Here is a 72,089-nt window from a genome sequence, read left to right on the forward strand (position 1 = left end):
TTGACTTTCCTCCATGGTTAGAGGTTAAATAAGTGGGAGTAATGGACAATTGTGGTCACAATTGAGGAGGATAACTAGGATAGGACTTCCAATTCTCATACCTTGCCAAGAGCTTTGTTAGTTGTTAGTTTACTTCCTTTGCCATTTATATTTCTTGTCTATTATCTCAAAAACCCCAAACATACTTCATAGCCAATAACAAGAACATTTTATTGCAATTCCTAGGGAGAACGACCCGAGGTTTAAATATTTCAGTTTATAATATTAGGGTTTGTACTTGTGACAAACAATCTTTTGTATGAAGGGATTAGTGTTGGTTTAGAAACTATACTTTGGCGAGATTTTATTTGTGAAATTCTAAACCGTCAAAAATCCATTCATTAGCCACCCTCGAAAAAGCGTGGCCATTGACCACTTTTGGGCACACTTTAAAGCGTGGCAAGAAAAAAGTGTCGACAGACCTTTTTTCTTGTAGTGCTAGCTAGTGATAGATTTAATCCATTTAGAACTATGATCATTTCCCATAGTACATGGCCGGTAGTTTTAGTCGCGTACAATCTTCCTCCATGGTGTTACATGAAACTAGAGTATGTCATGATGTCCTTGCTCATCCCTAGACCATGTTCGCCTGGAAAAAGTATTGATGTGTATCTTCAGCCATTAGTTGAAGAATTGAAGGTTTTATGGGAGGTTGGAGTGGAAACATATGATGCTTCAAAGAATAAAACTTTTCAACTACATGCAGCACTTTTATGGACCATCAGTGACTTTCCAGCTTATGCTATATTATCGGGTTGGAGCACAAAGGGAAAGCTAGCATGTCCTTGCTATAATCATGACACCTCCTCTTGTTATTTAAAACATAGTCATAAATTTTTTGCTATGGATCATCCATATAGGATGGATAAAAGATCTTTCAATGGCGATGTTGAATTAAGGTATTCACCGGCTTTATTAGATGAGGAACAAATTTTTGAAGACTTGAAAGATTTTGACAATACATTTAGAAAGAAGCAAAAAAAATTGATGGTCCATGGAAGAAAAGGTCCATTTTCTTTAAGTTGCCATATTGGAAGAAAAATACATTACGCCATTGTCTTGATGTTATGCACATCGAGAAAAATATATGTGATAACATTATCGGGACTTTATTAGACATTCCAGGAAAGTCCAAAGATAATGCAAATGCTCGTTACGATCTCAAAGATATGGGCATAAGGAAAAAACTTCAACCAAAGGAGATAGATAGAGGCAAGAAAGCAAAAATTGCTAAGGCATATTTTAACCTTACTACTAAAGAAAAGACCATTTTTTGTGATATTTTGAAGTCAGTAAAATTACCATCTGGTAGTGCCTCAAATATTTCTTGGTGTGTTCATGTTGCTGAGAAAAAAACATCAGGCTACAAAAGTTATGATGCTCATTTTATGTTGCATTATTTGTTGCAAGTAGCTATAAAATGCACAATGCAGAATGAAGTAGCTGGTCCTTTAATTTATCTAGGTTCATTCTTTCACTTCTTGTGCCAAAAAGTTGTTGAAAATGATACCTTAGATTCTTTGGATGTAGATGTTAGAGAAATTTTGTGCCAATTGGAAAGAATTTTTCCTTCTAGTTTCTTCGATATAATGGTATATTTGCCTATTCATCTGGTAAATGTGTTAAGGTTGGGTGGTCTAGTTTAATTTAGGTGGATGTATCCCATCGAGAGATATTTGTGTAGGTTAAAGTCCTATGTTCGCAATAAGAGTTGCCCTGAAGGTTCAATTGCTGAAGGATATTTGACCGAGGAATGCTTGACATTTTGCTCAAGGTATTTAAGTCTTGATGTGGATACAAGGCTGAGTAGGAGGACATAAAAGTATGATAATTGCAATGAAGACGAAGTAAGAGCTGATAGCTATTTTGCATGCTTGGGGCAACCAATTGGCGGAAAGAGGAAAGGGCAACCTTTTTCTCTAGATACCAACTCAAAAATGCAAGCTCATCGGTACATCTTATTCAATTGTGATAAAGTTAAAGACTACATTAGGTATTTTTCCTATATATTTTCCAACTACCAATTCTCTATTAAAAAATATAACTAACATACTTTTTATTTACTTTAGAGAGTATGAGGAACATGTCAATGGTCAAACTAAAGGTAGAAAACGGAAGAAGGCAAAAACTCTAAGCCAAGATTTTAGTGAATGGTTCAAGGAGCGTGCTTTCTCATGAAGATGTTCTAAAGCAACTTAAAGATTTGTCTAGAGGCCCAAACACAGTTGCAAAAAGATTTTCTAGTTATGTAATCAATGGCTACAAATTTCAAACTCAATAACATGATGCTAGCCACACAACTCAAAACAGTAGTGTGACTTTGGTTAGCGAAACACCAAGCTTTGCTAGTGCCAAGGATAATAACCCAATGACAAAAGCCGTAACATATTTTGGTGCAATAAATGATATAATTGAGTTAGACTATTATGCATGTTTCAAATTTGTTCTCTTCAATTGTGATTGGTTTGAGGTTGAAGAAGAGAATTTTGGTTTAACTTCAGTTCACTTTAATAAAAGATGTTATCGGGATGATCATTTTGTATTAGCTTCACAAGTCCACTAATGTTTTTATATTCAATACCCTTTTAACAAAGACAAGCATTGTGTGATGGAAACAGTGCCAAAGAATTTATTCAATATGTATGATGGGTATGATGTTGAAGCCGAAGAGTCTAATCAAAAGGACCCCTTTGATCAAGCATATAATTTGTTCGTGCCAAAGGATGACTGTGAAGTTTAATGGAGTAGAGAAGACATGCCAAATACAATCATTGAGAATCCTTCAATTGCTCTACAACAAGCTGAATATGATGATAATTCTGATTTTTAATGAAATTTCTCTTCTCAACATAGAATAATCTTTTATTCTTTTATTTTTAGTTTAATTTACCTTGAATAGGTGCATTTCTTATAGATTTTTGGTTCTTTTAATATGTGATTTTGTTTTTTACTATTATGTTAACAACACTTTTATGTATACTAATCTCATTATTTATTTCCTTTTCAGAAAATGCTCAAAAAATTTGTTGAACCTGAGATAGATTCAAAGTCAAGTGCTGAATTGCGTGCAAAGTTCTTGAAAAATATGGAAGTTAAGCGAGAAAAGTTGGCTTCTGGTCAACAACAACAACAACTACCACCACCACCACTTAAGAGGATAAAAACCCTTGGTGATAAGGAAAGGGAGCAGAATTTTGTAGAAAAACTAAAAACTCTTGCAAAAGAAAAAGGTTAGAATTTGAAGAAAAGTCAGGTAGAGATGGAAGCAACTATGACTCACTCTCAAGGATCTACATGTCGACAAGAAAAAGAACTTCCTTCTAAATCTGCTGTTATGGCTCACAAGAATACTAGAGAAGGAGATTCTAGAATTATATAAGATTTGAAGAGAAAAGAGACAACCTCAATTATAAATGATGTTGAAGAGTGTGACAGCTTGCAAGAAAGGTCAACTAAGAAGAAAAAAACGCGTCAATTTACTTCAATACCGATTGATACATTTCTTCAACTTAATAATGAGTTTAATGGAGAAGAACAATTGGATGAGAATGAAGGAGATAATATAAAAGAGCAGGAGAAGGATTATATTAATCCAACTAAGGCTGAGGAGATAGATAATACTTTAAAAGGTAAATTTTTACTCTCTTTAAATATGTTGTAGTACTTTATTTTCTTTGAATATATTATATAGATCGGAATGGGACAAGATGTCATGTGAAGGAAAAATATGTAATGCAATACAATAAAAAAATAACGCATGGTTTAAAGAATCCACTATACGGTGCAAATGTGTACATCTGTTGCTTAGTTAGAAAAGCACTATATATATAATGCAAATGTGTACATATATGTTGCTTAGTTAGAATGCACTATACGGTGCACATGTGTACATATATAAAAGCACTATGTATATACATGATTTAAAGAATACACTATATATATATATACATGGTTTTTGCGCACACACGGTGCAAATGTGTACGTACATAGCATATATGAAGTATGTTTTAGTTCTTGTTTATACTTTTTTGAAAGGTAAATTTTTTGTCTCTTTAAATATGTTGTGGTATTTTAGTCTCTTTAAATATACTTTTGTAATTTTATTAGTCTATTTATATAGAGACAATTGTGAGAAAAACATGAGGATCTACACAGTACTTGAAGATTCATGTAAGATAGTTGGAAGATAGAGAAAAAATTACTCTAGATATTGAAGGAGAGGCAATTGGTCCTACTGATGAAGCTGTAAATAACTTGAGCAAATTTTCGGACACGGTGGCGAGAAATTCAGATTTTTGTCCATTAATTTACATAAATTGAAAGGGGATTAAAGATAAAGAAACTATTTGGGAATATGTTCAAATGAGAATATTAATCTTTTTTTTAGAAACTTAAGTAAACATACATATATATTTTATCCTTGCTATCAAATAATATTTGTGTTTTGTAGGCTAAATTTATTATTCTAATTCAAGGAAAAAAGATGGTGCTTGCTCGTGTCAATGACAATTGGAGACGGTATAAGACCACAATCAAGCAAACTCACTTTTTGCCATACAAATGTATTAATGAGATTCTGAAAAATCGTCCTAAAAGTATACTTGGGAGTCACTTTCGAAAGTTGATTGTTTATTGTTTATTGGAGAACTGAGAAAGTTAAGGTAAGCTATGTGAAACCTAGTTTAATTGTTTATGAAATTATATTATATACATTTATGACCGGAAAATAATGACTTTTTTTATAATATTTGTCTCTTGCTATGTAGAAAATGTCTACGCAGAATAAGAAAAATAGGGCACAACAGAAATTTGTGCATCGAAAGGGACCAATAAATTTTGCAAGAATACGTACAAGATTGGTACAATTTTTAAACCTTGTTGTATATTTGTGTCTCTATGTGCGGTGTGTGTCTTTGAGTATCAAGTATGTGTTGATTTTAGAAAATAAACTTATTTTAACTCTATGTAAATGCTATTGGAACTGAACTTACAGGCTACTTTTAAGGAAAATAATGAATCACCTACTCAAGCAGAAATATTTATTGAGACTCGCCAAAGCACAAAGGGCAAATCATTGGATGAAGATAATTTGGATGTTATTATAAGTATTAGGAGTTAATTTTGGTAAAATAGGTTATGGTTTCTTGTGTCTTGATAATATTCTTAATTTGTAGTATTTGCTTGGATATTGTCAATATATATTTTTAGTCCAATTGTTTAGTTACTCTATTTTTTTATTATTCTTATTTTTCTTTAAATTAACATAGGTACATCTGCAAGCTGAGAATAAAAAGTCTAAAGAATCGGCAATTAGAGCTTTCCAATCCATATTTGGGAAAGAGAAGGCTGGACGAGTGTAATGTCACGGAAGAGTTACCACACTAACTTTGTTGAAGAAAAATGAAGAAATTGCCACCCTTAAGCAGCAACATGCAGCTGAGAAAGAAACATTAGAGGGTAAGGTTAATGTGATGCAAAAATAAGTAGATGAACTAAAATCTCTTATTAAGATAATGCTGCAACAAAAAAGCTTAGGAGTGGACCTTGAGATGTTAGCTGCTCAACTAGGAAGCACTTCAGGCAATCCGAACAATGATGCTAATGAGGATGTATTATTTGTTATAAAACTTGCTATAAGTTATCATATTTTAAATAATGGTTGATTTATGTTGAAATTGATTCAATTGTTTTGTGTATCCAAATAGAAGAATGTTTTATATACCTCTATCTTCTCTCTCTCAAATATTTTCTTAGTAAACATTATTATTATTAGAAATGTGTAGTTTTATATTTGATTTACTATCTTTTGTTTTGTTTACAGGAAATTCATGTTGAAGGAGAAATCGAACTTAATTAAGGTCACAAATTTTGAAGTGCAAATGTTAGAGAGTAAAAGTCATGAACTTGTGGACATGATAATGATAAACCTACTTGTTAATTAGCTATTTCAACTCTCTTTTGTTATTGTATTTTTTGCAAAATTAGATGATATAGTTTGAGGTTATTATGATTTAGGCTAGTATTATGGTATTTTGAAAAATGATGATGATATAATTAAAAGTAGTTATGACTTAGACTAGTATTATGGTATTTTGCAATGATGATATAATGTGAGATTTTTTATTTTACATAATACTTTATATATCATATTTGATGGTAAATATTCAATTAGTTTTTTCTAGTAATTTGATTCAAATAGTTATGGTCATTTATTGACACTAAATTAAAAAAAAATAGTTAGAACTAATTTCACTACAACATGAGAAAATTGTTGTAAATAAAGAATTAAATAATTACAAAATCATTGTCAAAAGTTACAAAAGGCAATGGTGTTAAAACTGTTGCCAAAGGCAGACATACAACGACAATGGTATTAAAACCGTTGCAAAAAAAAAATGAAGGAAACAACTTAAAACCGTTGTCTTTGTGAATAACAAAGCTACAACAGTTTAAAACCGTTGCCTATTCAGCTATGGTATTAAATGTTGACTTTATCAAAGACAACGTTTCTAAACCATTGTCTATATAATAACGGTTATAAACCGCTGTCTATATACTAATGGTTCTAAACTATTCCTTAAAAATGATTGTCAAAACCGTTGTCTATGCTAGTCACTATGGCAACGGTTTTTTAGTTGCTGTTGCCTTAGGTAAAAAACCGTTGCCTATGAGTATTGGTAACGGCCGCATATACCACAGGTCAAAAACCGTTGCCTAAAATTTTAGGAATGGTTTTCTTATTTATGGCAACAGTTTTTGAGCGTTGCGAAAACCCTTATTTGTTGTAGTGCGTTTAACACCATGTTTGGGCATTCCACACGCCATTATGAGAAGCTGGGCATTTTCCACACCCAAGGGTGGCGTTGCACGCCAAAAAAGGCCAGCTCCAGGAAAGCATACCACTTCTTCATGCAAAGCGTGGTTTTTCATATGAAAAGCGTGGTTCGTGGCCAGTCTCCACAAACATTGTTTGCAACACTCCAAGCTCACAATTGGACCAATGAAGCCTTGAACCGGAAGACACAAGGCTGAAGATTTAATGCGGAAGATTTGATTTGATTTTGAATTGGTTTGAATTTAATGATTAGGTTTTATTTTAAAGTTTAGTATAAAAAGTCCTTAAGGAACTTGGAACAGAGAACCTGGGGGGGATCCGGGGATCAACCCGTTGCCGTTTTCTCATATTCTATTTTTTTTTTTTAGTTTGAAGCATGAGCCATTAATCTCCTTTGTTAAGGTTAGAAGCTATGTTCATCTTTTTATGGATTATTAATCTAAGTGTTTTATTTTATATGAGGTTTATGCTTTGATTTATTTCATGATTGAGTTTTGTTCTTTATCCCTAAAGATTTAGAATTGTTGGAAAACATTCTAACTCCGTCTTGGATTCTAAATGTTGTTTTGAAAAAAATTAATATTTGAATTAGCTTGAAATCTCTTTCACACTACTTTTTGATATCACTAGGAATAGATTCAAAGAGTGTGCTATACTTTGTGAATTTCAATTGTTAGGACTAGCTTGAATACGTGACATATAATTCAACCTAAGGACTATTTTTGAATCTTACTTGAAATTGAATCAGAATTGTGCTTTACCTCTTTTTCTTAAGCAATTGAATAAGGAATTAGCTGTTAATTAAGTTAAAGAGAAATTAAATTACCAAGGAATTGAAATTTGATTATTTATGATTTGTTGTGATTGATTTTTGCTTACCTCATCTAAATAGACACAAGGATGGTCTTCCTAAGGAGTGAATGATAAACCACTATTTTATGGTTTATCTTGTGCTCAATTGAGTGGATTTTGTCAACTCTTTACCCACTTATTCATACTATTTGCATGAGTTTACATTCTCCTTCCTGATTTTGTGCTATGATTGAAAACATGCTTATTTGGCCTTATATTCGCTAATATTAATCCTCTCTCATTACCATTAGATGCCTTGATATGTGCGTTAAGTGATTTCAGAGATTACAGGACAGGAATGGCTTGGAGGATGGAAAGGAAGCATGCAAAAGTGGAAGAAATACAAGAAGTTGAAGGAACTGCAAAGCCCAGCCTGACCTCTTCGCACTAAAACAGTCATAACTTGAGCTACAGAGGTCCAAACGACGCGGTTCCAGTTGCGTTGGAAAGCTAACGTCCGGGGCTTCGATTTGATATATAATTTGCTATAGTTACCCTGACGCTAGGCAATGCGAATGCGTGCTCTACGCGAACGCATCGCAGTGACAAAAATTAGCGTGGCAGATTTCTTCTCCAGCGAATTCTGGGCTGTTTTCGACCCAGTTTGCGGCCCAGAAAACACATATTAGAGGCTATAAAGTGGGAAAATCTATTCATTCACAATCATCAGCTCATAACACACAATTTCATAATTTAGATGTAGTTTTTAGAGAGAGAGGTTCTCTCCTCTCTCTTAGGATTTAGTTTTAGGATTTAGGATTATTTCTTCTTCATCATAGTTTCAACGTTCCTTTTATTTATTTTATCAATTTAGTTTATGAACTCTTTATGTTTAGATTGATTTTCTTTTATTAATGCAATTAAGGTATTTCAGATTTATCACTTCTTCTATTGTTTGTTATTAATTGATGTTCTAAGTTAGATCCTAACTTAATTTTGGAGTTGATTAATATTTGGAGACCCTTGAGTTGAATTACTCAAGAGTTAAATTGTAATTGGGTTTATTGTTGGCTGGCTCTCTAGTCACTAACGCTAATCCTTCCCAAGGGAGAGGATTAGAATTGTGAATAGAAGTAGACTTCCAACTTACTTGACTTTCTTTTACTTTACTTGGTAAAGGATAACTAAGTAGAAGCAACCTTCAATTATCAATTGATCTTGAGAAAAATCCAACAAGGATAGAACTTCCGATTAATCTCTCCTAATCAAGGCTTTTTATTTAATTACGTAAAATCTCTTATTTATTTTTATTACTTTAATTTATAATTATATCTGTGCCCATTGCCCAAACTCCAAAACTCCAATTTACAAGACTCATAACTAATAATAAGAACACCTCCCTGCAATTCCTTGAGAAGACGACCCGAGGTTTAAATACTTCGGTTATCAATTTTAAAGGGGTTTGTTACTTGTGACAACCAAAACTTTTGTAAGAAAGGTTGATTGCTTGGTTTAGAAACTATACTTGCAACGGGAATTTATTCTAAATTCTAAACCGTCAATCTTCCGCTCTTCAAAATGGCGCCGTTGCCGGGGAATTGCAAACGTGTGCCTTATTACTGGTTATTGTAAATATTTGCTTTTTACTTGTTTATTTGTTTTTATTTTTGTTTTTATTTTTACTTTTTATAAATTAAGAGGTTATTGGTTTTTATTTAGTTATTAAAAATTTTTTCAAAAATTTGTTCTTCGTGTTCATCTTGACCTTCAAGTTATTCTTAGTTGTTTTCTTCGTTTTGATCTAAAAAATTTTAAGTTTAGTGTCATTTTATTGTTTTTCTCTTTCCTCATTAAATTCAAAAATTCAAAATTTAAAACTCAAATTTAAAATTTCAAATTTCAATTTTCAAAATTCAAATAAAAAAAATTTAAAATTCAAATTTCAAAATTTCAAATTTCAATTTTCAAAATTCAAATTTAAAAATTTAAAATTCAAATTTCAATTTCAAAATTTAAAATTTTAAAATTTAAATTTCAAAATTCAAATTTTTTTCAAAAAAAAAAAGTCATATCTTTTTCAAAATCTTATCTTATCTTATTTCAAAAATAAAATTTCAAAATTCAATATTTAAATTTTAAATTTCAAAATTCAAATTTCAAATTTTAAATTTCAATAACATTTTAATTTAAATTTGTTTTTATTTTCGTTTTTAATTTTTAATTACTATTATGAGTTCTCACCCCTCTCGCTTTGAGTTTGGTTCCAATGTTGTTGCAAGGAATGGAAATTATAACAGGAACATGCATCAAGGTCAAAACAATCAGAGATGGAAGGAGCCACGAGGATCTGATCAACCCTTCCGGTAACAACACCTTCCACAGTACCACAGACAAAGACCATTCCACGATGCATACCAAGACAATAGTTATGGTGGACCCTTCCGTGACAACCAACATCCACCAAATTACTATAGTCAAGAGCCATTTCAGGTGGCATACCAAGATGATAGATATGATGGACCCCATCATATGCCTATGAACCTCCTCAACACAACTTTGAACCACCACACTCACAAGCTAACTACCACCATTCACCTTCATATGATCCTAACCCTCATCCACCACACCAATCACCTTATGAACCATATGAACCATATATAGAACCACCCCAATTCCAACCCAATTACTCCCAAGAACCACCACCTCCATATGCACCATATCCATATCCATCAATCCAAGAGCCTTATGGTCCTATTTATGATACCCAAGCGGAACAAGAATCAACAGATCATCTCAAGGAAACAGTGGATCAATTTCATGCAACCCTTCATCAATTGGAGCAAGCGATACATCAATTAGCTTCCCGACGTTCGGACACTCAAGGAACCCCCATGGCTTCATGTGGACAATCTAATGAAGAACGTAGCATGAAGGAGACATTAGAAACTCCGGTGGACAGTAAGGAGCATGAATTTGTACTGGAACAAGTAGAGGAAGCCAGAATTATTAAAGAAGAAGAAGCACAGCCTCCCATGCCCTTGGTGAGCAATGAAGAAGAGATCAAATTGGAAGAAAGCTACCAAGAAGAAGAAGTTAATATTGAAGAAACTTGCAAAGAGGTGGAAGTTGTCAGAAAAGAGCACAAGGGAGTGGACCCTGCAAATTCGTTAGAAATACCTCCCCCTAAGTTGCCATCATCCTTCACAACATTCAAGTGGGTAAAATTCATACCCCCTAGCTTTCTAATTCCACTTGAATATGGGCTACTGGAGACGGATGGTCAATTTAGAGCTCTTTGTGACATTAAGAGTAAGAGGAAGATGGTTAGTGGTTAGAGTTGCCCTGCAAGGTTCATTATGGTTGAAAGCTTTAAGTTTAAACGCAAAGGTTGGTGCAGAGCTCAATTGAATGGGTCTGGGAAGTTGTTTGGACGCTTTAGTGAGAATTCTAAAGCTGAACCACCCGGATGGAATCATAAAGATCAAATAGAAGACAGGTGCAAAAGCAAGGTTTGGGACCCCAGAATTCATTCCAACCATCAACACTCTTGGGGCCTTGTCACTTGCTTTAACTTACTTAAAGGCTTTTTGCGCCTAGTTTGGGATCCCGGAGGCTGTTGGCATTCCAAACACTGGTGGAGATTTCTAGATGAATTCAAGCACAAGCCACCATAACAGGAAGCTCACCAAATGTCCAACTTAAGGACTTTAACTAAAAGTGCTAGGTGGGATACAACCCACCATGGTATGATCGTTCCATTTTCATTTTTTATTTAGTTTTATTTGTTTTCAAGTTTTATTTTATTTTATTGTATTGAACTTGGAGTTTTGCATAACATTCATATTAGCATTGCATTCTACATACTGCATTATTAAAAAAAAAAACACGCACGCGACGCGGCAGCGTCGCTGACGCGTCCGCGTCACCAGTGCGTTGTGAAGAAAAGAAAGTAAATAGAAAGTCACACAAAAGCGTGGCTGGAGGCACGCTTTAGGCACACACATGCCCACGCGTCCGCGTCACCCATGCGGACGCGTGACCTGTAAAATCGACGTAAACGGGTGTATGGCAGAGAGTTATGATGGAGTGGGGCTGGAATGGTGCTAGCAGCATAAGCCCCACCATGCGAACGCGTCACCCACGCGTCCGCGTCCTTTTGGAAGTGTAGCCATTCACGCGATCGCGTCAATCACGCGATCGCGTCAATCACGCGACCGCGTCACCCGAAAATTTGGCAAAAAGAGTTTTGAAACAGAGAGTTGTGCGAACGCGAGGCTGCACTCGCGCCAATCGCACAAATCAGGTCACGCGATCGCGTGACTTACGCGTCCGCGTCACCTGACCTTATCACGCACTACGCGACCGCATCACTCACGCGTCTGCGTCACATGCAGCGCACAGCTTATCCAGATCAGCCAAATATCTTATCTTTTCTTCCCCAAATTTTTCTTATCTTTTCTTACTTTCTTCTTCTTCATCTCTTTCTATTTCATTTAATTTATTTGCATACTTTCATTCATTGCATTATTTTCATTGGTGTTAGAAATTTATTTGGGTCATTATTTTCTATATTTTGCTTGTGGATTACTAAAGGAATTGTTTGACAATTATATATTACTTTTTAAAGGGTTGCTTGCATGTTCAATTTAATACATTCAATAACTTATTTACCATGCATGCTATGTGTTCGTGAAAACGCCCGTATGGTATTGTGCACTATTTTCAGATTTCTTTTATTCTACTACTCTAAATGCTTGCTTTTCACAAAATTCTTTTTATATTTTATTAATTAAATATAATTGTTATTACAAACATGTTGTTAGTTTGAAAGACTTGATAATCTAACTTGGACATGGAATGCTTGATCTATGCTACTCATGCCTTTGCCTGCATGCCAATAAACACCTTGTATTTAATTGTCATCATATGCACTTGCTATATTTCCATTGATGATTTTTCACATGTAGTCATGACCATGTGTTAACATCATTCATCTTTTAATGTGCATTGATTACCACCTTTCCCGCTCTCTTCCTTGCTCTAACCCTTAGCTTTAAAAGTTACTTTCTTTTTCCCTTTTCAGGATGACCACCAAGAAGGGTAAAGAGAAAGCTACTCCCAAACCACCAGCAAGGAAAGGAACAAAAAAGAGCCCCAGCTGAGGAACCACAAATCCCATCCACTTGCACATCTTAGCATGCACCGAGGACGGTGCAATCTTTAAGTATGGGGAGGTTGATAAACCACTATTTCATGGTTTATCTTGTGCTCAATTGAGTGGTTTTTATCAACTCTTTACCCACTTATTCATACTATTTGTATGGTTTTACATTTGCCTTCCTAACTATGTGCTTTGATTGAAAACATGCTTCTTTGGCCTTATGTTCCCTATGTTTAATCCTCTCTTATTACCATTAGATGCCTTGATATGTGTGTTAAGTGATTTCAGAGATTATAAGGCAGGAATGGCTCAGAGGATGGAAAGAAAGCATGCAAAAATGGAAGGAATATAAGAAGTTGAAAAAATTGCTAAGCTGTCCAGCTTGACCTCTTCGCACTCAAACGATCATAAATTGAGCTACAGAGGTTCAAACGAGATGGTTCCAGTTGCGTTGGAAAGCTAACGTCCGAGGCTTCGCAACGATATATAATTTGCTATAGCTGCCCCAACGCCAGGCGACGCAAATGTGTAAATCACGCGGATGCGTGACCTGGCAGAAACGCAATCCACGCAAACGCGTGGACGACACTTCCGCGTCACTTTCCCGCGACCTGTACGTACCAGAATACGTTGGGGGCGATTTCTGGGCTGTTTTTGACCTAGTTTTTAGCCCAGAACACATAGATTAGAGGCTATAAAGTGGGGGAATGCATCCATTCATAATCATGTTCTCATAATTCATAATTTTTAGGATTAGATGTAGTTTTTAGAGAGAGAGGTTCTCTTCTCTCTCTTAGGATTAGGATTTAGGATTTCTTTGCTTTCAGGATTGTTTCTTTTTATCAGGTTCAATTTTTCTTTTATTTATTTATCCAATTTAATTTATGAACTTTTCCATGTTAGATTTGAATATTTTATTTAATATAATTTGAGGTATTTCAGTTATAAAATTGTTTTATTTATGCTATGAATGCTTTCGATTTATCCAAATTATTTTCATTCGAGTAGATTCTCTTCCCTTTTGGCTCTGGTTAAGTAATTGGTGATGCTTGAGTTATCAAATAAAGCAGTGGTTGAAATTGGCAGATTACTAATTGATCTAGATCGCTCTAAAGATAGTCTTCCCACAGGGATTGACTAGGACTTGAGGATCAAGCTAATTAGTCCACTTGACTTAACTAAGTGGGATTAAAACCCAATTCTCATCACCGTTGATAAGGATAACTAGGATAGGACTTCCAGTTCTTATACCTTGCCAAGAGTTTTATTTTATAGTTATTTATTTATTTTACTTGTCATACTTCTTCCTTACTTTCAAAACCCCCAATTTACAAGACTCATAACCAATAATAAGAACACCTCCCTGCAGTTCCTTGAGAAGACGACCCGAGGTTTAAATACTTCGGTTATCAATTTTTAAGGGGTTTGTTACTTGTGACAACCAAAACTTTTGTAAGAAAGGAATTCTTGTCGGTCTAGAAGCTATACTTACAACGCGAATTTATTGTGAAAATTCTAGATCGCGCGAGAGTTTCGTTCTTCAGTGAACATTTCTGACACTTTAACTATATTTATCATCTTGCTTTCTCAACCAATTTGCTTTTGTTAAAATTTCTGTTTTTATACTATTTATTATTGAAACACTTATTCTTGATTGTCTGACTAGAATAATCAATTGACCATTGTTTGCTTAATCCGTTAATTCTCGTGAGATCGACACTCACTCACCATGAGTTTATTACTTGGTAGGATCCGGTGCACTTGTCGATAGTTTGTGGTTTATAAAATCTGCATCACTCAGCAATTATTTTTAACATATGCTTCATGTTTTCATCTTTTGAACCCAAAGTCAGCTTTTCTGTCTTGTTTTGACATCCATCCTTTCATGGGATTTCTTCACTTTTTTTTTTTGAATTTTTCAAATTTTTCCAACGTCACTAATTTCATAAGTCCAAATGAAATAATTGCACCTAACGTCAACCTTCTGCATGGATTCATCAAAGAACAAATTGAGCTATTTCATAGAAGTTGCATAGCAAAATTTTCATCAAAAACAAAATAACAAGCAACGACATATATCCCATAACAGACATTTCTTCCTGGGTTTCATTAAACTCGAGCATCACTACATCAAGGCCAAAAAAACACTTGTCGTTGTTGTAATTAAATTTCTTCGTCTGCTTATTCTTCAATATAGAAGAAAAGCCACTACAAGCACTAGCACAAGTTTAGTATATGTTCTCCTTTGTTGAGTTGTGAATATTTTTGTCCAATAAGATTTACAAATTTTCCAATCTAAACTTATGCGAAGAGGATGTAGAAGATGTAACTTTATTATTTTTAATTACTTTTATTTCTAAAATTTTGAGGTCAATCAATAACTATATAGTGCTACCTGGGACAAAACGTGTCACTTGTTATCCCCAATTAGTAGAAACATTAATGAAATGACACAATGATATTAGCAGAACATATAATTTATTATATTTAACTCATTAAATTATTATTATGTACTTTTGTTCTCCGTGTAATTATTTATGTATACATTTATCTATTCCTTTATTTAATTAAACATTTTTGTTTTTAAGATATATTCTTTTAAACTACTCAAACATTTTTTTTGAACATAGGTAGCTCAACACAGTAAAGTGGGGCAAAAGAAACTAAGAACAACAAAAATAAACCATAAACATAAAGAAAAGTTGTAATCCGTTGTCATCTCCGGCATTGCCATCAACAACCAAACGGATCCACTCCACACCATTCCTTATAGCTCAAGAAGGACAGAATCTTAACTCCTTCAGCACTTGTCTCTACTCTCTGGAAAACTCTGCTATTCTGCTCTAACCAGATGTTCCAAATAACTGCACAGAATCCTATCAGCCATTTCTTTTGCTCAAACTTCCCACCTGTTACTCCAGTCCAACTCTCAAAGAACTTTTTAGCGGTTCCCGGGGTGGTCCAAGCTCTATCAGTGAACGTCAACCATGCACACCACACCTGCCACGTAAACTCATAAGTAAAAAATAAATGATGTACAAATTCTATGTCCTTTTTACACAACACACACATATTGTCATGATGATTAATAATGCCAAGTCTACTCAGCCTCTCCTTCGTGTTGACCCTGCCTACTAGAACAAACCAAGCAAATAGCTCAACTCTTGGAGGAACCAAGCCTCTCCAAATGGAGCTTGTGAAGTTGTAACTCATGATGTCAGCTGAGAGAGTCTCCTGCTGTAGCACCTGCACAAAAGAACTAGTAGAAAAAAACACCATTTTTATCAAATTTCCATACAATTGAATCCTCTCTATCAACCGATAACCTCACAACTCGTAACCAGTCTTAAAGTTGATTGAGCAGCTCTAACTCCCATTGGAAGAGTTCTCTCCATTGAAAGTCCCATACCCACTCTAGCCCATCCCAAAACCCACAGTCCCCTATCAAAGAGCCACCTTGTAACCAAGTATCCTCCCAAAAATGAATGTTTCTGCCATTTCTAACCTCCATGGACAGACCCCTGATCATCATATCTCTTGCCTGTTGCTCCTTAATATTAAGCTGGCAGATATCTTTCCACGCCCCCCCTCTTGATGGCAGAGGTTGGCTTGATAACATAACAGTTGGGTCCAACTGATTACAAGAGCAAACAACCTTCTTCCAAAGTGGGCAATCCTCCTTTGAAAAGTGCCACCACCACTTGAATAGAAGCGAGGCATTCCTAATTAGAGCATCTCCCACCCCCAAGCCACCTAGCTTTTTCGGCGCTTGAACTACCTCCCATTTCACCAATGGTATCCCATTATTCCCATCTTCTTTACTCCACAAAAACCTTCTTTGAAGTCCAATGATCTTTTCTGCAACCCCCTTTGGCATCTTGTACAGGCTTAAGTAGTAAACCGGTAGACTATTTAGAACAGATTTTATGAGGACCAACTTACCCACTTTGTTGAGAGATCTAGCTTTTCATAAGTTCAGCTTGTCTTCCACCTTGTCTAGGATTGGTTTCCAGGTCTTCACCAATCGAGGATTAGCACCAAGAGAAATTCCTAAATACCTGACAGGTAAAACCGCTTCGGCACATCCCAACAGACCACACATATTCGTCACCCATTCCTTCTCACAGTTGACTGAAATTAGGCTCGACTTCTCAAAGTTGATACTCAGGCCAGACATTAACTCAAAACAACGCAGGAGCCTTTTATAATTCACTAGCATCTCCGTTTTCTGTGGGCAAAAAAGAATTGTGTCGTCTGCAAATTGGAGATGCGACAATTCTATGTTGTCCCTTCCCACCAGCAGTGGAGAAATTCTGTCATTTCTAACCGCGTCCCCCACCATCCTGTACAGAACATCAACAATAAGAACAAACAGGAAAAGGGAGAGTGGATCGCCTAGCCTGAGGCCCCTCTCCATCTTGAACGGCTTGGTTGGTGACCCATTGATTAACAATGACATAGATGCTGTAGTCACACATTCCTTCACCCAGGTCCTCCATCTAAGACCAAAACCCATCTTCTGCAGTACTATATCCACAAAGCTCCATCTCACTCTGTCATAGGCTTTCTGAAAGTCCAGTTTAACAATTGCCGCTTGTTTCTTTCGCAGCTTAAACCATTGGACTGTCTCACAAGCAATGAGGGCACCATCATGTATTTTGCGACCCTTTACAAATGCAGACTGAGTCTCCCCCACTAGATGTGGCATCACTGATCGCATTCTTCTTACTAGCACTTTGGATATCACCTTATAGACACATTCAACCATACTAATCGGTCTTAAGTCTTTGATCTCCTTGGCCCCCTCAAATTTTGGAGCTAGTGCCACCCAAGTGACATTAACATCTGTTGGTAGTTTAGCAATCTGAAAAAAGCCCAACACAGCTGCAGTAAACTCCTGACCAAGCTCACCCCAACATTTCTTTATGAAGTTCATGTTATCGCCATCACTACCTGGAGCTTTACTGGACTCACAATCCTAAACTGCCTCTCGTACCTCCTCCGACAACGGCATTTCCTCTAGTATTGCTGCCTCTTCGCTAGTAATCTGCTTGACCAGTCCATCACGGATCCCAATTAAAGGGGCCTGCTCCTGTCTATACAGCTCTTTATAAAAACCCATAATCGCATTCTTTATTCTGGCCTGATTCCGAACCAATCTTCCATTAATCACTAAAGAATCAATTCTGTTGTTCCTCTTTCTTGCCGATGCTATGTTATGGAAGTACCTAGTGTTCTTGTCCATATCTCTAGCATGCTTAGATCGGGACATTTGCTTCAAATGCACTTCTTTTCTGACATACCACTTCGCACAACAAGTCACCAGAGCCTTATGTCTAGCCTCCATTGTTCCATCATAACTGCCAGCACTAACCTTATCATCAATCTTCTTGATCTCTTCCTCAAACTTCTTTTATCTTGTTGTCCATGTCCCCAAAATTAGCCGCATGCCATCTCCTGAGCGGTACTGTCAGCGCCTTTAGCTTGTTTGTAAACATGCCATCTCCCAAATTCCTCCACTCATCCTTTACCAACTTCAGAAATCCTTCATGAGTAAACTAGGAATCCAAACTTCAGAAAGGTCTTGGACCCGCACAAATTCTGGACTCTTCTAAAATCAATGGGCAATGGTCGGATAGTCCCTTTGGTCCTCCTTTTAAGTGAGTATCTGGGAACTCCTCAAGCCACTCCAAACTGACCAATATCCTATCAATGCGGCTGCAAGATCGACCTCGAAATCATGTGAACTTTCGGTCAGTTAACGGTAGATCGACTAGCTGCAAATCTTGTACCCATTCCTTAAAATCCTCTGCAGATGCCGGTAGACTAGTAGCGCCTTTCCTTTCTTCCAACCTTAGTATTTCATTAAAGTCTCCCATGAAATAGAACGGAACCTGGCAAAGACCGACCATGTAGCTTAACTCCTCCCACATCACTAGTTTCTCACTTCGAACATGTGCACTATACACCAAGCAGAAAGCAGATTTGAAATTATTTTTTGTCAAAACACCTTCAACGCACAGCCAGCCATTCCCTTTATAACAGTTCAATCTTTTAAATAAAAATTTATCCCACATTAACAATAAACCACCCGATGCCCCAACAGATTCCACAAAATCCCAATCCACCGTATCACAACCCCATAAGCGTGCTACATCAAATCTAGTCACAGCCTCTCTCTTGGTTTCAATCAAACCTAACATATTCAATCTATATTTTTTCTTCAACTCTTTCACCATACTCCACTTTCCATACCCTCCTAGGCCTCTAACATTCCAACAACTATAAATCATTTATAATAATTTCTACACACCTTGTTATTTTGTTTGGGCCTGCTCCTCCTTGCTTTCTCCTTTTGTTTCGCCATCTTCCTTTTTGCTGCGATTTCTTCATTCTAACTTTGTAGAATTTCCATAAGATCTTCTTCGTCGTCATAAAAAACCACACCGGACTCCACTGCTAGCTTCAACATTTCCTTGTTCTCAACTAGTTGGCCTGCCTGCGTACCCATATGATCAACATCTGGTATTGCGTGTTCAATTTCTGCCTTTGATCCTGCATCCTCATAACACCGTTCAGTCGCATTGCCTTGACCCATACCTTTATTTTCCCCTTCTATCTCTTTCAATCCGCTCAACTTTCCCGGAGATAGCGTGCGTTGAGAGCAATGTTTAGACCAGCCACTTACGTCATCAACAATTTCCTCCACTTCCGGTTCGTCTTCAAAACCAACCAATTTTTTCCAGTTCACTGTTATCACGTCTCCCACACCGGTGCAATGTACCAGGATTTGACTGTGATCCTCCACTCTTCCGCCAGGCCGGCCAGTCGCGCCGCCAGGACAGCCGGCAGCACCTCTCCTCGACGCGCAGGGAAGTGGGTAACCCCAGTCATTCATCTCGTTCACCAAGGGAGGCGTCGCGCAGCTGTTCTCGCTGAAAGCGCCCCTGGGTGAGACATCTTTGTTCGTCCTCAACCCGGGAATGCATGGAGGAGTCTGACCCGGCCCAGATCCGCACTCTAGTTGCAAGGATGGCCTAACCTGCTTCTCCAACCCTGACCCGCGAGGATGCTCCTGACCCGAACCAGCTAAGACTGCACACCGTGCTTCCTGAAATGCCTCCTCGTTCTTCCCATGCCCAGATCCATGAGGGCGCATGACACCTGGCCCAGCCTCACGCGCATCTCCTTGGTGGACTCCTATCCCACTCAGCTCTCCTTGGGGACCACATACTTGATGAGATTGGACTCCATCCAGCAACCCATGAATACAACATCCTTTTTCAAGCCCATTAGTTGAAAGCCCCATCTACTGCTTAGCTTTAGTACACACCTGGTGGGCCTCCCTCTTTTGAAAGACCACATTTGTCTCATCCCCACCGTGAAGAACTTCCACTAACTGTTTGGTCCCACTTCTTTTTTCAAAACATAGCTGTGTAACAGTTTTCTCAGATTCACACTCCATACATTCATCCAATCCCCCAAAATCTGCATTATCATTAAATCCCTTAAATTTATCCAGATCCGCCATCCATTGCCTTTGCAAGGCCATTAAATTATCTTGATTGCATTCATTCAAAAAATATCTGTTGTGACCATTGTACCCTTATCTTCGTCAGCGTCATTAGCTCGTACCCTGATTAGGTCAGTCGTCGGATCCCACATTGCCGCCGCCAGTACCATTCCTCCGGCTTGTGAACTAGCGTTTGCACATATTGACTTAACGTGTGCGTCTTCCCACAAGCATTCATCTCCGTATATTTCGCGCCCTATTTCCTTCACAAAAACATCAAATCCACTAGTTCCGACCGTGATATGAATCCTTTCCTTGATCTTATCAAAGATGCAGGTATCAATTAACACTCTCCCAGCACTGAAGGATAAGGCAGACTTCGTCACATCGTCGCACTTGACAACTTCTCCCCATAAGCCGCCTATTGTATTGAACGTCTCCACTGACCAAACATGTAAAGGCACTCCGTGACATTCTAACCAAACTCTCCTACTCTCACTACGTTCAGATTCCTTCCACCTCCATACCCTGTAAAAAAATTGTAAGAACCTATTCATCTTGAAGGTAAATGCTTCCTCCGCACTCCTCACAGAATCAAATACTAGTAGGACTTTGTACGCTCCAAGTTCTCTGACTTCAATAACCTGGGGAAAGTTATTAACGATGGCTCTCCGTAAAGTTTTGAAGTCCATGGCTCTTGTGGTTCCGCCTACTAGACTCCTCAACAACCAATCTAAATTCTCTTTTGCTACTAGCACTTCAACCTTTTTCGTCCAACTATTTCCTTAGTCTTCCTTAACATGTGTTATCTTCTTTGTTTCTTCCACTCTCGTAGAACTTTCACCCTTCTCAGGTTGCCTGATCTCTGCTTTAGATCTTACAAAGTCCCCATTGCCTACTCTAGTGTTCTCACCTCCCACAGCCCTTCTGTACTTAGCCTCACCTACATAGATTACCTTTCCCCTTATTCTTGTATGATGCATTTCGGCTATGGCCTTCATCGCTCCCCCTTTTGTTGTATATCGTATAAACGCAAACATATACACAATTCCATTCTTCAACTTTCGAACCAGATAGATGTCGTTAATTCGTTCTGTCCAATGGAACAAGAGAAATAATTTCTTCTTGGAGATATCATTCGGCAAATTGTTGACAAAAACTGAAAAAAAATGTTTTCCAATCATTGATACTCTTCTTGATTCCAAATCCTGGGATCTCGTTTCTAAAAATTCCTAGTTCTACCCCACTCAGTGTTCCCCCTCCCCTCCTCCCCTCTCTCTTTTTCTCTCATGTTGCCTTCTCACAAACTACTCAAACATTGAAAATTATTTTTGATATTAGATTGACAATAACATTTTTTAAAATTATGGACCAGTTAAATGTTAAATTGTTAATCTCAAATGTAGTACAATTTAATTTAAGATATATACAAAATTAAAACCCTTAAATTTTTTAGGTACATAACTGATGAGCGGATAATTTATACGCTTTTTGGCATTGTTTTTAGTATGTTTTTAGTAGAATCTAGTTACTTTTAGGGATGTTTTTATTAGTTTTTATGTTAAATTCATATTTCTGGACTTTACTATGAGTTTGTGTGTTTTTCTGTGATTTCAGGTATTTTCTGGCTGAAGTTGAGGGACTTGAGCAAATATCAGATTCAGAGGTTGAAGAAGGACTGCTGATGCTGTTGGATTCTGACCTCCCTGCACTCAAAGTGGATTTTCTGGAGCTACAGACCTCAAAATGGCGCGCTTCCAATTGTGTTGAAAAGTAGACATCCAGGGATTTCCAGAAATGTATAATAGTCCATACTTTGAACGGGTTTAGACGATGTAAAAGGGCATTGAACGCCAGTTCTATGCTGCTGTCTGGAGTTAAACGCCAGAAACAAGTCACAAACCAGAGTTGAACGCCAGAAATACGTTACAACCTGGCGTTCAACTCCAGAAAGAGCCTCTGCACGTGTAACATTCAAGCTCAGCCTAAGCACACACCAAGTGGACCCCGAAAATGGATTTATGCATCAATTACTTACTTTTGTAAACCCTAGTAACTAGTTTATTATAAATAGGACTTTTTACTATTGTATGAGACATCTTTGACATCCTTGATATCTTTGGAATCATCTTTGGACGCCTGGTTCTTAGATCAGAGGGGCTGACCATTCGGCCATGCCTGGACCTTTCACCTATGTATTTTCAACGGTAGAGTTTCTACACTCCATAGATTAAGGTGTGGAGCTCTGCTGTTCCTCAAGAATTAATGCAAAGTACTACTGTTTTTCTATTCAATTCAATTTATTCCACTTCTAAGATATTCATTCGCACTTCAACCTGAATGTGATGAACGTGACAATCATCATCATTCCCTATGAACGCGTGCCTGACAACCACTTCCGTTCTACCTTAGATTGAATGAGTATCTCTTGGATCTCTTAATCAGAATCTTCGTGGTATAAGCTAGATTGATGGCGGCATTCATGACAGTCCGAAAAGTCTAAACCTTGTCTGTGGTATTCCGAGTAGGACTCTGGGATTGAATGACTGTGACGAACTTCAAACTCGCGATTGCTGGGTGTGGTGACAGACGCAAAAGGAGGGTGAATCCTATTCCAGCATGATCGAGAACCTCAGATGATTAGCCGTGCTGTGACAGAGCATTTGGACCATTTTCACAAGAGGATGGGATGCAGCCATTGACAAGGGTGATGCCTCCAGACGATTAGCCATGCAGTGACAGCGCATTGGACCATTTTCCAGAGAGGATCAAAAGTAGCCATTGACAACAGTGATGTCCTTACATAAAGCCAGCCATGGAAAGGAGTAAGATTGATTGCATGAAGACAGCAGGAAAGCAGAGGTTCAGAGGAACGAATGCATCTCTATACGCTTATCTGAAATTCTAACCAATGAATTACATAAGTATTTCTATCCTTATTTTATGTTTACTTCTTATTTAATTTCGAAAACTCCATAACCTTTTAATATCCGCCTGACTGAGATTTACAAGGTGACCATAGCTTGCTTCATACCAACAATCTCCGTGGGATCGACCCTTACTCGCGTAAGGTTTATTACTTGGACGACCCAGTGCACTTGCTGGTTAGTTGTGCGAAGTTGTGATAAAATATTGAGATTACAATTGAGCGTACCATGTTGATGGCGCCATTGATTATCACAATTTCGTGCACCAAGTTTTTGGCGCCGTTGCCGGGGATTGTTCGAGTTTGGACAACTGACGGTTCATCTTGTTGCTCAGATTGGGTAACTTTCTTTTCGTTTTCTTTTCAAAAATTTTTCAAAAAAATCTTTCAAAAATTTCTCCTTTGTTTTCGAAAAAAAAATTAAAATAAAAATGTTTTCAAAAATATATTTTTCTTCAGAATTTTTAAGAATGAATTCTAGAGTTTCATGAAGCATGTTGAAGCCTGGCTGGCTATAAAGCCATGTCTAAATTCTTTTGGACTGAGGTTTTGGCCTAAAATTGAATGAATTACTCTCATATTCATGCTAAAGCTTGACTGGCTATCAAGCCATGTCTGACCCTTTGATTGGAGCTTTAGACTAAAGAGCATAAGATTCCTGGAATTCATATTAAAAATTTTGGAATCCTTATTTTTCTTTTTCAAAATGATTTTCGAAAAAAATTAAAAAAAAATCATAAAATCATAAAAATCAAAAAAATATTTCATGTTTCTTGTTTGAGTCTTGAATCAAGTTGAAAGTTTGGTGTCAATTGCATATTCATTTTGCATTTTTCGAAAAAATTCATGCATTTATAGTGTTCTTCATGATCTTCAAGTTGTTCTTGGTAAGTCTTCTTGTTTGATCTTGATGTTTTCTTGTTTTATGTCTTTTCTTGTTTTTCATATGCATTCTTGCATCCATAGAGTCTAAACATGAAAGATTTTTAAGTTTGGTGTCTTGCATGTTTTCTTTGCATATAAAAATTTTCAAAAATAAGTCTTGATGTTCATCTTGACATTCAAAGTGTTATTGGTGTTCATCTTGACATTCATAGTGTTCTTGCATTCATCACATACTTTGATCCAAAATTCTCATGCATTGCATCATTTTGCATGTTTTTCTCCCTCATCATTAAAAATTCAAAAATAAAAAAAATATCTTTTCCTTTTTCTCTCTCAAAATTTCAAAAATTAGATTTGACTTTTTCAAAAATTTTTAAAAATCTAGTTGTTTCTTATGATTCAAATCAAATTTTCAATTTAAAAATCTTATCTTTTTCAAAATCTTTTTCAAAAAAAAAATTCAAATCTTTTTCACTTTTCTTATTTATTTTCGAAAATTTTAAAAACATTTTTCAAAATTTTTTTTTCTTATCTTTATCACATAATTTTCGAAAATAACATCATCAATTAATGTTTTGATTCAAAAATTTCAAGTTTGTTACTTACTTGTTAAGAAAGATTCAAACTTTAAGTTCTAGAATCATATCTTGTGATTTCTTGTGAATCAAGTCATTAATTGTGATTTTAAAAATCAAACCTTTTTCAAAACTAATTTCAATCATATCTTTTCAAAAGTATCTTCTTATCATATCTTTTTCAAAAACTTGATTTCAAAATATCTTTTCTAACTTCCTAACTCCTTATCTTTTCAAAATTTGTTTCAACTAACTAACTAACTTTTTGTTTATTTCTTATCTTTTTCAAAACTACCTAACTAACTCTCTCTCTCTCTAATTTTCGAAAATATCTTCCCTCTTTTTCAAAATTTCTTTTTTATTAACTAATTATTTTAATTTTTTATTTTAATTTTCGAAAATTACTAACCTTTTTCAAAAACTATTTTCGAAAATCACTAACCCTTTTTCAAAAATAATTTTCGAAAATCCTTCTCCCTCGTCTCCTTCTAATTATTTATTCATCTACTAACACTTCTCTTCATCTCACATCACTGCTCCTATCCTTACCCTTGTGTTTGGATTCTTCATTCTTCTTCACCCCTATTCCTTTTCTTCTTCTACTAACAATAAGGAACCTCTTTACTGTGACATAGAGGATTCCTCTTCTTTTCTTGTTCTCTTCTCTTTCTTATGAGCAAGAACAAGGAAAAAGGCATTCTTGTTGAAGCTGATCCAGAACCTGAAAGGACTCTGAAGAGAAAACTAAGAGAAGCTAAATTACAATAATCCAGAGACAACCTTATTGAAAATTTTGAACAAGTAAAGGAGATGGCAGCCGAACCCAACAACAATAATGCAAGAAGAATGCTTGGTGACTTTACTACACCTAATTCCAATTTACATGAAAGAAGCATCTCCATTCCTGCCATTGGAGCAAACAATTTTGAGCTAAAACCTCAGTTAGTTTCTCTGATGTAGCAGAACTGCAAGTTTCATAGACTTCCATCTGAAGATCCGTTTCAATTCTTAACTGAATTCTTGTAGATCTGTGATACTGTTAAGACTAATGGAGTAGATCCTGAAGTCTACAGGCTCATGCTTTTCCCTTTTGCTGTGTGAGACAGAGCTAGAATATGGTTAGACTTTCAACCTAAGGATAGCTTAAACTCTTGGGATAAGCTGGTCAAGGCTTTCTTAGCCAAGTTCTTTCCTCCTCAAAAGCTGAGTAAGCTTAGAGTGGATGTTCAGACCTTCAGACAGAAAGAAGGTGAATCCCTCTATGAAGCTTGGGAGAGATACAAAGAACTGACCAAAAAGTGTCCTTCTGACATGCTTTCAGAATGGACCATCCTAGACATATTCTATGATGGTCTGTCTAAATTAGCTAAAATATCATTGGACACCTCTGCAGGTGGATCCATTCACCTAAAGAAAACGCCTGCAGAAGCTCAAGAACTCATTGACATGGTTGCTAATAACCAGTTCATGTACACTTCTGAGAGAAATCCTGTGAGTAATGGGACGCCTATGAAGAAAGGAGTTCTTAAAATTGATACTCTGAATGCCATATTGGCTCAGAACAAAATATTGACTCAGCAAGTCAATATGATTTCTCATGAGTCTGAATGGAATGCAAGCTGCATCCAACAGTACTCAAGAGGCATCTTCTGAAAAAGAAGCTTATGATCCTGAAAACCCTGCAATAGCAGAGGTAAATTATATGGGTGAACCTTATGGAAACACATATAATTCATCATGGAAAAATCATCCAAATTTCTCATGGAAGGATCAACAAAAGCCTCAACAAGGCTTTAATAATGGTGGAAGAAACAGGTTTAACAATAGTAAACCTTTTCCATCATCCACTCAGCAATAGACAGAGAACTCTGAACAAAATACCTCTAATTTAGCAAACTTAGTCTCTGATCTATCTAAGGCTACTGTGAGTTTTATGAATGAAACAAGGTCATCCATTAGAAATTTGGAGGCACAAGTGGGCCAGCTGAGTAAAAGGATCACTGAACTCCCTCTTAGTACTCTCCTAAGCAATACAGAAGAAAATTCAAAAGGAGAGTGCAAGGCCATTGAATTAATCACCATGGCCGAACTTGTGAAGGAAGGAGAGGACGTGAATCCCAAGGAGGAAGACCTCCTGGGACATCCAGTGATCAATAAGGAGCTTTCCTTTGAGGAACCAAAGGGATCTGAGACTCATCTAGAGACCATAGAGATTCCATTGAACCTCCTTATGCCATTCATGAGCTCTGATGAGTATTCCTCTTCTGAAGAGAATGAGGATGTTACTGAGGAGCAAGCTGCCAAGTTTCTTGGTGCAATCATGAAGCTGAATGCCAAATTATTTGGTATTGAGACTTGGGAAGATGAACCTCCCTTGTTCACCAATGAACTAAGTGATCTAGATCAACTGACATTGCCTCAGAAGAAATAGGATCCTGGAAAGTTCGTAATACCTTGTACCATAGGCAACATGATCTTTGAAAAGGCTCTGTGTGACCTTGGTTCAGGGATAAACCTCATGCCCCTCTCTGTAATAGAGAAACTGGGAATCTATGGGGTGCAAGCCACTAAAATCTTATTAGAGATGGCAAAAAATTCAAGAAAACAGGCTTATGGACAAGTAGAGGACGTGTTAGTAAAGGTTGAAGGCCTTTACATCCCTGCTGATTTCATAGTCCTAGACACTGGGAAGGATGAGGATGAATTCATCATCCTTGGAAGACCCTTCCTAGCCACAGCAAGAGCTGTGATTAATGTGGATAGAGGAGAATTGACCCTTCAATTAAATGAGGACAACCTTGTGTTTAAAACTCAAGGATCTCTCTCTGTACCCATGGAGAGGAAGCACAGTAAGCTCCTCTCATTGCAGAGTCAACCAGAGCCCCCACAGTCAAACTCTAAGTTTGGTGTTGGGAGGCCACAACCAAACTCTAAGTTTGGTGTTGAACTCCCATATCCAAACTCTAAGTTTGGTGTTGGAGAGTCTCAACAATGCTCTGAACACCTGTGAGGCTCCATGAGAGCCCACTGTCAAGCTATTGATATTAAAGAAGCGCTTATTGGGAGGCAACCCAATTTTTATCTAATTTCTATTTCTATTGTTTTTCATGTTTTATTAGGTTCATGATCATGTGGAGTCACAAAATAAATATAAAAATTAAAAATGGAATCAAAAATAGCAGAAGAAAAATTACACCCTAGAGGAAGACCTTACTGGCGTTTAAACGCCAATAAGAAGCATCTGGCTGGCGTTCAACGCCAGAACAGAGCATGGTTCTGGCGCTGAACGCCCAAAATGGGCAGCATCTGGGTGTTTGAACGCCAGAATTGCACCCTGGAGAAGAGCTGGCGCTGAACGCCCAGAACAAGCATGGTTCTGGCGTTCAACGCCAGAAATGGGCAACAATTGGGCGTTCAACGCCCAGAACAAGCACCAATCTGGCGCTGAACGCCCAGAGTTGTGTGCAAGGGCATTTTGCATGCCCAATTTGGTGCAAGGTTGTAAATCCTTGAACACCTCAGGATCTGTGGACCCCACAGGATCCCCACCTACCTCCACTCACTTCTTCTCACCCCTCTTTCACACAATCCCATAAACACTCTTTCCCAAAACTCTTCACCAATCACCTCAATCTCTCGTCCCTATCACCACTTCACCACTCACATCCATCCACTCTTCCCCATAAACCTACCTCATAAACTTCACCTACCTTCAAAATTCAAAATCAATTTCCCACCCAAACCCACCCTTATGGCCGAACCTTACCCCCCCTCCCTTCCCTATATATAGCCCTCCATTCTTCCTCATTTTCACACAACATAACCCTCTCTTCTCTTCTTGGCCGAAACACAACCCCTTCTCCCTCTCCTCCATATTTTCTTCTTCTTCTTCATCTATTCTTTCTTTTCTTGCTCGAGGGCGAGTAAAATTCTAAGTTTGGTGTGGTAAAAGCATAAGCTTTTTGTTTTTCCATTACCATTGATGGCACCTAAGACCGGAGAATCCTCTAGAAAAGGAAAAGGGAAGACAAAAGCTTCCACCTCCGAGTCATGAGAGATGGAAAGATTCATCTCCAAAGCTCATCAAGATCACTTCTATGATGTTGTGGCCAAGAAGAAGGTGATCCCCGAGGTCCCTTTCAAACTCAAGAGAAATGAGTATCCAGAGATCCAACATGAAATCCAAAGAAGAGGTTGGGAAGTTCTAACAAAACCCATCCAACAAGTCGGCATCCTAATGGTTCAAGAGTTCTATGCCAATGCATGGATCACTAGGAACCATGATCAAAGTAAGAATCCAGACCCAAAGAATTATCTCACCATGGTTCGGGGGAAATACTTAGATTTTAGTCCGGAAAATGTAAGGTTGGTGTTTAACTTGCCTATGATGCAAGGAGATGCACGCCCCTATACTAGAAGGGTCAACTTTAATCAAAGGTTGGACCAAGTCCTCATGGACATATGTGTGGAAGGAGCTCAATGGAAGATTGACTCCAAAGGCAAGCCGGTTCAACTAAGAAGACTGGACCTCAAGCCTGTGGCTAGAGGATGGTTGGAGTTTATCCAACGCTCCATCATCCCCACTAGCAACCGATCTGAAGTTACTGTGGATCGGGCCATAATGATTCATAGCATCATGATTGGAGAGGAAGTAGAAGTTCATGAAGTCATCTCTCTTGAACTCTACAAAATGGCCGAAAAGTCCTCCCCCATGGCAAGGCTAGCTTTTCCTCATCTTATTTGCCATCTATGTTACTCAGCTGGAGCTTTCATAGAAGGAGAAATTCCCATTGAGGAAGAGAAGCCCATCACTAAGAAAAGGATGGAGCAAGCAAGAGAGCCCATTCATGGAGCTCAAGAGGCGCAGGAAGCTCATCACCATGAGATCCCGGAGATGCCTCAAATGCATTTTCCTCCACAAAACTATTGGGAGCAAATCAACACCTCCCTAGGAGAATTAAGTTCCAACATGGGACAACTAAGGGTGGAACATCAAGAGCACTCCATCATCCTTCATGAAATTAGAGAAGATCAAAAAGCAATGAGGGAGGAGCAACAAAGACAAGGAAGAGACATAGAAGAGCTCAAGGACATCATTGGTTCCTCAAGAAAGAAACTCCACCATCACTAAGGTGGACTCATTCCTTGTTCTTACACTCTCTGTTTTTCGTTTTCTATGTTAAGTGCTTATCTATGTTTGTGTCTTATTACATGATCATTAGTAGTTAGTAACTATGTCTTAAAGTTATGAATGTCCTATGAATCCATCACCTCTCCTAAATGAAAACTGTTTTAATTCAAAAGAACAAGAAGTACATGAGTTTCGAACTTATCCTTGAACTTAGTTTAATTATATTGATGTGGTGACAATGCTTCTTATTTTCTGAATGTATGCTTGAACAGTGCATATGTCTTTTGAAGTTATTGTTCATGAATGTTAAATATGTTGGCTCTTGAAAGAATGATGATAAGGAGACATGTTATTTGATAATCTGAAAAATCATAAAAATGATTCTTGAAGCAAGAAAAAGTAGCAAAGAACAAAGCTTGCAGAAAAAAAAGAAAAAAAATAGCGAAAAAAATAGAAAGAAAAAGAAAAAGCAAGCAGAAAAAGCCAAAAGCTCTTAAAACCAAGAGGCAAGAGCAAAAAGCCAGTAACCCTTAAAACCAAAAGGCAAGGGCAATAAAAAGGATCCTAAGGCTTTGAGCATCAGTGGATAGGAGGGCCTAAAGGAATAAAATCCTGGCCTAAGCGGCTAAACCAAGCTGTCCCTAACCATGTGCTTGTGGCGTGAAGGTGTCAAGTGAAAACTTGAGACTGAGCGGTTAAAGTCAAGGTCCAAAGCAAAAGAAGAGTGTGCTTAAGAACCCTGGACACCTCTAATTGGGGACTTTAGCAAAGCTGAGTCACAATCTGAAAAGGTTCACCCAATTATGTGTCTGTGGCATTTATGTATCCGGTGGTAATACTGGAAAACAAAATGCTTAGGGCCACGGCCAAGACTCATAAAATAGCTGTGTTCAAGAATCATCATACTGAACTAGGAGAATCAATAACACTATCTGAAGTCTGAGTTCCTATAGATGCCAATCATTCTGAACTTCAATGGATAAAGTGAGATGCCAAAACTATTCAAGAGGCAAAAAGCTACAAGTCCCGCTCATCTGATTGGAGCTATGTTTCATTGATAGTTTGGAATTTATAGTATATTCTCTTCTTTTTATCCTATTTGATTTTCAGTTTCTTGGGGACAAGCAACAATTTAAGTTTGGTGTTGTGATGAGCGGATAATTTATACGCTTTTTGGCATTGTTTTTAGTATGTTTTTAGTAGAATCTAGTTACTTTTAGGGATGTTTTTATTAGTTTTTATGTTAAATTCACATTTCTGGACTTTACTATGAGTTTGTGTGTTTTTCTGTGATTTCAGGTATTTTCTGGCTGAAATTGAGGGACTTGAGCAAAAATCAGATTCAGAGGTTGAAGAAGGACTGCTGATGCTGTTGGATTCTGACCTCCCTGCACTCAAAGTGGATTTTCTGGAGCTACAGAACTCAAAATGGCGCGCTTCCAATTGTGTTGGAAAGTAGACATCCAGGGCTTTCCAGAAATATATAATAGTCCATACTTTGAACTAGTTTAGACGATGTAAAAGGGCATTGAACGCCAGTTCTACGCTGCTGTCTGGAGTTAAACGCCAGAAACAAGTCACAAACCAGAGTTGAACGCCAAAAATACGTTACAACCTGGCGTTCAACTCCAGAAAGAGCCTCTGCACGTGTAACATTCAAGCTCAGCCCAAGCACACACCAAGTGGGCCCCGGAAGTGGATTTATGCATCAATTACTTACTTCTGTAAACCCTAGTAACTAGTTTATTATAAATAGGACTTTTTACTATTGTATGAGACATCTTTGACATCTTTGATATCTTTGGAATCATCTTTGGATGCCTAGTTCTTAGATCAGAGGGGCTGGCCATTCGGCCATGCCTGGACCTTTCACCTATGTATTTTCAACGGTAGAGTTTCTACACTCCATAGATTAAGGTGTGGAGCTCTGCTGTTCTTCAAGAATAAATGCAAAGTACTACTGTTTTTCTATTCAATTCAATTTATTCTGCTTCTAAGATATTCATTCGCACTTCAACCTGAATGTGATGAACGTGACAATCATCATCATTCCCTATGAACGCGTGCCTGACAACCACTTCCGTTCTACCTTAGATTGAATGAGTATCTCTTGGATCTCTTAATCAGAATCTTCGTGGTATAAGCTAGATTGATGGCGGCATTCATGAGAGTCCGGAAAGTCTAAACCTTGTCTGCGGTATTTCGAGTAGGACTCTGGGATTGAATGACTGTGACGAACTTCAAACTCGCGATTGCTGGGCGTAGTGACAGACGCAAAAGGAGGGTGAATCCTATTCCAACATGATCGAGAACCTCAGATGATTAGTCGTGCTGTGACAGAGCATTTGGACCATTTTCACAAGAGGATGGGATGCAGCCATTGACAAGGGTGATGCCTCCAGACGATTAGCCATGCAGTGACAACGCATCGGACCATTTTCCAGAGAGGATCAAAAGTAGCCATTGACAACGGTGATGTCCTTACATAAAGCCAGCCATGGAAATGAGTAAGATTGATTGGATGAAGACAGCAGGAAAGCAGAGGTTCAGAGGAACGAATGCATCTCTATACGCTTATCTGAAATTCTAACCAATGAATTACATAAGTATTTCTATTCTTATTTTATGTTTACTTCTTATTTAATTTCGAAAACTCCATAACCTTTTGATATCCGCCTGATTGAGATTTACGAGGTGACCATAGCTTGCTTCATACCAACAATCTCCGTGGGATCGACCCTTACTCGCGTAAGGTTTATTACTTGAACGACCCAGTGTACTTGCTGGTTAGTTGTGCGAAGTTGTAATAAAAAGTTGAGATTACAATTGAGCGTACCATGTTGATGGCGCCATTGATGATCACAATTTCGTGCACCAATAACAAATTAAAAAAATTAAAAACTTAAAATCAAATTCTCCAATTTTGATTTCTTCAACTATTTTAAAAAATTAAAAATTATAATATTATATTATATCACTCGTTCAATTCGAGAAAGGAAAATATTATCCCTCATTCGTTATGTTTAATATTTATTTTTCGGTGATGGTCCTCTTTTGTTGATATCTTTAATATTAAAAAAGATGTTTAGGAATAACAAAATAATATATTATTTCTAGAAAACCAAAAGAAACAAAAGAAAAAGGCAAGAAAACAAAGTGAAAAATTCTACAAAAGCCACATATTCCAGCGTCTCTTCTGTTCCCTGCCAACCCTGGTCGTAATCTTGTGACCTCAAAATCTCAGCGCACACTCACACACACTACAGTACACACTACACACACTTCCTCAGTCCAAAAGACCAAAACCACAACCAACCAAAACCAAGCGAACAAAAAATCAAGCAAACACAGACCTTCCGATGTTGTCATCGCCCATACTTGTCTCCCTCACTTTCTTCATTTCCCTCCCTCTCGTCCTCCTCTTCTCCCCACAATTCCTCACCACCTCTTACCTCCCCTTCACCTCCGACACTCACGACCACACCCTCTTCCGCCGCGCCAGCGTCACCGCTGCTCACACCACCACCACCACCACCACAAACAACCCCAAAATTGCCTTCCTCTTCCTCACAAACTCCAACCTCTCCTTTGCCCCCTTGTGGGAGAAATTCTTCTCCGGGCATCGCCATCTCTTCAACATCTACATCCACGCGGACCCGTCCTCCACCGTCGCCGATCCTGGCGGCGTCTTTCGACGCCGCTTCATCCCTTCCAAGAAAACCAACCGCGCCTCGCCTTCCCTCATATCTGCCGCCCGCCGCCTCTTGGCATCCGCCCTCATCGACGATCCCCACAACCAATATTTCGCCCTCGTCTCCCAACACTGTGTTCCTCTCTTGTCTTTTCAATTCGTTTACAGTTACTTATTTTGCAACTCAATCCACTCCAGTTTCATAGAGATACTCTCCAACGAGACCAACCTGTATGACAGGTATGTAGCTCGTGGAGAAAACGCCATGCTGCCGGAAGTGCCGTACGAGGAGTTCCGGGTCGGGTCACAGTTCTTTGTCCTGACCCGGAAGCATGCGGCGGTTGTGGTGAGGGACAAGAAGCTGTGGAGGAAGTTCCGGCTTCCATGCGTGACAGAGGAGCCATGTTACCCAGAGGAGCACTACTTTCCGACGCTGCTGTCCATGGAGGACAGGAAGGGGTGCACCGGATTCACACTCACAAGGGTTAATTGGACCGGTTGCTGGGACGGGCATCCTCATCTGTATACGCCGTCGGAGGTATCGCCGGGGCTCATTCGCCGGCTAAGAGTGTCAAATTCGAGCTACCCGTTCCTCTTCGCGAGAAAGTTCTCGCCGGAGTGTCTCGCGCCGCTTATGGAAATCGCTGATGATGTCATTTTCCGGGACTGAATTGACATCGGTAAGTACTTTTTTAAGCATGCTATGTCAAATTACTGTCAAATATTCTTTTCTTATGATCTTATCTTTGATGCAAGTGTCATCATTTTTACTATTAATTATTTTTAATGTTTCCTTCCCTAATTATCAAATCATATTTTTAATTCCTAATTGTGGAATAGAGCATATCCAATTTCATTGAATAGCTTGAAAACATAAGTAAAAAGCAGCCAATACTTGTTTATTTTGAGGAAATGGTCAAATTAGTCATTACGTTATTCATTCTCTAAATTAGTTATTGATAGATTTTTTTAGGGTTAAGTACAATTTTGGTCTCTACGTTAGAGGCAAAAATTTATTTTATCCCTGGCTTTTTTTTTTTTTTTTCCTGCTATAAAATGGTCTCGAAGGTTTTAATTTGTTTTAAAATCGTCCTTCTTATCAAATTTTTAATTTTAATTCCAAAAATATTCCTAAGTAAAAAAATTAATTTTAATTCCAAAAATACTCCTAATTAAAAAAAAAAAGAAAAAGAAAATGGGTTAAACGGGGAAGGGAAAAGGGTATCACGGGGGTGTTTGGTTTGGGGAAGGGAAGGGAAGGGAAGGGAAGGGGGAAGGGCCACCGCTCCTGCTCCTCCTCCTCGCCCTCGCCCTCGCCGTCGTCGTCGCCTCATTGTCGCCCTCGTCTCGCTGCACCTCGACCTCGCAGCGCCGCGCCCTAGTCTGGCCCTCGCCCTCGTCTGGCCCGTGCTCTCGTGTTCGTCGTCGTCCAAGAGGTGGTGGTGGTGGTTGTGTGCGAAATCTGAGTTTGAGTTCTGCATTTGGGTTCTTCATTATGATGATGATGATTTTCTGATGTTTCTTCTTGATATTTCCATTATTCATTATTGTTGTTGTTCTTCTGCTTCTAGTTGCTTTTGTTGTTGTTCTTCTTCTTATTCCATTATTTGTTGTTGTTATTGTTGTTGTTGTGCTTCTTGTTGTTGTTGTTTCATTGGTGTTTCTGCTTCAATTTCTGGGTTCACTTCAGCTTCTGGTTCTGCTTCTGTTAATTTTGGGGAAGAAGGGGAGGGTGTTTTCGTCCGAAGGACGATTTTGAAACTAAGTTAAACTTTAGGGACCATTTTGTAGCGAAAAAAAGGTCGGGGACGAAATAAATTTTCGGCCTCTACGTTAGGGACCAAAATCGTACTTAACCCATTTTTTTAATCAAATTCATTCCTTAAAAATTTTAAATTAGTCATATTAGTATCTTCGTCACTTTCATGGCTAATAGCGTCAAAGTTTGTTGGTGTGGTATGTTAACTACCATCACAACACACACCTAGTTGGACTATTAACATGATTGGTTTATGAAATTAGATCAAATAAACCCAAATTGAGTGATTCTAATGCCTCAAATTTTCTTCTCAATTTTAAGTTTTGATTTTATCTAATTTCATAAATTTATTATCTTAATAGTCAATTAAGACTCTTAGGTGTGTGTTGGGATGTCACTTACCGTGTCATATTAGCAAATTTTGACACCATAAATAAAGAAAGTAGTGGAAGGATTAACATGACTAATTTAAAATCTTTAAAAGACGAATTTGATTAAAAAAATATTTCGGAGACCAATTTGGAGAACGAGCGATCTTTGATGGATTAATTTGACCATTTACTTTATTTATTTTGCAAAAAATAAAGATTTTTAGGATGATAGATAATTTCTCTCTAAATATTGTAAAATCCAATAAAAGATTTCTAAATCTGATCATTTGCACACAGAAAAAGTGAGAAAAAAAACTCTCACAAAAGGGAAAAGAGAATGCATTGGTCTGAAATACGAGTAGAAATTTCACTACGTAAAACCTCCCTAAGGTCGATTCCTGAATTGCATCCTGTGTGAAACAAAGAATTGGTAAAGTTTATCCTGTGGATTTAGATACCTTGTGTGTATGTTAGAGATATGATGCTGGTGGTAGATATTCCGTCTTGTGGTTTCACTTTCAATTGATTTTTATCTGCACTAGTTCTCATAATTTCTTTGGTTGCACCCTTCCACGTTACTATTGTAGACCCAAAACGGCTTTTGCTTATAGCAAGTCTCCATGATTGGTTATTATTCAGATACCCTACTTTGGAGTGGATAAAGTAGTAGTTAGTTTGGATTGGCTTAGTTGAGTCTAAGGGCCATGAGGAATTATTCTTTTATTATTATTATTCTTGTAGAATTGCGTTAACAATATTACTCGTGTTATTAAAGCAACTCAGGGTAAATTCATTAGTTTGGTGTAGGTGTGTAGTCTAAGGCTTGGGGGCATTTGATCTAGTTCACGAGTTTAATTATTTGGAGGAAAATGTTTTTGTTGGAGGGAGGTTTATTAAACCTCTAAATCTTCCAAAACTCCTCTTTTCAAGTTGGGGTGTGTTTGCAAGCTTGCAAAAAGAAAAGGAAAGCTTTGGAGGGGAGGAAGGGAAAGTAAAGCCAGGACTTATAAGTTTCTCTTGATCAAGGGTTTGAAATATAAAAGAAGGGCAATAGAGGACTTAGAATATATTTTTACAATATATTCTTTCATAAAATAATTTATTGGAATTAGTATATTTTATAAATAGTACAATAATTTAGTAGGGATAAAAATGTACGGTCAAATAAAATTGAATGAAAACCTAGAAAAGAGAGGTTATGGAAGGTCACCAAAAACTCTTGACCTCCGAATAATAATACTTGTGAACTATATTAAATCCTTCAAAGGCTTTCTCTCCAAAACTTCTTATACCAAACTTGCAATGTCACCCCAGAATTCTGGAGTTTTAATCAGATTTTAATATAATTACAGTTTTATTTTCTAATTTTCTAATAAATTATTGAAATATCGTATGTCTATAATTCTATACATATAAATTCCAATACATTATTCTAATGAATGTATTAGGGATAGCTTTATAAATGTTGGTCGAGAAATGTTAGAAGGCTATCAGAATTTATTGTTTTTGGCCATCACTTAGTTATCAATTCAATTCCTTTAGTCTAGTAATCCAACAACGTACTTTATTCCATACTTTTAAATATTAATGGCTAACTAATGGCCAAAACCAATAAATTTTGATAACCCTCTAGCATTCATCAGGTAGATATGCACTTCTAATGTCATTTTATGATCCATCCTTAGAGAGGTTGTATCAAAAATCATGAGAGAATACATAAAGAAGTCTTCAACATTAGTACATAACTGAATTAGGAAGTGTACTTATCAGAGGTACCTAAAAGTGCCTAAGTCTGTTGTCAATTTGATAACTTCTGCGTGGTGAACACCATATGATGTGTGGCTATGTCGTTTGTTGTACTCAATCCTCTTAATCACAAAACTTAAAAAATAGTGACGACCATTTTATTCACGTTTCATATGTGTCCTAATTTTGAGTATATTTATGCACCAATTTGTTCAGGCCAATCAATACCAGCTTTAGCCACCTAAAGCGTGTGAACAGATAGGATGTCCATATTTCAAAGCAAATCGGTTCTCTTTTACTCAGTTATTTACCTTTTCTTTCTTTCCTTTCGTTTTCTTTCTTTTATTTTAAGCTAAACGGGAGCTTCAACTTTTGGAGACACCTAATTTGGTTTGCCCTTCGGTTTTCGGGTTTATGTTGCTTTTACAATATATACCACTGGAAATTTTTCAGATATTCCAAGAATACTGATTTTCCAATAGTTTTAGCTATTCATCTCAATCATAAATATTATATATTTATATATAATTAAAATGAACAGCTAAAACCACTGGAAACGGGTATTACTAGAAAACCTAAAACTATTCCTATACGACTTACTAGTGAATTAAGGATAACAAGTTCCATGTCTTGTTATGATCCTTTAGCTACCCACCGTTAACTGTCCTTACAAATTCTATAATGCCATGCCATTTACACTAGGCGAAAAATTGACACAAGCGCGTAATTTTCTGCTCCTTTTGTTTTGTGCTTTTTTTTCAGGGAATCTTTGATGAGTTCGGGAATACTGAAGACATCTTAATGTAAAATGCCAATGTCTTGGAGTCTTCTTGATGTGTATAGAAAATTCGATTGCTTTTTTAACTGTAAAGTGTAATTGTAATTCGAATTTCAAGTGTGTGAATGAACAAGGTGTTTCGGTATGGGCTGCAGAAAAAAGGCAAGGCTGGTCTCCAAAGGAGGCCTAAATTGTCAATTAATGAGCAATAGTTCAACTGTAAATTCGGGGTACATTTTTTTTTTTTTTTTTTTTTGGTAACTGGGTACATTTTGTTTATTACTAGTGTTTTTACCCCGGAATATAAATTTTTTAGAGTTGGTTTCCCACGGTATCCCCCAACCCGGCAGGTCAAGGACTAATCCGTCGCGGTACTGAGCTCCATTTAAGGGTTTGCCGCTGGCCAATGGGTTGCTGCATGCACAAGGCGGGATTCGAACCCCCGACACTTGCTTAAGCGGACTAGTGAGCTTTTTATAAAATCAAATTTTTATAAAAAGCTCGTAACGGATAAAAGTTTTTGTCGGCTAACAAGATTAGAGTTTTTGTAGATAAAAAAATTAAATAATAAACTATTTAGTTATTATTTTCATGGAAAAGAGTTTATTTTTTTTTATTAATAATTAATTTTAACATTCATGTTTGTTATCTAAAAATATTTTTTCTTTTTATATAATTAGATATTAGTATAAAAAATTTATATTGATAGTCATAAAATTAATTCAAAATTAATTTTTTTTAAATAATTGAATCTTGATTTTAATTATTGATCACAATAATAATATTCTTTTCAAATGAAATGAGATAAATTTTTGAATAAAATAAAAATATAGATTAAAAAAATAACCAGTAAAAATTTAAAATTTAATAAAAAAATAAAAAGTATGTATATAATAATATTTATGTGAATAATATTATGGGATTATTTTTTATTGATATTTAATTATAAATTTAATGTATTTTTTAAAATTATGAATTTATTTAAATTATATTATTTTATTAATTTTAATTTTTTTAGAATAAAAAGATATAGAAAAATAGAGATTGAAAGAGAAAGAGAGAGAAAGATAAAGGAGAGAGAGAGAGTTTGTTAATTTTAGAGGAAAAATTTTTACTTTAATTGTAATGAAAGAAAATCTCGTGACACATTTTAGTTTGTCAAATTAGTAATATAAAATATAAATTATAAGTTATATATAAAATGAGAAGGGTAGAGAGAAATAGAGAAGTGAAGAGAGATAGATAAGAGGATATAGAAAGGAACTTTATTAATTTTAGAGGAAAATATTTTCTCTTAATTTTAATAAGAGAGTGTCATGTGACACATTTTGGTTGTAAATTAGTAATATAATATAGTTATATTTAATTTCAATTCTAATATTTCAATTTTAGTTTAATTTTAATTGTATTTAGAGAATGTTATGTTACACATTTTAATTGTCAAATTTATAACTAATTATTAATAATGATATATAAGAGAGAATGAGAGATAGAGTGAGTGAAGAAATGAGAGATATAGAGAAAGGAAGATAAAGAGGAGGAGATAACTCTTTAATTTTGAAAGAAAATATTTGATTTCAATTGTAATGAAAAAGTGACATGTGGTACATTTTGATCGAAAAATTAGTAATAGATAATACATTTTTTCAGGCAAAAATAGAATATTCATCATAAAATTAAGAATAGTGATTAATTTTTTGCCTGTTTGCGAGAATTTTCAAGGATGAGACAATAGTTTAAATTTTTAATGGTTTTCACTTTGAAGCCGAATATTGAATTATCACTTGGCTAAGAGGAAAGACTCTCTTTCTATGGGTGACTGATGAACCACTATTTTATAGTTTATTTTGTACTGAATTGAGTGGATGTTATCAACTATTCTCACACTTATTTATATAAATTGCATGGTTTTATAAATCATTTCTAATTTTGTGCTATGATTGAAAACATGCTTCTTAGGCCTTAAAATCGCTAATTTTTAATCCTCTCTTATTACCATTCGATGCCGTGATATGTGTGTTAAGTGTTTTCAGAGTTTATAGGGCAAGAAGGGCTTAGAGAATGGAAAGGGAGCATGCAAAAGTGGAAGGAACACAAGAAATTGAAGTTTTGAGAAGCTGGTGTCCACGCGCACGCATGGCTGATGCGTACGCATGACCAAGCCATAACCAAGCGACGCGCACGCGTGGCTGACGCCTACGCGTGGCCAGGTGCAAGATTCAACGATGCGTACGCGTACGCGTGACGAGCGTCACGTGCCTCAGTAAAGTAAATTCGCTGGGGGCGATTTCTGGGCTGCTTTTGACCCAGTTTCAGGCCCGAAAATGAAGACAAGAGGATCAAAGTGTAAGAACCGAGCTTAATTAATCGTCTAATTAAGTAATTAAATTGCCCAAATTAGATTCCAAAAAATTAGAATGAGAATCTGAGGATTTAAATATGATTTTTGGACTCATTAGATTTTTCTGAGTTAGAAAATGTATTTTCTGTGAAAAACCTTAGAAAAATATTTAAGGCGTTAATTTTAAAGGTCTGGCCCAAAGTTGGGACAAACGGGCTAAAAACACTAACGGGTTGGATCGGGCCCAAGTTGGGCCCAAGCCCAACGTATATATAAGTTCATAAGTGAACCCATTCAGCACATCAATACTTAAAACACAACACCACTCAGCTGAAAAGGGAAGAAGGAGAGAAACCCCATTGTTACTATTCACTCTCAACTTCACAAGCTCATATCTTGAGCTACAAAGCTCCGATCGCCGCACCGTTTGCGGCTACGTGTTCCTTGTGAAGAGCTCTACAAAATCCATCCAAGAAACTGGTGAGGTAACCACGGAATCGTCTCAGTTCTTCTTTTCAAAATTTCGAAAATTTAGGGCTTTTAATTAAGTGGAATTTTGTGATTTTGGGTGTTTAAGTACACTCTAACCTTTTGTTAGCATTGGATTTGACATCCAAAACTAGTAGAAAAGGTAAGATCTCTTAAAACCCTTGTGAGGTTATGATTTAATTGAGCCCTAGGTTGATTAGTGATGATTTGTGTGTATAAAGCTTGATCATTGTGAGTTTGAAAGCTATTGGATCTTGTTGGTGCTTGTTGGAGTGGAATTGGAGGCTTGCTTGTGGTTGAAAGTATAGATTGTGCTCAATTTTGAATTTTAGCATATTGGGAATCGGCCAAGGTATGGTTTCGGTTTTCTCTATGTAGTATATAATATTCATGGACACTTAGGCTAGTGACCCATAGGATAGGTTTGAATTAAAATGGTTGTTGAGTTGTTGAATGATGATGTATGATAATTTATGATGGGTTAATGAATTTGAGTAATTATGATGATTGATGATGATATGATGACGATGAATAATTGTGTGGATTGAAAAGTAAATGGTAATGATATATGTGATGTTGAGATTGATGAATTGGTAATGTGGTTGAAAAATGTGAATGAGGATTGATTATAATGTTATACATTTGATGTTGAGGTTGAGAATAATGAAATGTGAAGGAAAAATTAGTAAGAATGGTGAAATATGTTATAAAGGGTAGATTTTGATGAAAAATGAAGTTTGGAATGGTTTTATTTGGTTTTGGTTGGTTTGAGTTGTAAAAATTGGAAAATTGGTAATTGGTGAACTTTTGGTAAAAAGGGAATTTTGGTGAACTTTGTCTGATCATAACTCATGCCTTAGTTTTCAAAATTTGTCGAAATTTGTTTAGCATTAAATTCCATTGAAAACTCTTTGAATTGATATAAAGTTTGTAAAATTTGGATTTTTTTAGAGGAAGTTATGATCATTCAAAGTTTGGTGACAAAATATGAAATTTTGCAAAGTTGCAGAATTTTGTGATTTCTGGTATATGCGCACGCACAACCCTGTGAAATTTTAAACCTGTGCGTACGCACAGGCAGGGGAAGGCTTCCTATTTAGAGCGGTAGCACAGCTTGTGCGCGCACATGACCAATGAGGATTTACAACCTGTGCGCACGCACAAGTTGGGAAGGGCAGTCTGTCGGGGGCGCTAGCACAGCTTGTGCAGCGAACAGAACTATGAAATTTTGTACCTGTGTGTACGCACACCCCTATGCGTACGCACACGTTTAAAAACTCTCTTGGGCATGCGCACGCACACTCCTGTGCGTACGCACACGCCCTGTTTCTCAAATTTAAATTTTGTTTTCAACTATTTCACCTTCCCAACAAGATTGTAAGCTTCTATGACACCATTTTAAGTCTTTTGGACATAATTTTGGGTATGAGAACATGGGAAAGAACTTTGAAGATTTAGTTGATGTCATTTTGAAAAATTAGAAAATGGAGGCTTAGGTTTTGGGTGTACTGAAGATGGTTTGACAGCTTGTGAAGGTAGACTGGTATGTGAAATGAGAACTGATGAACTGTTGAGTTCAGAAAGGAAATGTTGCATTGACAGTAGTTGAGATGAGTCGAGGACTCGGAATGAAAATGTTGATATGACAGTGGTTGAGATGAGTCGAGGACTCGAATGTGCAATGATGAATCATTGAGGTATTGAAATGTTTTCTGAAAAACCACTGAACTATTGTTTTACATTGAGATTTTGAGACGCTATGCGCCCAGCAGGGACAGTGGTTAATCCCGCTTACGTTGAGATGTGAGGTCTATGGCAAGAGTATCCCGCTCGCATCCCTTCGGATCAATAGAGTGTGCAGGCACAAAATCCTGGACGGTGATCCGAGCACCATATCTCGGGGGTTCCCAATGATGATTCCGAAGGGTGACATCTCCATGGAGGTGTGTGGGGTTGGCATTTGAACCGACAATGTGATATCACAGTCAGTAGGACAGGCATTCATCATGTGAATTTTCTATCTGTTTGTTTGCTTTGCCGACTTGTAATTGTACGCCTATTTGTATAACATGCTTAATTGCTACTTGAATTACTTGCCTTACATGCTAATACTTGTGTTTTACTTGCATTGTATATTATCTGTGTTTTCTACTGGGATTGAGGAGGTTCGGAAGACGGTGGCGATGGGATTGCATGGAGGATAGGTTCGTGAAGGCTGTGGAACAGCGGAGATCTGGTAGACTAGAAAATCCTTTGGGTTAGATTACCCTTTTGATATGTTAAGGTTTGAGTTATGTTAAGCTTTTATATATGCTTTACTATTTTAGACTTTTAGTTATGCCTTGAGATTGAATCTTGTGATGGATATGCAGTCTAGGATTGCCTTTGGCATCCCGGGGTCTTATATTCTACATCACTGGGCACTATTACCATACTGAAAACTTCCGATTCTCATATCATATTTATGTTGTGTTTTTCAGATGTAGGTCACAATCCACCTCGGTGAGTTGCTTTGGATGGTGACAGAAGCGGAGGATCATGATACTTTTGGAGTCTTTTGATTTATTTTGTATATGTCTCTCACCTTTGTATTTTGTTTTTTCCTAGAGGCTTGTATTGAGAGAGAAAAACCTGTATAAGCTGTTTTTAAACTTTCTGGTTTCTGTATGTCTGTATGTGGCTAGCCGGCTTAAACTCCGCGAGCCGTGGCTAGATTCTTATGATATTATACTATTATCTTTTGTTATATTATATCTATATCTTGTGCTTCAAGTTAGAAGCTTCGTTAGTACGTTTTGTGCTTTTCAAATCCTGTTTTTGAGCTATATCTTTCATCGGGCTTTTTGATTATATTAATTCTTCTATATATATTATGTATGAGCGTAGAACTGTCGTAACCTTTGATTAACTTTTGCTTTAAGACACGAGCTAAAGCTTAGGCTAATTAGGGTGTTACATTTAGTAGTATCAGAGCGGTTCGTCCTCGTGAGCCTAAAGGATGGACCGATTGTGCTTCATTGCATACTCTGTGTGTCTTTTTCTTTGATGCTATTAGGTTTTTTGTTTGATATTGCATAGCATGCTTGTTTGTGAGTGCCTATTTGGGATAATTGAAGCACTAGGCTTTTGATATTGAGACTAATCACCTTGATATCGATTGTTTGGTGTAGACAGAAACCCTAATGGCCACTCGCGAACGAGGTCGAACATGTTCACGAGAGAGTAGGAATGAGCAGCCGGCCGATAACCATGCCAAATTCATGACGGCAATGGCAAACTTAGCGAACACCATGGAAGCTAATGCTGCTGCAACTCTGCAAGCTGTGTAGAGGTTAGGCCAACTGGCTGGAAACGGAAATGGGAATGGAGAAGGAAATACGAATGACAATGCTGAGGGAAACGGCGACAACATGGGAAGTGCTCCGATGACCTTGGCGACTTTTCTTAAGGTTCATCTGCCAATTTTTCGAGGATCAACCAACCCTATCGAAGCGGAAAACTGGTTTCAGGCCATGGAGTGTGCTTTACAAGCACAACACATTCCCAATAACCAATATGTAGAATTTGCTGCTTATTAGCTTGCGGGAGAGGCCCAGCATTGGTGGCAAGCCAAGTGCCGCTTGCTACAACTTCAAAATGCCAATGTTCCTTGGGACGTATTCCAGACGGCCTTCTACAAGAAGTACTTTCCGGAGTCTGCAAGAGAAGCGAAGGAGATGGAACATATGCAGCTGAAGCAAGGTTCCTTGTCTGTGGCAGACTACACAAGCAAGTTTGAGGAGCTTTGTAGGTTTTCTAGGGTGTGTCAGGGTGCCCCAGAGACCTATGAAAGCTGGAAATATATGAAGTATCAAAGGGGGTTGAAGGACAACATTATGACTGCTGTGGCTCCAATGGAGATTCGTACTTTCTCTGATTGGTGAACAAGGCGAGGGTGGTTGAGGAGTATGCCAAGCTAGTAGCTGCGTCCAAGGACACTCATGGAGGGAACACTAGTAAGGGGCGTGGCAAGTATTTTCATCCGAGAGGTCAAAGTTTCAAGAGAGGAGGATTTTCGCCTCAAGGGCAAGGAGGCTTCAGAAAGATCACTCAGAATCAGTTTTAGTATGCTAAAAGAAGAGGAAATCAGAGTAAGATTTCTCCGGATTTGACTTGTGTGTGTTGTGGACGTTATCATCTATTTGACTCTTACAAGATTGGTTTAGGTGGTTGCTTCAACTGTGGGTTGCCTGGCCACATTGCGAGGGATTGCACTCGTGGGAAGAACCCGAATATGGGCCAGAGTTAGCATCAAGGTTGAGTATTTGCTGTGAACGCTAAGGATGCTTCTAAGGCGGATCCATTGATGAGAGGTAACTGTTTAATTGGTGATAAAGTCTTGATTGCATTGTATGATACTGGAGCTTCGCATTCGTTTATTTCATTTGCTAAGGTTGAGGAACTAGGCCTGAAAGTGTCAGCGTTAGCATTTGATTTGCATGTACATACTCCGCATTCAAACAGTTATGACTAGGTCAGGTTGTAGGCAAGTAGGTTTCAAGCTTGAGGGTAGAGACTTTTTACTTGATTTGATCTATTTATCAATGGTTGGGTTGGAGAATATTTTAGGGTTTGATTGGTTGTCGAAGAACCGAGTTTTGTTGGATTGCTTTGAGCGGTCAATTCAGTTTATGCCGGAAGGAGAAAAGGGAGCAGTGATAGCTGAGGGTTACTACCTAAACTCTGTAAGGGTGCACTATAGTGGGAAGAGTGTCAGGGTTATATTCTGTTGGCTGTGAATACGTTAGGTGATAATCAGGAACTAGATCAAATTCTGGTAATTAGAGACTTTCCGGAGGTGTTCCCAGAAGATATTCCTGAATTTTCACCTTAGAGGGAAATTGAATTTGCGATTGAATTAGTGCCGGGAGCTGGACCAATATCGATTGCACCGTATAGAATGGCTCCGATAGAGCTGGCTGAACTAAAGGCTCAGTTGGAAGAGCTTCTGAACAAGAGGTTCATTCGACCGAGTGTATTTGATGACGAAAAATTGAATTTCGCATAAATTCACCGGCAAGTATACCGGGTCGCATCAAGTAGTAAAACTCACGTGAGTGAGGTGATTAGTCTAGTCAAGCTAACAGTGGTGAATTGGGTGAAATTGGATCAACAGAATGTAAATTGCAAGGAATTTAAAGTGCAGAATGTAAATTGCATCAAATGTAAAAGGACTGGGTGCTGGAAAATTAGAAAGAATAGTAAATCAAGCAATTAAAATGAACTCTAGAACAAGTAACAGAAAGAAAAATTCACTAGGGATTGGAGATATCATAATCCACAACGAATCAAATGGGTCTCAACTCCTTTCTCAATCATATGCGTAGATCTATGGCAGATTGAAATTGATTGGATCTCAATTCCTTGGCAATCCAATCTCTCTAATTACAATCAATCTTGCCAATTCCTTGATCTAATTGTCATAAGAAGAGGTTAAGTGTATGTCTCTCATCCATAAGCCACACTAACTCTCAAGATCTCAATTCCTCCCGAATAGTGTTGATTAAGAGAGTAGTGAAGGATATAGCCTCAATTCTAATGCTCATGATTCCCCCTATGAGGCACACACAAGCATTCAACAGATTCAAACCCCCTTCCGGAGTGGATGAATCTCAATCAAAATAGAGGATATCCTATAGCTACTCAATTGAATTGAGAAGAAGAAGAAATTCACTAAATCATGTGAATCATAACAGAGCTCCTCCCCCTAATGACTGGAGTTTTAGTGGATCATAGCTCTAAAAACACTTGCAGGAAATGTAAATTGCAGGAAAGTAAATCAAGCTAAATAAAAAATAGAAATATAAAATTGGCAGAAAGGAAAGTGCAGAAGAGAATTGCAGAAATTGAAATTGCATAAGTGGTACGCGAAATCGTGATTGTTCGTTCCCTGGCTACAGCGCCAAAAACTTGGTATGGGAAAATGATAAACCACTATTTTATGGTTTATCTTGTGCTCAATTGAGTGGATTTTATCAACTCTTTACCCACTTATTCATACTATTTGCATGGTTTTACATTTACCTTCCTAATTATGTGCTTTGATTAAAAACATGCTTCTTTGGATTTATAATTGCTAATATTAATCCTCTCTTATCACCATTAGATGCCTTGATATGTGTGTTAAGTGATTTCAGAGATTACAGGGCAGGAACGGCTCAGAGGGTAGAAAGGAAGCATGCAAAAGTGGAAGGAATACAAGAAGTTGGAGAAATTACTAAGCTGTCCAGCCTGACCTCTTCGCACTTAAATGGCTATAACTTTAGCTACAGAGGTCCAAATGACACGGTTTTAGTTGCGTTGGAAATTTAACGTCCAAGGCTTCGATTTGATATATAATATGCCATAGTTTCCCTGACGCTAGGTGACACGACCGCGTGACCCATGCGGCCGCGTCACAGTGACGGAAATCAGCGTGTTTGAATTCTTCTCCAGCGATTTCTGGGCTGTTTTCGACCCAGTTCTCGACCCAGAAAACACAGATTAGAGGCTATAAAGTGGGGGAATGCATCCATTTATGAGGAGGCTCTCATAATTCACTTTTCATGTTTTAGATGTAGTTTTAGAGAGAGATGTTCTCTCCTCTCTCTCTCTTAGGATTAGGATTTTGGACTTCTCTTAGTTTTAAGAGTGACTCTCGATCCCAGGTTTAATGTTCTTTTCTGTTTAATTTCGTTTCCATTTTTATTCACCTTAGTACTTTAATTGATATTTATCTTTTGAATAATTGGCTTATGGCTTTCATGTTATGATTTTCTTTATTAATGCAATTGAGGTATTTTCAGATTTGTGATTTATATTTAGCTTTTTACATTCTTGGTTTTGGTTAAGAAATCAGTAACTCAGGAGTTATCCAATTCAACAACATAATTGATAATTGTTATCTTGCCAATTGAATTGAACTTCAATAATCCCAATCTTTTCTTAGGAAATAAATAGGATTCGAAGATCAAACTAATTAATCCATTGACTTTCCTTTACTTTAGTAAAGGTTGACTAAGTGGAATTAAGATTCAACTTTCATTATTATTGATAAGGATAACTAAGTCTGGACTTCTAATTTCTAATACGTTGCCAAGAGTTTATTTTATTATTATTATTTATTTTTCTTATCATTCAACATACTGTTTCCTTACTTTCAAAACCCCCAATTTACAAGACTCATAACCAATAATAAGAACACCTCCCTGCAATTCCTTGAGAAGACGACCCGAGGTTTAAATACTCGGTTATCAATTTTAAAGGGGTTTGTTACTTGTGACAACCAAAACGTTTGTATGAAGGGATTTCTGTCGGTTTAGAGACTATATCTACAACGCGACTGTTTTTATGAAATTCTTTACTGGAAAAAATCCTAACGTCAGAAAACGTGATCTCAAGACTTCTTACACAAACCCGCGTAACTAACCAGCAAGTGCACTGGGTCGTCCAAGTAATAAACCTTACGTGAGTAAGGGTCGATCCCACGGAGATTGTCGGCTTGAAGCAAGCTATGATCATCCTTGTAAATCTCAGGCAAGCGGATTCAAATGGTTATGAGATTTTGCTAATTAAAATATAAATAAAACATAAAATAAAATAGATATACCTATGTAATTCATTGGTGGAAATTTCAGATAAGCGTCTGGACATGCTTTGTTGCTTCTGAATTTCTGCTTTCCTACTGCCTTCTTCCAACCATGCGTTACCTCCTTCCATGGCAAGCTGTATGATCCTCTCGGATGAAAATAAATCCATATGCGCTGTCACCACACGGCTAATCATCTGTCGATTCCCACTAGCGTCGGAATATGACCATTGTCCTTTTGCACACTGTCGCTGCACCCAACATTCGCAAGTTTGAAGCTCGTCATAGTCATCCCGTCCCAGATCCTACTCGGAATACCACAGACAAGGTTTAGACTTTCCGAATCTCAGGAATCCTGCCAATGGTTCTAGCCTATACCACGAAGATACTAATCTCACGGACTCGATCCATGTATTAGATATCCAAGAGAGTATACTGCAGCTTTCGTCCAATGACTACGTTGAACATCATGTAGATCGCTTTGTGGTTGTCAGGCACATGACCTTGACTAAGCGAGTAACGAAGATTGGGTGATTGTCACGGGTCACCCCTTCATTCTGACTTAACTGAATTAAGAACAAGAGTATATCTTGGAGAAGAAGTAGGCGTGAATTGAAGGAAAAACAGTAGTAATTGCATTAATTCATGAAGAACAGCAGAGCTCCACACCTTAATCTATGGGGTGTAGAAACTCCACCGTAGAAAATACATAAGTGAAAAAGGTCTAGGCATGGCCGAATGGCCAGCCTCCCAAATGATAGTCTATATGATTAAAAACTTGTCAAAAAGACTCCAAAAGATAAAAGACTAAAAGTAATTTTTATACTAAACTAGTAACTTAGGTTTACAGAAAATGAGTAACTAAGTGCAGATAGTGCAGAAATCCACTTTCGGGGCCCACTTGGTGTGTGCTTGGGATGAGCATTGAAGCTTTTTCTTGCATAGGTTGTTCTTGGAGTTAAACGCCAGATTTGGTGCCAGTTTGGGTGTTTAACTCCAATTCTGGTGCCAGTTTGGGCGTTTTACGCCAAGATATTTTAGGCTGAATTTAAACGCCAGTTTGAGCCATCAAATCTCGGAAAAAGTATGGACTATTATATATTTCTGGAAAGCCCAGGATGTCTACTTTCCAACGCAATTGAGAGAGCGCCAATTGGGCTTCTGTAGCTCTAGAAAATTTACTTCGAGTGCAGGGAGGTCAGAATCCAACAGCATCTGCAGTCCTTTTTCAGCCTCTGAATCAAATTTTTGCTCAGGTCCCTCAATTTCAGCCAGAAAATATCTAAAATTACAGAAAAACACACAAACTCATAGTAAAGTCCAGAAATGTGATTTTTGAATAAAAACAAATAAAAATATAATAAAAAGTAACTAAAACATACTAAAAACTATGTAAAAACAATGCCAAAAAGGGTATAAATTATCCGCTCATCAATAAGTTCAATTGAATTTAATACTGAAATGTAAAAGTGCAGAAAGGTAAAAGTGTTTACAAGAGCCTTCTATTCTACTCCTACTCCTTCTCCTCCTACTACTACTCCTAATGCAGCCTTCTAACAGACTCGCCTCCTCAATGAAATGAAACTGATGCCTTTATATAGGCTTGCCTAAATTACAAATTGAAATAAAATTCAAAACAAATTATAATTAAATGAAAATCCTATTCTAGATGCTCCTTGTGCCTTTGCTTGAGTGATCTGAGTGGGCTTGCTTGCTTGTGGTTCAAATAGGCTTGGAATCAGATTAATCTGAGCAGAAATTCACTTCCAGGAGAGCGTAGCGTTCATTTAGAGAACAGAGCGCTTTTACACCCACGTGTACGCATCCCATGTGCGTGCGCGCCATTTTTACATATTGGCACATCCACGCGTACGTGTCACCCATGCGTACGCGTAGCCTTCAACATTTGCTCTTGTGACGCGTACGCATGATATATGCGTGCGCGTCCATATCAGTGCTCTCCAAAAGAACCTAGCGCTTGCAATAAGAGCGCTCCCCACGCGTACGCGTCCCTTATGCGTACACGTGGTCTTCAAAAACTTCACTTCCACACTGCGCTTAGCCCACGCATTTGCGTAGATCTTCATAAATGGCACTCCCACGCGTACGCGTCATGCATGCGTACGCGTGGTCTATTAGAATTGATACTTCATCGCGTATACGTCACCTACGCATACGCGTCGCTTGCGATTTTCTTCACCTCCACTTTCGCAAGCACTCTTTGAAAAAGAGCATAGCGCTCTTACACCAAGAATGCTCATTGTTTTTAAATCGTGGGCCACGATTTTAAATGCATGGCCTAAGGTTCCAAAGCGTGCTCAAACTTTAAAATGTGTCCAAAGTTCCTCTTTTGAGCTTATTTTGTGCTTTTTTGCTTCTTTCTTGCCTGTCATCAATCAAACAGATACATCAAAGCCTTGGCATAATCATCAAATCTTGCATTGTTCATATTATCAACTAAATCTTGCAAAAAATCTCATGAAAATGCATAAAATTAACAATGTTTGATTGAATCAGGACAAGCATGAATTTCTCATCCAAGCACTTACTTATTGCCTAAAAATGCATGAAAACCAGGTAAAAACAGATAAAAATTGCTAGTAAAATATACCCAAAATGATTTGTCATCACAACACCAAACTTAAACCTTGCTTGTTCCCAAGCAAGAAAACAATCATGCAGTAAGTTTTGACAAACCAAGGTGAGAAGAATAGCAAGTTGATGTTCATGGTCGGCTAGTTTTCTATGCATGCAACAATCACAAAAGAAATTCAAATGATTGATGCTTCTATCTAGCTTATTTTAAGAAATCTTTTCCTTATATTTCTTCCTTGAAACAAGCTTTTCATTCTCTTATTAGCTTCTCCTTTTGGGTGCTTTGCCCCATGAGTTGAAAAGAAAGCTACGACTTTAAATGCTTTGTTTTCAAGTATTACCACTTGATATAAAAGCACCACAAGCATTTAATTAGAGGACTTCTTTAAGATCATTTGTTTCTTTTCTTTACTCTCTAATCATTGATGCTCAGAGCCTTGAGCTTTGAGGGAGTGCTTTTGCACTTGAGCCTAGTGACAAACTGATTTTCTATCGGTAAAGAAATTCACAAATCTAATCGCGTTGTAAGTATAGCTTCTAAACCAACAGAGAATCCTTTCGTACAAAAGTTTTGGTTGTCACTTAAACAAACCCAATAAAATTTATAACCAAAGTATTCAAACCTCGGGTCGTCTTCTCAAGGAATCGCAGGGAAGTATGATTTATTATTGGTTATAGAAAACAGTATAATTTTGGGTTTTTAAAATAAGGAACAGGTAATTTAAATGACAAGAAAAATAAATTAATAATAATAAAATCTCTTGGCAAGGTATAAGAATTTGAAGTCCTATCCTAGTTATCCTTATCAATTGTGATGAGAATTGGATTTTGTTCCCACTTTGTTAACCTCTAACTATGAAGGTAAGTTAAGTGGATAAATCAATTTGATCCCTCAGGTCCCAATCAATTCCTAAGAAAAGACTAGAGTTGTTGGAATACAAATCAACTAGCAAAGATAACAATCATCAATCACAAGGAGTTTGATAACTCAAGTGTCTCCAATTGCTTAACCAAAGCAAAAAGGGAGAAAATCTACTTGAATAAAAATTCCTTCAGATGGGAAGCAGCAGTAACATAAATAAAAGAAAGAAATCTTAAATATGAAATTTCTCAAATTGCATTAAATAGAAATTAAAATCTAACATGAAGTTTATAAGCCAAATTGAAAAGATAAATAATAATTAAAGTAATAAAATAAATAAAAGTAGAAATAAATTAAAGAAACATTGAACCTGTGATTGAAAAGAAGTAGCCTAAACATAATAGAAATCCTAAATCCTAATCCTAAGAGAGAGGAGAGAGCCTCTCTCTCTAAAACTACATCTAATCCTAAAATTGTGTATATTAAACCTGTATGAATTATTGTCTGAATTCTCCCACTTTATAGCCTCTAATCTGTGTTTTCTGAGCCGAGAACTGGGCCAGAAATAGCCCAGAATTCGCTGGTTGCGAATTCAAACACGCTAATTTTCGTCAATAAGACGCGTCCGCGTGAAGCACGCGTTCGCCTCACCTATCTGTATGGCCACTATAGCAAATTATATATCATTTTGAAGCCCCGGACGTTAGCTTTCCAACGCAACTAGAACCGCGTCATTTGGATCTCTTTAGCTCAAGTTATGGTCGATTTAGTACCAGAAGGTCATGCTGGACAGCTTAGCAATTTCTTCAACTTCTTGTATTTCTTCAACTTTTGCATGCTTCCTTTCCATCCTCTGAGCCATTCCTGCCCTGTAATCTCTGAAATCACTTAACACACATATCATGGCATCGAATGGTAATAAGAAAGGATTAAAATTAGTAAATATAAGGCCAAAGAAGCATGTTTTCAATCATAGCACCAAATCAGGAAGGAAAACGTAAAACATGCGAATTGTATGAACACGTTTATGAAAGATTGATAAAATCCACTCAATTGAACACAAGATAAACCGTGAAATAGTGGTTTATCAACCTCCCCACACTTAAACATTAGCATGTCCTCATGCTAAGCTCAAGAGAAGCTATAAAGAAGTGAAGAGGAATGATAGGATGTATGAAATGTAACCTATCTATATGAATGCAACTACATGCAGAATGCTTTTTCCTACTTGGTTAAAAAGTAAACAAATTTTCCAAGACAAACATAAATCAGATTCCACTAATTCAAATCGTATAATAAAAGACAAGTAAACTTGTAAGAAGACAGCTCATGAAAGTAGGGAACATAGAATCAAGCATTGAACCCTCACTGATGGTGTATATGCACTCTAATCACTCAAGTGTATGGGGTTAATCACTCTACTCTTCTCTAGTCATGCTTTCTAAAACTTTGTTCTTCATCTAACCAATCAACAAATATTTAGTATACCAATGCAAACATCATGAGGTCTTTTCAGGGTTGTAATGGGGCTAAGGTAAGGGTGAGGATATATGTATGGCCAAGTGAGCTAAAATATGAATCTTTGACTAACCTAAGTTCTCACCTAACATGCACATACTCTCTATGTAACTCTAAAATCATGCTTAGCTACCCAAAATTCCCACTTTTGCATCACATACTCATGTATCGACTTTTCTTTAACTTTATCACATATGCATTGATCTTTCATTAACTTAACATTGAGGTAATTTTGTCCCCTTATTTATTTATTCATGTAATAAATATTTTTGGATTTTTTTCTCTTTTTTTTATTTTTTATTTTTTTATTTTTTATTTTTAAATAGAAAAATAAACATAACTTATCAATGCACATGGATTTTTAATTTTTATAGTTTCACATGAGTAGGTACCCAAATTTCCATTATTTTATCATGACACATTCCCTTATTAACCCTTATTTCCACAATTCTCCCATACTTAATTAACACACAATTTCTATCTTAAGCTAACCAAAGATTCAATTGAGATATTTAATTATTTTTCCGCTTAAGGCTAGTAATATGGTAAAATATAGAACAAATGGGGATTAAAATGCTCAAAGTGGCTGACAAGGGTGATTTAAAGGGTAGGCTTATTTGGGATAAGTGAGCTAAACAAGTAATGGCCTCAATCATATGCAAGCATGTAAATACATTAAATAGTAGACATATAGAATGGAACAAAGTAAAGATTGCAATCATAGATAAGAAAACTCACAAGAAAAAATATTATGGTTAAATAATGTAACCATGTAATTAAGCTCAAATCTCACGGGTTGTGTGTTCTTAGCTATAAACTATGTTCCAAATACAACTTCAAACAAGTTTTAACAGAAAAAATTTTTCAATTTAAATTAGTGAAATACTATAAAAATTTCTTGAAAAGAAAATATTACTTCAACCAAGTAGTAACTAAATGCATAAAATCAAGAAAACATGTAATCAAATATGCAGATGCAACAATGAACTAATAAAGAAAATAAGACATTGGTGTTGAGAAGAAAATAACTAACCCATGGAGATCGGTATCGACCTCCCCACACTTAAAGATTGCACCGTCCTCGGTGCATGCTAAGATGTGCAAGTGGAAGGGTTGCTTCAACTAATGCTTTTCTCTAAAGATTGTGCTGATGGACTTGTTTGTCTCCCCATTTAGAAGCTTTCCCTTTCCCTTTCTCGGTGGCCAGCCTAAAAGTAGAGGAAAAGAAGAAAAGTAACCCAGAAAGAAAGATAAAAAACAAATAAAATATGGTTGGGTTAATGCCAAATAATGAGGATCACAATTACATGGTAGCTACAACATGCAATTGAGAAAACAGTGTAAGCAAATGGCATATCAATGTTGCAAAAAATTTGCAACAAAGGGGAAGAGTAGGTAATGAAAGACAGTATAAAATATTACCCAACAGTGTAAAGCAAGTCACTAAGCACCAAAATAATTCAAGAAAAGATGTAACAGTTGAATAAGAAAATTTAACACCAATGGTAAAATAATAAATTTAGAAAAGAAAATAAAAATATGCACAAAATTAAAATGCAATGGATGAAAGAATGTAAATGTAATGAGGAAAGAAAAATGAGAAAGAAGACGAAAGAAATAAGAAGGGGTAGGGAAAAATTAGGATTGGGGAAGAAAAGATAAGATAGTTGGCGCTGATCTGGATAAGTTGTGCGGCGCAGGCAACGCGGACGCGCGGATCACGTGTTCACGTGATTGGCGATAATTTCAAGTGACGCGGACGCGTGGGGCATGCGTTTGCGTGACTTGATTTGTGCTAGTGGCGTGAGAGCAGCCTCGCGTTCGCGCAACTCTCTGTATTAAATGCATTTTGCCAAAAATCTGGGTGACGCGTTCGTATGGGTGACGCGATCGCGTGAATGGCCATTTTTTTAAAACGATGTGGATGTGTGGGGCACGCGTTCGCGTGATAGGACTTGTGCTTCTAGCACGATTCCATCCCAGCTCCATCATAACTCTCTGCCATACACCTCTTTACGTCGATTTTGCAGGGCCACGCGTTCGCATGGGTGACGCAGTCGCGTGGGAGGCTCTTTTTCCGAATGACACGGACGCGTCATTGACCCTGTCACGTGGGCATATTTGTGCCTAAGGCACGCCTCCAGCCACGCTTTCGCGTGACTTTCTGTTCAATTCTCTTTTCTTCAGAACACACCTATGACGCGGACACGTCAGCGACGCTTACGCGTCGCGTGCGTTTTTCTTTTAATGCAGAATACAAAATTGCAGAATGTAGATGCTGGTGCAGATATGATGAATGAACACTAAGAAAAATAAAATAAAATAGAACTAAGAATAAAACAAAACAAAATAAAAATAAGACTAAAAAAGAACGATCATACCATGGTGGGTTGTCTCCCACCTAGCACTTTTAGTTAAAGTCCTTAAGTTGGACATTTGGTGAGCTCCTTGTCATGGTGGCTTGTGCTTGTACTGATCCTTAAATCCCCACCAATGTTTGTAATTCCAATGGCCTCCGAGATCCCAAACTAGGCGCAGAAAGCCTTCAAGCAGGTTAAAGCAAGTGACAAGGCCCCAAGAGTGTTGATTTCTAGACTAAATTTCGGGGTCCCAAACCTTGCTTTTGCACCCGTCTTTGTGTTGACCATCTTTGTTCCAACCGGGTGGTAAGCAATCCGAATTCTCACTGAGGCATCCAAACAGCTTTCTAGACCCATACAATTTAGTATTCTTCCAACCATGATAATTCAGCCGTGAGCTTCCTACCACAATGAACCTAGGATTGTGTTGCCAACCACTAACCATCTCCCTCTTACTCTTAAAGCCACAAAGAGCTCTAAGCTGACCATCTATCTCAAGTAAAGCATATTCAAGTGAGCTAATTAAGCTTAGAGAGGAAAGATTTACCCACTTGAATGAAGGAATGGATGGTGATGGTTTTGGGGGGGAGGTCTCCAGCAACTTTGGTAAGGTGATTTCCAACTCCATTCTCTTGGGCTCTTCTTTGACAACTTCCACCTCCTTGCAAGCTTCTTCAATATCAACCTCTTCCTCTTGGTAGCTTTCTTCCAATTTGATCTCTTCTTCATTGTTCACCAAGGGCATGGGAGGTTGTGCTTCTTCTTCTTTAATTTCCATGTCAAGTCCAATGGGAGAGGATTCAATTGTAGATAAGAATTCATCAATAATTGAATCCATCTCTTGATCAACCTCTTCAAAATCTTCAACCATGATATGCATTGGAGGTTGTACACCTTCCTCAACATCAATTTCAAACGTCTTTGAAGGAGGCTCTATAACTTGACTTTCCCATGGAGGTTCAGCATCTCCTAATTCTTCAACCACTTCTTCCTCTTCAATAATTACAACTTTCTCCACTTGTTCCAGTACAAAGTCATTCTCCGTACTGTCCACTGGAGTTTCTAGTATCTCCTTCATGCTACGTTCTTCATTAGATTTTCCACATGAAGCCATGGGGGTTTCTTGAGTGTCCGAACGTCGGGAAGGTAATCGATTTATCGCTTGATTCAGTTGGTGAAGGGTTGCATGAAATTTTTCCACTGTTTCCTTGAGACGATCCTGTGATTCTTGTTGTGCTCGGCTATCATAAGATGGACCATAAGGCTCTTGGATTGATGGATATGGATATAGTACATATGGAGGTGGTGGTTCTTGGGAGTAATTAGGTTGGAATTGGGGTGGTTCTATGTATAGTTCATATGGCTCATAAGGTGGTTGGTATGGTGGATAAGGGTTAGGGTCATATGGAGGTGTTTGGTTGTAGGTGGCTTGTGAGTATGGTGGTTCAAAGGTATGTTGGGGAGGCGGTTCATAAGCATATGGTGGGCTTTGTTGGTAACTACAAGGGGGTCCACCATAACTATTGTCTTGGCATGCATTGTAGGATGGTCGTTGTCCATGGTATCTTGGAAGGTGTTATTGCCGAAAGGGTTGATCAGATCCTCGTGGCTCCTTCCATCTGTGATTGTTTTGACCTTGATGCATGTTCCTGTTATAATTTTCATTCCTTGCAATAACATTAGAACCAAACTTGAAACCAGTGGGGTGAGAATTCATAGTAGCTGAAGAACGGATGCTTGACAGTTTAGAATTCAGAATAAATTCCCATTGTAAGTATAGTTTCTAAACCAAGAAATCATCCTTTCTTACAAACGTTTTAGTTGTCACAAGTAACAAACCCAATAAAATTTATAAACCGAAGTATTCAAACCTCGGGTCATCTTCTCAAGGAATTGCAGGGAGGTGTTCTTATTATTTGTTATGGAAAACAGTGTTTTTGGATTTTGAAAGGTTTGAACAAGGAAAATAAATTGTAGGAATTAATAAATTAATATCTAATAAAACTCTTGGCAATGTATGAAAATTCGGAAGTCCTATCCTAGTTACTCTTATGAGAATTGATTTTAATCCCACTTAGTTAACCTTTACGAAAGCAAGGGAAAGTCAAGTGAACTAATTAGTTAGATTCCCAAGTCCTAGCCAACTCCTAAGGAAAGACTAGAGTTAGTGGGATTCAATTCAATTAGAGAAATTAATCAACAATCACGATAAGGTTGATAACTCAAGAGCCTCCAGTTAATCAATTAAAGCCGAGAATATAAAAAGAGCTAAATGAGAATCATAAATCTGAAATACCTCAATTTATATTAAGTAAAGTGATGCCAGGGCATTTTGGCCAGTTTCACTGACCTTTTCTTTACTGTTTTAGGGTAGTTTCATGCATTTTCTTAGGAAATAAGCAAGTTTTGGGTAGAATTTCACTTACATATTGATTCAAGCAAACATTGTGCACTTTACATGATTTCATGAGAATTATGCAAGAATTGAATGACAAATTGGATGATGCATGTCTCATGATTTGGATTAGAACTTTGATGCACTCTATTGCTTGATTTCAGGACAAAGGAAGCAAGGAAGAACCATGTTAGCAGCCACGTTAGTCTAACTAACGTAACCACTAACGTGGAATGGGAGCTAGCTTGCAACATTAATGAGAAAAGTAATCACCAATAATGTCCTCGAAGCCATCATAGCCCACGATAAGAGTCACGTTAACTAAGTTAACGTGAACTCTAACGTGGAAGAAGAAAATGAAGCCAACGTTGGACCAAGCTCATATTGGCCATGTTAAGAGCCACGTTAACTCAGTTAACGTGGACTCTAATGTGGGAAAGCAAAAGAATGGCCAACGTTAGTGACACTCACCTTTGTCACTAACGTTGGACTAAGCCACTTTGAGCCACGTTAACTTAGTTAACGTGGAAGCTAACGTGGAGGGAGCAAGAATTGCCAACGTTAGTGACACTCACCTTTGTCACTAACGTTGGAATGAGCCACTATGAGCAACGTTAACTCCCACGTTAACTTAGTTAACGTGGAAGCAAACGTGGATGAAAGAATGATGAGCCAACGTTAGTGACACTCACCTTTGTCACTAACGTTGGAGATGGCTATCACCACAACGTTAGAAGCCACGTTAACCTAGTTAACGTGGACTCTAACGTGGGAAGTAGGGGCGTTTTGAAACGTTAGTGACAAAGGTAAGTGTTACTAACGTTTTCGAAGCTTTGGCAAACCTACGTTAAAGGTCACGTTAGCCACACTAACGTGAACTCTAACGTAGGGGGAAGGGAGGATTCTCAACATTATTGGAAAAGGTAAGCCCTAATAACATGTGCGAAGGACCAAGAGGCAACGTTAGTGGTCACGTTGGTGCCACTAACGTTGAAGTTAATGTGGATCATCCTTGGGTTAGGAACGTTAGTGAAAAAGGTGACTACCACTAACGTTCTCGAACCCACACTTTCACTTAACGTTAACGCCACTAACGTCCTAAGCTAAAAGTCCTTGCCTACTTCACACTTTCTCTCTGCAAGTAAAGCTAAGCCCACTGAAGAGGATAACTGCTTCAAACTCAAGATCCAAAGGCCCATATCCAAGATTTGAAGAACCAACTAGAAGATCAGAAGAGTAGTATATATAGGGCTAGTTTTGAATAAAAAAGGGGGTTGGAAATTTGAGAACTACTCTCTGTATAATTTTACTTTCTCTGCACTTCTAGTTTACTTTTCATAATGTATTTTCCATCTTTGTTTTCCATTTCCAGATCTATGAACAACTAAACCCCTTTCATTGGGTTAGGGAGCTCTATTGTAATTTGATGGATCAATGTTAGTTTTCATTATTCTTCTTCTATCTTTTCTCTTGATTTTACTAGAAAGCTTTCAATCTTCATTTAATTGGGTAGTTATCTTGGAAAAGAAGCTATTCATACTTGGATCTTTTCAGAACTTTAGAAGAGGAATGAAGAGATCATGCTAGAAATGCTTTCTCATGTTGGACCAAATTGGGGTTTGGATGGATATAGTGACATATAATCCTACCAACACTTTGATTTGGAAATACATGTGGTATAATCAGTGACCATACTTCATCTCTTCTCATGAGCAATTGACCAAGGAATTGGCTATTGATCAAGATTTGAGAGATTGAATTACCAAGAAATTGGAATTCGATCACTTAAGATTGCCAAGGAGATCAATGAATGCATTGATTGAGGAAGAGATGAAAATGAACTTGATCCGGAGAATGCAACATCTCCTAAGCCCAATGAATTCCCCATTTCTGATCTTACCCATTCTCTTTAAATTCTGCAATCTACTTTTATGAGCATTTTCCCCATTCCCATTTAAGATTCTGCAATTTACTTTCCACTATTTACATTCAGCTCTTTATTTCCAGCATTTACGTTTTCTGCTATTTACTTTCCTGCCATTTAATTTTCTGTAAATCTCAAATCCAATTCCGCTTAGTTCAACTAGAACATTCCTCTAATTAAATTTGCTTGACCAATCAATCCCTGTGGGATTCGACCTCACTCTATTGTGAGTTTTTACTTGACGACAATTCGGTATACTTGCCAAAGGAAAATTATTGAGAGACAAGTTTCCGTGCATCAAGTTTATGGCGCTGTTGCCGGGGATTGATTTTGTATCAACAATGATTAAATTGGACGATAACTAGATTGAGCATTTTTCTTTTGTTTGATTTAAAATTCTGTTTGAGTAATTTACTTTCAGTTTTAGTTATTTTCTCCCCTTTCCCCTACCCATTTTCTTAGTTGTTTACAATTCAGTCCACTAACCCACTATCTGTTTGATATATTGCATCACTCACACTAACAGCAATTCTAACAGAAATACTTTCTGCATCTATTTCCTTGCTTGTGCCTTGTTGGTTGTATGACAGGGAGAAGAAGCCGGGCTTCAACTTCCTTTGATTCTGAACCTGAGAGGACCTTCCTTAGATTAAGGAGGGATGCAAGAGGAAAGAGAGTAGTTGGTGTAGAGGAAGAAGAGGAGTATTTTGAACCAAACATGGATGAAAATATGGAGAACCATCATGAAGAAGAGGCTCACAACCATGGCAGAGAAGGTCTAGCAAATCATGCTGGACAGGAGAGAAGAGTTTTAGGCTCTTATATCAACCCAAACCCAGGAAACTGTGGGAGTAGCATTCAAAAGCCAACCATACATGCCAACAACTTTGAACTAAAGCCACAGCTCATCACCTTGTTCAAAACAACTGTTCGATACAACTAATCTTGGTGCACGAAATTGTGATCCCTGGTAATGGCTCCAAAAACTTAGTGCTCTAATCTTAATTTATGATTTGTCACAACTTCGATACAACTAACCAGCAAGTGCACTGGGTCGTCCAAGTAATAAAACCTTACGTGACTAAGGGTCGATCCCACGGAGATTGTCGGCTTGAAGCAAGCTATGGTCACCTTGTAAATCTCAGTCAGGCGGATATCAAATGGTTATGAAGTTTTCGAAAATAAATAATAAATAAATAGAAAATAAAGTTAGAAACACTTATGTAATTCATTAATGGGAATTTCAGATAAGCGTATAGAGGTACTTTCGTTCTTCTGAACTTCTACTTTCCTGCTGTCTTCATCCAATCAATCCTACTCCTTTCCATGGCAAGCTTTATGTAAGGGCATCACCGTTGTCAATGGTTACATCCCATCCTCTTGTGAAAAAGGTCCAAATGCTCTGTCACAGCACGACTAATCATCTGAGGTTCTCGATCATACTGGAATAGGATTCACCCTCCTTTTGCGTCTGTCACTACGCCCAACACTCGCGAGTTTGATGTTCGTCACAGTCATTCAATCCCTGAATCCTACTCGGAATACCACAGACAAGGTTTAGACTTTTCAGACTCTCATGAATGCCGCCATCAATCTAGCTTATACCACGAAGATTCTGATTAAGAGATCCAAGAGATATTCATTCAATCGAAGATGGAACGGAAGTGGTTGTTAGGCACGCATTCGTGGGGGAATGATGATGATTGTCACGTTCATCACATTCATGTTGGAGTACGAATGAATATCTTAGAAGTGGAATAAGTTGAATTGAATAAAAAACAGTAGTACATTGCATTAATTCATGAGGAACAGCAGAGCTCCACACCTTAATCTATGGAGTGTAGAAACTCTACCGTTGAAAATACACAAGTGATGAAGGTTCAGGCATGGCCGAGAGGCCAGCCCCCAAACGTGATCAATATGATTCAAAGATGAACTAAAAATCATAAGATCCCTAATACAATAGTAAAAAGTCCTATTTATACTAAACTAGTTACTAGGGTTTACAGAAGTAAGTAATTGATGCATAAATCCACTTCCGGGGCTCACTTGGTGTGTGCTTGGGCTGAGCTTGAAGTTTATACGTGCAGAGGCTTCTTCTGGAGTTGAACGCCAAGTTGTAACGTGTTTTTGGCGTTCAACTCTGGTTCGTGACGTGTTTCTGGCGTTTAACTCCCGACTGCAGCATAGAACTGGCGTTTAACGCCCTTTTGCATCATCTAAAATCGGCCAAAGTACAGACTATTATATATTGCTGGAAAGCCCTGGATGTCTACTTTCCAACGCAATTGGAAGCGCGCCATTTTGAGTTCTGTAGCTCCAGAAAATCCACTTTGAGTGCAGGGAGGTCAGAATCCAACAGCATCAGCAGTCCTTCTTCAACCTCTAAATCTGATTTTTGCTCAAGTCCCTCAATTTCAGCCAGAAAATACCTGAAATCACAGAAAAACACACAATCTCATAGTAAAGTCCAGAAATGTGAATTTAACATTAAAACTAATAAAAACATCCCTAAAAGTAACTAGATCCTACTAAAAACAATGCCAAAAAGCGTATAAATTATCCGCTCATCACAACACCAAACTTAAATTGTTGCTTGTCCCCAAGTAACTGAAAATCAAATAGGATAAAAAGAAGAGAATATACTATAAATTCCAAACTATCAATGAAATATAGCTCCAATCAGATGAGTGGGACTTGTAGCTTTTTGCCTCTTGAATAGTTTTGGCATCTCACTTTATCCATTGAAGTTCAGAATGATTGGCATCTATAGGAACTCAGAGTTCAGATAGTGTTATTGATTATCCTAGTTCAGTATGTTGATTCTTGAACACATTTACTTTATGAGTCTTGGCCGTGGCCCTAAGCACTTTGTTTTCCAGTATTACCACCGGATACATAAATGCCACAGACACATAACTGGGTGAACCTTTTCAGATTGTGACTCAGCTTTGCTAAAGTCCCCAATTAGAGGTGTCCAGGGTTCTTAAGCTCACTCTTTTTTTGCTTTGGACCTTGACTTTAACCGCTCAGTCTCAAGTTTTCACTTGACACCTTCACGCCACAAGCACATGGTTAGGGACAGCTTGGTTTAGCCGCTTAGGCCAGGATTTTATTCCTTTAGGCCCTCCTATCCACTGATGCTCAAAGCCTTGGGATCCTTTTTATTTACCCTTGCCTTTTGGTTTTAAGGTTTATTGGCTTTTTCTGCTTGCTTTTTCTCTTTTTTTCGCTATTTTTTTCTATTTTTTTTCTGCAAGCTTTTGTATTCACTGCTTTTTCTTGCTTCAAGAATCATTTTTATGATTTTTCAGATTATCAAATAACATGTCTCCTTGTCATCATTCTTTCAAGAGCTAACATATTTAACATTCATGAACAACAACTTCAAAAGACATATGCACTGTTCAGGCATTCATTCAGAAAATAAGAAGCATTGTCACCACATCAATATAATTAAACTAAGTTCAAGGATAAATTCAAACTCATGTACTTCTTGTTCTTTTGAATTAAAACAGTTTTCATTTAAGAGAGGTGATGGATTCATAGGACATTCATAACTTTAAGGCAAAGTTACTAAATACTAATGATCATGTAATAAGACACAAACATGGATAAGCACTTAACATAAAGAAAACGAAAAACAGAGAATGTAAGAACAAGGAATGAGTCCACCTTAGTGATGGTGGTGTTTTCTCCTTGAGGAACCAATGATGTCCTTGAGCTCTTCTATGTCTCTTCCTTGTCTTTGTTGCTCCTCCCTCATTGCTTTTTGATCTTCTCTAATTTCATGAAGGATGATGGAGTGCTCTTGATATTCCACCCTTAATTGTCCCATGTTGGAACTTAATTCTCCTAGGGAGGTGTTGATTTGCTCCCAAAAATTCTGTAGAGGAAAGTGCATCCGTTGAGGTATCTTAGGGATTTTTTGATGGTGAGCTTCCTCATGCGTTTCTTGAGCTCCATGAGTGGGCTCTCTTGTTTGCTCCATCCTTTTCTTAATGATGGGCTTCTCTTCCTCAATGGGAATGTCTCCTTCTATGAAAGCTCAAGCTGAGTAACATAGATGGAAAATAAGATGAGGGAAAACTAGCCTTGCCAAGGGGGAGGGCTTTTCGGCTATTTTGTAGAGTTCAAGGGAGATGACTTCATGAACTTCTACTTCCTCTCCAATCATGATGCTATGGATCATGATGGCCCGATCCACAGTAACTTCAGATCGGTTGCTAGTGGGGATGATAGAGCGTTGGATGAACTCCAACCATCCTCTAGCTACAGGCTTAAGGTCTAGTCTTCTCAGTTGAACCGGTTTACCTTTTGAGTCAATCTTCCATTGAGCTCCTTCCACACATATGTCCATGAGGACTTGGTCCAACCTTTGATCAAAGTTGACCCTTCTAGTGTAGGGGCGTGCATCTCCTTGCATCATAGGCAAGTTGAACGCCAACCTCACATTTTCCGGACTAAAATCTAAGTATTTCCCCCGAACTATTGTAATATAATTCTTTGGATTTGGGTTCTTACTTTGATCATGGTTCTTAGTGATCCATGCATTGGCATAGAACTCTTGAACCATTAGGATGCCGACTTGTTGGATGGGGTTTGTTAGAACTTCCCAACCTCTTTTTTGGATTTCATGTCGGATCTCCGGATACTCATTTCTCTTGAGCTTGAAAGGGACCTCGGGGATCACCTTCTTCTTGGCCACAACATCATAGAAGTAGTCTTGATGGGCTTTGGAGATGAATCTTTCCATCTCCCATGACTCGGAGGTGGAAGCTTTTGTCTTCCCTTTCCCTTTTCTAGAGGATTCTCCGGTCTTAGGTGCCATCCATGGTAATGGAAAAAAAAATCTTATGCTTTTACCACACCAAACTTAGAATATTGCTCGTCCTCGAGCAAGAGAAGAAAGAATAGATGAAGAAGAAGAAGAAAATATGGATGAGAGGAGGGAGAGGTGTATTCGGCCAAGAAGGGGAAGAGAGGGTTGTGTTGTGTGAAAATGAGGAAGAATGGAGGGCTTTATATAGGGAGGGGAGGGGGGTTTAGTTTCGGCCATATAGGGTGGGTTTGGGTGGGAAATTGATTTTGAATTTTGAAGGTAGGTGGAGTTTATGAGGTAAGTTTATGGGGAAGAGTGGATGGATGTGAGTGGTGAAGTAGTGATAGGGAAGAGAGATTGAGGTGATTGGTGAAGAGTTTTGGGGAAGAGTGTTTATTGGGAAGAGAGGATGAACATTGAGAAGAGGGAAGAGAGTGAGTAGAGGTGGGTGGGGATCCTGTGGGGTCCACAGATGTTGAGTTGATCCTATGGGGTCCACAGATCCTGAGGTGTTAAAGATTCGCATCCCTGCACCCATTAGGCATGTGAAATGCCTTTGTATGCAATTCTGGCGTTTAAACACCGAAATGATGCTTGTTCTGGGCGTTCAGCATCCAGATGCAGCATATTTCTGGCGTTGAACGCCAGTTCTATGCTTGTTTCTGGCGTTCAGTGCCAGCTTTCCTTACTGTGCATTTCTGGCATCTGAATGCCAGGATGCTGCTTGTTTCTGGCGTTCAACGCCAGATCCATGCTCTGTTCTGGCGTTGAACGCCAGCTAGATGCTCCTTACTGGTGTTTAAACGCCAATAAGATCCTCCTCCAGGGTGTGATTTTTCTTTTGCTGTTTTTGATTTTTCTATTTATTTTGTGACTCTACATGATCATGAACCTAATAAAACATGAAAAAATAATAAAAATAAAATTAGATAAATAAAAATTGGGTTGCCTCCCAACAAGCGCTTCTTTAATGTCAATAGCTTGACAGTGGGCTCTTATGGAGCCACACAGGTGATCAGGTCAATTTTATAGACTTCCCAACACCAAACTTAGAGTTTGACTTTGGGGGCTCTGGTTGACTCTGTTTTGAGAGAAGCTTACTGTGCCTCTTTTCCATGTTTACAGAAAGGTGACCTTGAGTTGTAAACACAAGGGAGTCCTCATTCAATTGAAGGACTAATTCACCTCTGTCAACATCAATCACAGCTCTTGCTGTGGCTAGGAAGGGTCTTCCAAGGATGATGGATTCATCCTCATCCTTCCCAGTATCTAGGATTATGAAATCAGCAGGGATGTAAAGGCCTTCAACCTTTACTAACATGTCCTCTACTTGTCCATAAGCCTGTTTTCTGGAATTGTCTGCCATTTCTAATGAGATTTTAGCAGCTTGTACCTCAAAGATTCCTAATTTCTCCATTACAGAGAGTGGCATGAGGTTTATTCCTGACCCCAGGTCACATAGAGCCTTCTCAAAGGTCATGGTGCCTATGGTACAAGGTATTAGGAACTTTCCAGGATCTTGTTTCTTCTGAGGCAATTTCAGTTGATCCAATGCATTTAGTTCATTGGTGAACAGGGGAGGTTCATCTCCCCAAGTCTCATTACCAAATAAATTGGCATTCAGCTTCATGATTGCACCAAGGAACTTGGCAACTTGTTCTTCAGTGACATCCTCATTCTCTTCAGAAGAAGAATACTCATCAGAACTCATGAATGGCATAAGGAGGTTTAATGGAATCTCTATGGTCTCTAGATGAGCTTCAGAGTCCTTTGGTTCCTCAAAGGGATACTCCTTATTGATCATTGGACGTCCCAGGAGGTCTTCCTCCTTGGGATTTACGTCCTCCCCTTCCTCTCTAGGTTCGGCCGTGTTGACTATGTCAATGGCCTTAGATAGATCAGAGACTAAGTTTGCTAAATTAGAGGTATTTAGTTCAGAGTTCTCTGTCTGTTGTTGAGTGGATGATGGAAAAGGCTTGCTATTACTAAACCTGTTTCTTCCACCATTATTAAAGCCTTGTTGAGGCTTTTGTTGATCCTTCCATGAGAGATTTAGGTGATTTCTCTATGAGGGATTATAGGTGTTTCCATATGGTTCACCCATGTAATTCACCTCTACTATTACAGGGTTTTCAGGATCATAAGCTTCTTCTTCAGAAGATGCCTCTTGAGTACTGTTGGATGTAGCTTGCATTCCATTCAGACTCTGAGAAATCATATTGACTTGCTGAGTCAATATTTTATTCTGGGCCAATATGGCATTCAGAGTATCAATTTCAAGAACTCCCTTCTTCTGAGGCGTCCCATTACTCACAGGATTCCTCTCAGAAGTGTACATGAACTGGTTATTAGCAACCATGTCAATGAGTTCTTGAGCTTCTGCAGGTGTTTTCTTTAGGTGAATGGATCCACCTGCAAAAGTATCCAATGACATCTTAGCTAATTCAGACAGACCATCATAGAATATATCCATGATGGTCCATTCTGAAAGCATGTCAGAAGGACACTTTTTGGTCAGTTGCTTGTATCTCTCCCAAGCTTCATAGAGGGATTCATATTCCTTCTGTCTGAAGGTTTGAACATCCACTCTAAGCTTACTCAACTTTTGAGGAGGAAAGAACTTGGCTAAGAAAGCCGTGACCAGCTTATCCCAAGAGTTCAGGCTATCTTTGGGTTGAGAGTCCAACCACACTCTAGCTCTGTCTCTTACAGCAAACAGGAAAAGCATGAGCCTGTAGACTTCAGGATCTACTCCATTAGTCTTAACAGTATCACAGATCTGCAAGAATTCAGTTAAGAACTAAAAAGAATCTTCAGATGGAAGTCCATGAAACTTGCAGTTTTGTTGCATTAGAGAAACTAATTGAGGTTTCAGCTCAAAATTGTTTGCTCCAATGGTAGAGATGGAGATGCTTCTTCCATGTAAATTGGAATTAGGTGCAGTAAAGTCACCAAGCATCCTCCTTGCATTATTATTATTTTCGGCTGACATCTTCTCTTCCTGTTCGAAAATTTCTGTAAGGTTATCTCTGGATTGTTGTATTTTAGCTTCTCTTAGTTTCCTCTTCAGAGTCCTTTCAGGTTCAGGGTCTGCTTCAACAAGAATGTTCTTATCCTTGCTCCTGCTCATATGAAAAAGAGGGAACAGAAAAATAATAATAATAGGGATCCTTTTTACCCAGGTATAGAGGTTCTCCTGTGTGAGTAGAAGAAGAAAAGAATGTAATGTAAAGAAAGGAAGAAGAGAAAATTCGAACACAGATGGCAGAGGGGGTTCGAATTTGGGTGAGATGAAGTGTTAGTAGATAAATAAATAAATAGAAGGAGATAAGAGAGAAGGAGGATTTTCGAAAATAAAATTTTGAAAAGGGGTTAGTGATTTTCGAAAATTAGGAATGAAATCAAATTAAAATTAAAAATTGAAACAATTAGTTAATTAAAAAGAATTTTTGAAAAAGAGGGAAGAGATTTTCGAAAATTAGAGAGAGAGTTGGTTAGGTAGTTTTGAAAAAGATAAGAAACAAACAAAAAGTCAATTAGTTAGTTGAAAAAGATTTGAAAATCAATTTTGAAAAGATAAGAAGATAAGAAGTTAGAAAAGATATTTGAAAATCAAATTTTTGAAAAAGATAAGATTTTAAAAAAAAGATATGATAGGAAGATTGATAAACCCATATTTCATGAGTTCTTTTGTGCTTAATTAAAGTGATTTATTCAACTCTTCACCTACTTATTCACATTAATTGCATGGTTTTACTTTCCTTTCCCTATTATGTCATATAATGAAAAACATGTTTTCTAAGCTTTAAAAATTAATTATTTTAATTACCTTTATTTCCATTTGATGCCGTGATTAGTGTGTTGAGTAGTTTCAGATTTTCTAAGGCAGAATGACTTAAAGGATGAAAAAGGAAATGTACTAAAATGGAAGGAGAAAGCAAAACGGAGCTTTAAAGAAACTGGTATCCACGCGATCGCATGGATGACGCGATCGCGTACCAAGCACGAATCAGCAGCGACGCGGCCGCATGACTGACGCGACCACGCGTCTTAAGCAGAACGCACATGACGCGGTCGCATGACTGACGCGACTGCGTGGCAAGGAAAAGCTCCAATTGACGCGACCGCGTGACCCACGCGGACGCGTGACAGAGGCCACGCACAATAAATTGCAGAAAACGCTCATAACGAGTTCTGAGGCCCTTTTTGGCCCAAACCCAAGTCCAGAAGGCATAGACCAGAGGTTATGAAGTGAGGGAATGCATCCATTCAGGGAGCTCGCATATTTTCACCTTTCAATGAATTAGATTTAGTTGAGAGGGAGATCTCCTCCCTCTCGCTTTTAGGATTTAGGATTTCTTCTTGTTTTAAGAGTAACTCTGGATCCAGGTTTAATTTTATTTTAATATTACTTCTCTTTATTTATTCCAACATTTGAATTGGTTATTATTATTTATGAATTATTCCATGTTACAGATTTCTATTTGAATTAATGATAATTGAGGTATTTTCAGTTTATGATTGTTCTCTTTGACTTAAGTTACCACTGCTTCCCTTCTAAGGATATTTTTACTATTATTCCAGCAACTTTACTTTTTTCCCTTTTGGTTCTGGTTAAGAATTTAGTAACTCAACAGTTATTAAACTCAATACAATTGATAATCGTGATCTTGCTAATTGAGCTGAACTTAAATAATCCCAACCTTTTCTGAGGAAATAATTAGGATTCAAAGGTCAACTTAATTAGTCCCTTGACTTTCCCTTACCCTGGTAAAGGTCGACCAAGTGGAGTTTAGATTCAACTTTCATTATTGTTGAGAGAGATAACTAAGTTGGACCTCTAATTTCTCTACCTTGCTAAAAGTCGCTTTACAGTTATTATTTATTCTTAATTGCCATTTAATTCACTCGTCATTCAGATTACTTGCTTCTCACCTTCTAAACCCCGATTATAACCTTTATAGCCAATAATAAGAACATACTTCCTCGCAGTTCCTTGAGAAGACGACCCGAGGTTTGAATACTCGGTTAACAATTTTTAAAGGGGTTTGTTACTTGTGACACCCAACACGTTTGTACGAAGGGATTTTTGTCGGTTTAGAGACTATATCTACAACGCAACCGTTTCTATGAATTTCTTTACTGGCAGAAATCCCGACGTCAAAATGGCACCGTTGCCGGGGAACTGCTAACGTGTGCCTTATTATTAGTTATTGTAAATATTTTCCTTTTGCCTGTTTATTTATTTTCGTTGTTCCTCTTTATCTTTAATTGCTACTATGAACTCTCACCCCTCTCGCTTTGAGTTTGGTTCTAATATTGTTAAAGGAAATAGAAGTTACAGCAGGAATGTGCATCAAGGTTAGACCAATCAAGGATGGATGGAACCAAGAGGATCTAATCAACCCTTTAGGCAGCAACACCCTCCGAGATATCCTGGGCAGAGACCATTCTACCGTGCATACCCAGCTGAAAGACATGGTGGACAACCTTGTAACTACCAACAAGCCCCACCCCGTGCATATGAACCATCCTTTCAACATAACCTCGAACCACCACACTCAGAAGCTTCTCTTCACCATTCGCCATCATATGATCCTTCCTTACCCCAATACCAATCCAATCGTTCCCGATCGTCACCACTTTCCTTTGTATCATGTCCAAGTCTGGAAAACCGCGAAGCAAAGGATCGCCTAAAAGAAACAATGATTAAATTTCAAACAACCGTTCAACAGCTGGAGCAAGCACTAATTCAATGGGCTACTAGGCGCTTAAATATACAAGGATCAACCACAGCTCCATGTAGACAGCCCGATGAAGAGCGTAGCATGAAAGAAATACTAGAGACTCCAGTGGGCAAGACAGAGAATAAATTCATACTAGAACAAGTGGAAGAAGCTGTCATTGTTCAAGAAGAAGAGTTGGTTGAATTGGTTGAAGATCTAGGCGATGCTGAACTTCCTTGGGAATCCAGAATTGAGGAAAACTCCGTCCAAGATGCCACAGTTGACGCTAAGGAGGATACCGTACAATCTCCAAGGCAAGTCATTTATGAAGAGTCAGACGGAATAATCCAAGAAGCAAATTTCCTTGATGATGATAGTCACAAGTCTAGTTCTCCTAGTGATGAGCTTGCGTCCGCAAGTGAATTCTCTGAGATCGAAGAATATTCCCCAAGTGAATATGAAGATGATGCGGAGGTAGATTTCTCTCAACCTCCAATCTATGACTCGAGTGATGAGAAAGACATGGAAGACTTTGACCAGGATACATATACAATTGAAGATCTTTGCAAGGAAGTGGAAGAATTCATAGAAGAACACAAGGAAACAGAACTTGCAGAACCACCAAAAACACCTATCCCAAGGCCATTACCACCCAATACAAGCTTCAAGTGGGTACAATCCTTAACTTATAATTTTACTTATTCACTTGAATATGGTTTGCTTGAAACAGATGGCCAGCTTAGAGCTCTCTGTGGCTTTAAGAGTAAGAGGGAAATGGCTCATATTCAGAGCTGGTGCACCAGGTTCAATAAGGTTCCACGCTTCACCTCGAAGTACACGGATTGGTATCGTGCTCAATTGCATGGATCACAGAGTACGTTTGGTCGCCATGGTGAGACTCTCCTCTTTAACCCGCCCGAATGGAAACTTACAAATCAAAACGGAGGCGGATCTAAGAACACAGCTTGGGATCATGGATTATGTTCTGACATTCGTCATCCCGGGAGGCTGAATATCTGTTTAAAGTTGCGCAGAAGCTTTACATGCCTAGTTTGGGACCCCGGAGGCTATTGGCATTCCAAGCACTGGTGGAGATTTTTGGACGAATTTAAACACAAGCCACCATAACAGGATACTCTTCCAATGTCCAACTTAAGGACTTTAACTAAAAGTGCTAGGTGGGAGACAACCCACCATGGTATGGTCGCTTCTTTTTTTTCATATTATTTCTTGTTAATTGCTTTCATTT

At 37.8% G+C, this 72,089-nt stretch overlaps 2 protein-coding genes, 1 long non-coding RNA gene and 2 other non-coding genes across 5 annotated transcripts; 3 read left to right on the forward strand and 2 right to left on the reverse strand.

Moving 5' to 3' along the window:
• Nucleotides 1–15,385: 15,385 nt before the first annotated feature.
• Nucleotides 15,386–20,011, reverse strand: LOC140177320 (uncharacterized). The gene is made up of 2 exons (XM_072210452.1): nucleotides 19,141–20,011; nucleotides 15,386–15,827 (listed from the first exon to the last, which is right to left on the reverse strand). The coding sequence occupies exon 1, from the start codon at nucleotides 19,984–19,986 to the stop codon at nucleotides 19,222–19,224; it is 765 nt and encodes a 254-aa protein (XP_072066553.1). The 5' UTR covers nucleotides 19,987–20,011; the 3' UTR covers nucleotides 15,386–15,827; nucleotides 19,141–19,221.
• Nucleotides 20,012–25,935: 5,924 nt separating this feature from the next.
• On the reverse strand, nucleotides 25,936–26,043 carry LOC112732016 (small nucleolar RNA R71). Its single transcript, XR_003167759.1, has one exon. It is a non-coding gene; the product is annotated as a small nucleolar RNA R71 (small nucleolar RNA).
• Nucleotides 26,044–33,008: 6,965 nt separating this feature from the next.
• LOC112727468 (glycosyltransferase BC10) lies at nucleotides 33,009–38,426 on the forward strand. The gene is made up of 2 exons (XM_025777207.3): nucleotides 33,009–34,228; nucleotides 38,187–38,426. The coding sequence occupies exon 1, from the start codon at nucleotides 33,217–33,219 to the stop codon at nucleotides 34,216–34,218; it is 1,002 nt and encodes a 333-aa protein (XP_025632992.1). The 5' UTR covers nucleotides 33,009–33,216; the 3' UTR covers nucleotides 34,219–34,228; nucleotides 38,187–38,426.
• Nucleotides 38,427–42,468: 4,042 nt separating this feature from the next.
• On the forward strand, nucleotides 42,469–43,783 carry LOC140177043 (uncharacterized). The gene is made up of 2 exons (XR_011868553.1): nucleotides 42,469–43,316; nucleotides 43,513–43,783. It is a non-coding gene; the product is annotated as an uncharacterized lncRNA (long non-coding RNA).
• Nucleotides 43,784–67,602: 23,819 nt separating this feature from the next.
• LOC112731705 (small nucleolar RNA R71) lies at nucleotides 67,603–67,710 on the forward strand. The gene has a single exon (XR_003167471.1). It is a non-coding gene; the product is annotated as a small nucleolar RNA R71 (small nucleolar RNA).
• The last annotated feature ends 4,379 nt before the right edge of the window (nucleotides 67,711–72,089 follow it).

Source organism: Arachis hypogaea, chromosome 12 (assembly GCF_003086295.3).
Source record: "Arachis hypogaea cultivar Tifrunner chromosome 12, arahy.Tifrunner.gnm2.J5K5, whole genome shotgun sequence".
In the NCBI taxonomy this organism is placed as follows: domain Eukaryota; kingdom Viridiplantae; phylum Streptophyta; class Magnoliopsida; order Fabales; family Fabaceae; genus Arachis; species Arachis hypogaea.

Coding starts and splice junctions, on each gene's coding strand:
- LOC140177320 (XM_072210452.1), bottom strand. CDS start 19,986: ATGCGCCCTCATGGATCTGGGCATGGGAAGAACGAGGAGGCATTTCAG.
- LOC112727468 (XM_025777207.3), top strand. CDS start 33,217: ATGTTGTCATCGCCCATACTTGTCTCCCTCACTTTCTTCATTTCCCTC.